This window comes from Phocoena phocoena, chromosome 20 (genome assembly GCF_963924675.1).
Source record: "Phocoena phocoena chromosome 20, mPhoPho1.1, whole genome shotgun sequence".
Lineage (NCBI taxonomy): Eukaryota > Metazoa > Chordata > Mammalia > Artiodactyla > Phocoenidae > Phocoena > Phocoena phocoena.
The window spans coordinates 10,459,625-10,531,713 of NC_089238.1; the positions used below are offsets into that span (position 1 = coordinate 10,459,625).

Here is a 72,089-nt window from a genome sequence, read left to right on the forward strand (position 1 = left end):
TGTTCCTTAAGTTCTGTTAGGCAGTTCCGCCTAGGTCACTTTTACGTTTCCCACTTTTTAGTCTACCCTTTGCCTCCGCTAAAAATGTTGGGTTTTAACTTATTTTCGTAATACAAGCCTCCCTTTTCTCTCTTATACGGGCGCATTTTTTAAAAATTCGCAATTATTGTTACCCGAAAAACTATCTGCTTACGTTATTTTCTCATGAGCTTTAAGAAATGAGTAAAAGAAAAGGAATCTGACAGTTCCACCAACAGTGACTAAATCCGAGCCCGCTCCACAGTCAAAACCCAAGACAGCTGGTGGGAAGAGCGGTTCTGCGAACTTCATTCTGGGAAATGTAGTCCAGGAGGTTCCTGAAATCTGAGGGGGCTTCCGCCTGGGGATTCTGGGAAGTGTAGTCCGGGAACTGTGTGTAGCCCGAGGCACTTCCGCTCCGGGAAGGCGAGGTCGGGGCCGAGATTACTCCTAGGGCGGTGAGTTAACCCAGCGTCCCTGTGATCCCTCCGAGCCTTCTCGGCCTCTGCGTGGGGCCACCCGGTCCTCGCTCCTGGGGCAGGGAAGCCGCGGCGAGCGGCGGAGGGCGGGAGGGGGCAGCGGCGGCGGTGTGCGTTCCCTCGGCGAGCCTCCCGCGTCGGGGGCGGGCTCGCGTCCTACCTTGAGTATGATGGTCTCCCGCGCTCTCTGCTCCCCCAGCCCTCCTACCGCTACTACGGGCCAGCTCTGTTTCTTGCGGTAAATTATTGAGCGGGTTGCTTAATCTCTCTCTGCCTCAGTTTCCTCCGGTTAGTTCCTTCCCAATGATGTTCTTTTGAGGATTAAGTGAGATTATATTTTAAAAGCTTAAGAACAGTGCCTAGTGCACGGTAAAATGTTGGATGTTACCATAAATTCAGTGATAATACTTAGGCGCCCTGTTGTTGGGAAGCTCCTGCGAGCCTGGGATGGGGTCGGAGCTCCAGCTGCAGACCCATTGTGCGTTCCCTGATCACTGAGGTGGGTTTGTTCTTGGATTCCTGGATTCTTTCTGGACGCTTGTTTAGGAAGGAGAGTTATTTTCAGCTGGACCCTGGGAAAAGTCCTCTGTGGTTTATCCCAGACCGAGAAATGATCGTGGTCACGGCTTTGCACAGTGCCTGCGATGTAGCCAGGTTTCAGTTTAAAATGTTTAGTATCGTGTAACAACCCCGTATTGTTAATTTAAATGCAACACGATTTCTTAGTTTCAGGTTTTGATTAGTCATTGTTTACCTTCATGCAATGCGAGAAGAAACTTCGTTCTTTCAGCTTAATAACACGTGCAAGTAGTTACACCTGTTAAGGGGAAAAAAACCCGTGGCAATTTAACGTTCATTAACAACAGCACAAATAATCTGTGAGACCACCAGTCAGAATTAGGCTTTTTTTGGAGAGTAAGGGTAAGTAAAGGGACAGAGTCATCATCTCTGAAGTCTGTGTTTCCTAAGATTCATGTTCTGTAAAGCAGATTCGCAAAGGCAGTTTTATCAATCTTAAGAGCACCTACTTGTCTGAAGCTGCAGGAGGGAATTCTGGCACTATTATACCCATTTACAGGTAGACTGGCTTGAGGCACAGAGAGATTAATAACTTGCTCAAGGTTTATGCGACTAGTAAGTAGAAAGTGGTAAGTAGAAATAACAGAATTTGAACCCAGGCATTTTGGCCCTGATGTCAAAAACTCAGCTTCTCTGTACACGGGTGTGGAATTGAATCTCGGAGACAGAGTTTTGCGTGAAGTAGAAAAGGATAGCTTTATTACTTTGCCAGGCAAAGGGGGACACGGTGGGCTCCTGCCTCGAAAAACTGTGTCCCCACTTGGAGAGGATAGTGGGAAGTTTTATAGTAATTTTTCAAGAAGGGCGTGATCAGCTCGTGGACCTTCTCCTGATGAGTTGGCGGTGAGGTAAGTGGGAGTCGGCATCATCAACCTTCAGGTTCCAACTGGTCTGGGGTCTACATGCTTGTGGGCACCATACCATCATTAACTTCTCCCACCTGGAGGGGGTTTCAGTATCTGCAAAACAGCTCAAAGACATTGTTGTGTGTATCCATTGGTGGGGAAGCAGGACCTTGCCCCAAGGCTGCTCTATTTTTTCTCTCGACTGTTTGTTTCTCCCTAGTCTTGCATCCCCTCCCTTCCCTAATGAACAGCTGCTTGAATCTGCCCGTTGGAACTCAGGGTCATGGAGGCTGAATGAAGGCTATTTCCTGTAGTCAAAGAAATGGGGGACACAGAAAGGCTTTGTGCCCAGGAGCCCCACAGGGCCCTGCTCGATACCAGCCCCATTAAGTTGTTGGTACTTCCCGTCTGCCTCTCATTTCCTCTAATAGCCAGCCTCAGGAATACTCTGGGAGCTACAAGAAACATGTGGGTGAGGGCTGTTTATGGATTGTTCATGAACTAAGGCAGCTGGCCGAGGAGGCCCAGGGGAAGCTGGAATCCAGCCCCTGTTCTCACTGGGTTATGTTGTCACTGCATTTGCCTAGAGAAAGGGGCCCCTCTTCCAGATCACACGAAGTAGCACGTGGACTAGCACAGTTCCCAGTATCTCTCTCATGATGGCTTTCTTTCCCTTCCCCAGTTTTGCCTTCCCAGAACTCGGCCTTTCCCCAGCAGGAAGAGGAAAAAAATGACCAAATTCCAGGTAAGTCAGGTTTGCTTTTCTGTTTCTTAAAATGACATCTCATTTCACAAAGACTTTACACATTTTTCTCCTGCTCGAGAAGGGTAAAGGGAACCAAAGGCACTTGAGGAACTGTTGTATGGCGGCCCCTTGCTTTTTGTTTATTTCCACATAATGGTGTGAAAATTAATAATTTTTTAAAATAAAAATGTTCCCATAATCAATTACACTCCAGTATAAAACAAAAAGTTAAAAAAATAAATTCATTACCCCCCAAAAAGAACAGTTCCCACGTTATAAACATGTTTACAAATCAGTTTTCATTTTCTCACATTCCTTTTCATTAGCGTTTACATGTGCTGATTTGTAATCACAGTTTTCAATACCATTTTGGATTTTTATTTTTTAAATTTAATTTTGCTTTTTGGCCACGTTGGGTCTTCGTTGCTGCACGCGGGCTTTCTCTAGTTGTGGTGAGCGGGGGCTACTCTTCGTTGACGTGCACAGGCTTCTCATTGTGGTGGCTTCTCTTGTGGAGCATGGGCTCTAGGCGCGCAGGCTCAGTAGTTGTGGCTCACGGACTCAGTAGTTGTGGCTCACGGGCTCTAGAGTGCAGGCTCAGTAGTTGTGGCGCACGGGCTTAGTTGCTCCGCGGCTTGTGGGATCTTCCTGGACCAGGGCTCGAACCCGTGTCCCCTGCCTTGGCAGGCGGATTCTTAACCACTGCGCCACCAAGGAAGCCCCGCATTTTGGATTTTTTAAATTGTATAGCTCCCACAATTTAAAAGGTCACATCATTTTCCATAGTTTACCTAGTATTTTTTTCTATTGTCCATATTTATGTGGTTAATGAATTTTCCCATTTTAAGATGTTTGCAGTGACCATTTTCCTACATATAACCTTTCTTCCCAAACAGGAATTCTGAGAGTTCTGCCATTTTCTTCCTAAAAGTTTGGGAACTCAGTTGTTTTCTCATGGGGAGCCTCACGTTTTGTGGCTGGAATGTCTAAAGCATGGTTTCATGCAGCAGAGTCCAGCTGATACTGAACTAAGAGAAAATAATTTTGTTTTCAAAAGAACTAGATTCTTTAATTCTAAGTTACACCACGTATGTATTATAGTTAAGTATTTGTTTTGTTCACTGCCATGTTAGTATATTTTAAAGAGGTACACACTGATTTTGAAAAGTCTAGTAGCAGCAGGGACTTGCCAGGCATTTACTTCATGAAGCAGCTGTGTAAGGATATAGATGGTCTTATCTGCATTTTAACAGAGACAGATCTGTGAACTTTCAGATACCTGTGAAAATCCACTCAATCCCCAGCTGACACTAAAGTTTCCATTGCCCAAGCCAGGACTTTCCAATGAGGATGAGTGGAGAGACCCAGAAGAAGAGACTGCTCCACATGGGGCCCTGAGGCCACGTTGTATTTATGCCTGGCGTGGCTGGAGGACTCCAAAAATAACACTGCCCTCAGTTTGTTCCTTTTCTCAGTGCCTGTCTCTTCTTTGCCAGATGTGTCAACTAGTTGTTTAATACACATATGTTCAGGACTCCAGTCAGAACAAATGTCGAGATGGGCTAAGTCTTTAGAGAAATAACTTTTTTTGTTTGTTTGTTTTTTGGCTGAGCAGCTTGTGGGATCTTAGTTCCCTGGCCGGGGATTGAACCCGGGACCCTGGCAGTGGAAGCACTGAGTCCTAACCACTGGTCTGCCAGGGAATTCCCTAGAGAAATAATTTTAATTGTCAAAAAGGAAAACACCATATGCTAAGGCATGAGACACAGGAAACAGGAGTGAGGGGTTGAAGGTGGGAATTTGTACATGCTAGAAAAGGCGTAATATTCTTCATAGGAATCCTACTGATGCATCAGCTACCTCAGTAGGATTACAAGCAAGGCAAATGAACAAGCGATATGTGGGGGGAAAATATTGAAAGCGATGTTTTGATGAAGTTAAATAAATGGAAATTTTTAAAAAGAGCTGTTTTTATCACTTACCAAATTACCCAAGATTTAAGAAGTGAGATAGGGCTTCCCTGGTGGCGCAGTGGTTGAGGGTTCGCCTGCCGATGCAGGGGACGCGGGTTCGTGCCCCGGTCCGGGAGGATCCCACATGCCGCGGAGCGGCTGGGCCCGTGAGCCACGGCCGCTGAGCCTGCGCGTCCGGAGCCTGTGCTCCGCAACGGGAGAGGCCACAACAGTGAGAGGCCAGCATACCGCAAAAAAAAAAAAAAAAAAACTAAGATAATGTCCAGTTTGGGCCAGAGTATGGCGAATCAGGAACGCTTTTGGTCTGTGACGGGAAGAGTTAACTGGGAGAATCGCCAGTTTACTAGCGAAGGTGCGTATTTTTTTTGACAGTGCAGTTGCCACCTCTTGGAGTTTAGCTTAAGGAAATAACCAGACAAGTTGGCTAAGATCTACGCGAAAATGCGTTTTTTGCAGCATTATTAGTAAGCTTAAAGTCTTAAATTATTGTATTGTTTAATTATTTGGAATGGTTAAATGTATATTTTTCCACTTTTATGAAATACCATGCAGCTGTGAATAATGATGATAATAATAATAGTGATGGCTGACGTTTTTTGAGTATCTAACGTGATACTCCCTGGAGGTCCAAGTGGTTAACACTCCACGCTTCCACTGAATGGGGCACAGGTTCAATCCCTGGTCGGGGAACTAAGATCCCGCATGCCGTGCAACGAGGCAGGAGGGGGGGAAAAAAACAGTGTCAGATATATCCTAAACCCTTCACATATTCTCATTTAATCCCATCAAGTACCCTATGATGGTGTGCCCTTGTACAGATGGGGAAATTGAGGTATTGAGAAGTTACTGAGGTACTGAGACTTGTCCAAGGTCACAAAGGTAGTAATGGACAGAGCCTTAGAGTGTGAACTGAGGCAGTCAGTCTCCAAAGCCTGTGCTCTTAACCTTGACACTGAACGCTGCCACAGTTGACAGGTACAGCGTGTACCTGGGACAGAATGAACTACCTACCTGCCCCCGCGGAGGTACTGAAGCCTGTTTAGATTGGCAGTCATTGACAAAACAGTGGTACTGCCCAGTGAGAGAAGGAGAAAGGCACTATTATTGTAAATACCGTTGGGACTAAATTAACTCAACATTTCTTACAAAATTTGGCACTTTCAGTGAAATTGTAAAATGCGTGTATGCCTTGATGTAACCGTGACAGTTCTAGAGACACAGCTCTATAAAGGGCACCGTGTTGCACGTATGTAAGGTTTTAAGATTTTTTTTTGTCGTTCCTTCCTCCACCAACCCCACCACTCCAGCATCTTCGGTGTGACTGTGGAAGGGGAAGAGGAGACGGTGTCCTAAGAAGAGTGGTTCAGGTCGCTTAGAACCTGGAACGGCCTCCCACGTGCCTCCTCCACCTTCCCAGTGCTGCCCTGCTCCCAGGGGCGGTTGCTTGTAAGATTAAGGCTACATGTGTTTGGTGTCGTAGGAGGCGGTCACCTTCAAGGACGTGGCCGTGACCTTCACGGAGGAAGAGCTGGGGCTGCTGGACTCCACCCAGAGGAAGCTGTACCGAGAGGTGATGCTGGAGAACTTCCGGAACCTGCTCTCAGTGGGTGAGGACGGGCGCCCTCCCTGTGACTTGGCATCATTCGCCATGGGCCAGGTTTCCCAACCTCGGTACTACTGCCTTTCGGGGCCAGACGGTTTCTTTGCCATGGGGACTCTCCTGGGCATTATAGGATGTTTAGTAGCATCCCTGGCCTCTGCCCGTGACTTCCAGGCTTTGGGACTCCTTAGAGACCCAGAGTTTTCCAGTCCCTTTGGAGCATAGAGACAAGATGTTTCTAGTCTTTGTTCCAAGGCAGACGTTTGTCTTTTGTAACTGCTCTATAAGTGAACAGTTGAGCTTGGCTGCACCTGGCTCCTTATTTCATCTTATATCTTTTTTTTATCATCCCAATCTCCTGATTTATCCCTCTCTCCCCCGCTTTCATACCTTTTTAAATTTTTTTAAATTAACTTTTATTGGAGTATGGTTGCTTTACATATTATATATTTTTTAAATTGGTGGGTCATGATCCATTGGTGGGGCATGAAATTAATTTAGTACTAAGTCTTGTAATAATGTAGAATAAAGTAGCAGTGTCAGAGCTCCTTAGCAAGAACGGTGCACATCATAGCAATAACTGCAGCGCTTGCAGTAAATATAGTGAGACTCCGCAAAGGACGTGATGACACAGGTCATTTAGCCTTTTGTTTCAGTGATTCGTGGGGGTAGTCACGTGTTTCTAACGAGAGTGTATTTCTCACAACAGGTCTGATCAAAAATGTTCAATAAACTTCGGGGGAGGGGCGGAGCCTTCCGTCATGGGGTTGGAACCAAAATTGTTCAGTACTTTTTTCCCTTTAACGTTTTCTCAGGGCACCAGTCCTCCAAGCCAGATATGATATCCCAGTTGGAGAGAGAGGAAAAACTTTGGATGACGGAGGTCCAGACCCAGAGAGGTGGGCATTCAGGTGAGGACCTCGCTGCCAGAGTCCCATTATCCTGCCTCTGTCCTGGATAATCTGTCTCTTCTCTGTACAGCAGGCAAAGAGGCCCTTTGAAAACCTCAGTCACGTCCCACTCCTCTACTTCAGGCCCTCCCCTGTCTCCCCATTTCACTCAGAATAAAATCCGACGTATTTGAGGGGCCCCTATAGTGGTGTCCGTTCACCCAGCCTTAACGGGCTGCACCGTTCTCCTGTCATTCCCCCCGCCTTGTCCTCTGCCAGACTCACTGGTTCTCATTCCCCCGCCTTGCCCTCTGCCAGTCTCACTGGTTCCTCAGCTAGGAGGATTACGCTCGAGCGTGAGGACCTTTTCCTCTTTCTTCTCTGGCCGGGAGGCTGCTACCCCACAAACCTCCAACCCCTCTCTCTTATTCATTCATGTCTCTGCTCGGAAGTTCATCTCACCTACAGCCTTCCTTGACCACCCCTTTTAAAATACCATCTTCACTCCATCACCTTCATTTGTGTCTAAGTACGACACCTCCAGACTTCCTAGTATATATATATATTTTTTTAATTGTAGAAAATCTTAACAAAATTTATCATTTTAATCATCTTTAAGTATACACTTCAGTGGTGTTAAGTACATTCACACTGTTGTACAACCATCAACACTATCCATCTCCAGAACCTTTTCATCTTCCCAAACAGAAACTGTCCCCATTAAACAAGTCCTCGTTCTCTCCTTACCCGCAGGCCCTAGTAACCGCTGTTCTACCTTCTGTCATACAGTATTTGTCCTTTTGTGTCTGGCTTATTGCACTTAGCATGGTATCTTCGAGGTTCGTCCACGTTACGGTGTGTCAGAATTTCCTTTTTTAAGGCTGGATAATACTGCATTGTATGTATGTAGCACATTTTCTTCATCTGTCGATGGACATTTGGGTTGTTCGCAACCTTTTGGTTATTGTGAATAATGCTGCTGTGAACGTGGGTGTCCAGATATCTGTTTAAGTCTCTGCTTTTCATTCTTTCGTGTATATACCCAGGGTAGAAATGCTGGATCATGTGGTAATTCTCTAATTTTTTGAGACACTGCCATACTTTTTTCCATAGTAGCTGCAGCATTTTACATTCCCACCAGGAACGCAGAAGGGTTCCAGTTTGTAGCATCCTCACCAATACTTGTTTTTTGTTTGTTTTTTATAGTAGCCATCCTAATGGCTATGAAGCGGTATCCCATTGTTTTTGATTTGCATTTTTCTAATGATTCGTGATGTTTAGCATCTTTTTATATTCTTATTAGCCACGTGTTTATCTTCTTTGGAGAAATGTCTGTGCAAGTCTTTTGCTTGTTTTTGAATCAGGCTGTTTGTTGTTTTTAGGAGTTCTTTGTGTGTTTTGAATATCCCTCATCAGGTATATGATTTACAAGTATTTTCTCTCATTTTGTGTGTGGCCTTTTTACTTTATGGAGAAGGTCCTTTTTTTTTTTTCGGTATGCGGGCCTCTCACTGTTGTGGCCTCTCCCGTTGTGGAGCACAGGCTCCGGACGCGCCATGGCTCACGGGCCCAGCCACTCCGCGGCATGTGAGATCCTCCCAGACCGGGGCACGAACCCGTGTCCCCTGCATCGGCAGGTGGACTCTCAATCACTGCGCCACCAGGGAAGCCCGGAGAAGGTCTTTTAATGCACAAAAGTTTTTAATTTTCATGACGTGAAATTTGTCAATTTTTTTTGTTGTCGCCTGTGCCTTTGGTGTCATATCTAAGAAACCATTGCCAACTCCAACGTCATGCAGCTTTTACTGTTTTCTTCTAGGGGGTTTATAATTTTAGCTCTTATGTTTAGGTCTGATGCATTTTGAGTTGATTTTTGTATATGGTGTAAGGAGGGGTCCAACCTCATTCCTCTGCATGTGAATATCCAGCTTTCCCAGAACCATTTGTTGAAAAGATGGTCCTCTCCCCATTGAATGGTCTTGGCCCCCTTGTGCAAAATCATTTGACCGTCTATTCAGTGGTTTATTTCTGGGCTCTCTGGTGTGTTGCCTTGGTCTGTTTGTATGTCTGTCTTGATGCCAATACCACACTTTTGATTAGCTTTATAAGTTTTAAAATCAGGGTGTGAGTCCACCAGCTTCTTTCTAATTTTTCAGGATTGTTTTGGCTGTTTGGGTGCCCTCGAGATTCCATATGAACTTTAGAATGAGCTTTCCTATTTGTGTGTTGGGATTTTGACAGGGATTGAGTTGAATCTGTAGATCCCTTTAGGTAGCATTGACAAAGTAATATTCGATCTCCCTGTCCGCGAACATGAGATGTCACTCCATTTTTTTAATGTCTTTAATTTCTTTTACCAGTGTTTTGTAGCTTTCAGTGTACAAGCCTTTCACCTCCTTGGTTCATTCCTAAGTATTTCATTCTTTTTGACGCTATTGTAAATGGAATTGTTTTATTTCGTTTTCAAATTGTTCATTGTGTATAGAAATGCAATTTTTAAAAATTGAAGTGTAGTTGATTTACAGTGTTAATTTACTGCGGTAGAGCAAAGTGATTCAGTTATACATGTATATACATTCTTTTTTTTTAATATTCTTTTCCATTATGGTTTATCACAGGGTACTGAATATATCAATAGTTCTCTGTGCTATATAGTAGGACCTTGCTGTTTATCCATTCTATATATAATAGTTTGCATCTGCTAATCCCAACCTCCCACTCCATCCCTTCCCCACCCCTCCGCCTTGGCAACCACCAATCTGTTCTCTGTGTCTGTCATTCTGTTTCATAGATAGGTTCTTTTTTTTTATAGGTTCATTTGTGTCATTTTTTAGATTCCACATATAAGTGATATCATATGGTATTTGTCTTTCTGACTTGGCTTAGTATGATAATCTCTAGTTCCATCCACGTTGCTGCCAATGGCATTATTTCATTCTTTTTTATGGCTGAGTAGTATTCCATTGTATACATAAACCACATCTTCTTCATCCAGTCATCTGTTGATGGACATTTAGGTTGTTGCCATGTCTTGGCTATTGTGAATAGTGCTGCTGTGAACATAGGGGTGCATGCATCTTTTTGAATTGTAGTTTTGTCTGGATGTATGTGCAGGAGTGGGATTGCTGGATCATATGGCAACTCTGTTTTTAGTTTTCTGAGGAACTTCCATACTGTTTTCCACAGTGGCTAGAAATGCAACTAATTTTTGTATGTTGACATTGTATCTTGCTACTTTTAATTCATTTGCTGGTTTTAACAGTTTTTTGTGTGTGGAATCCGTATTCCCAGCCAGGCAGTCATCTTCTCTGCCATTTATCTTGTCCTCTCTGCCCCTCTCCCCTGATACTTAAACAATCACATGACCTAGGTGAAGTTTTCTGGTAGACATTTCAAATGTGATATTTATAGACGTCACAGATGCAGCTGTGTAGACAAGGAGAATCTGTGTAGGAAAAGAGAAGAAATTACTGAAATGAACCTTCTGCAATTCTGAGTAAGTTTAATTTGTGTAATTTGGTATTACTCTGAACTCATTTATCATAAGTATTAGAAGAAACACCTTGGGAATTCCCTGGCAATTCAGGGTTAGGACTCTGCACTTTCACTGCTGAGGGCCCAGGTTTAATCCCTGGTTGGGGAACTAAGATCCTGCAAGCTGCCCAGCACAGCCAAAAAAAAAAAAAGACGAAGCACCTTATACATTTAATCCTTGCAATAGTCCTGACCACCTGGGTGATTATCTGTTTTTTATGGGATGAAACTTATGCCTTTGAAAATGTCATATAGCTTGTAAGTGGGTGAGTCAGGCCTTAAAGCCTGTTTGCTCTTAGTAGAGGCGCCGATTTAAACCTGTTAACGTTTTTGTGGACCCCAAACTGCCAATTTGCCATTTTCCTGAAAGTGCAACATCTACTACAGAAGTGGAAGAATTTCAAAAACGTATGAAACGTAGAAAGTTAGTTAATCCTAAAATTGGGTATGTGCTTCATTAAGATAATCATGTAATAAACCACCAACCTGGGGGCGTACGTGATAAAAAAAAATGATCTAACGGGATCCCACGTGTAACCCCACAGTTGAGTTGTTTTAACATTCATCATCATGTTTTTTATTGAAAATTGAACTGACGATTTAAAAAGTTAATTCTCTGCTTCTCCGCCTTCCCCACATACACACACCATCTGGATGATCTGGTTTTTCTCCTTTCCGTGGCTTTAAACGTTTTATTTTGGAAATATTAAAATGCAAAAGTAATGAAAATAGTATAGCATAGTCTGTATATTCATACCGTCTCAACAGTCGTCACTTTCTGCCATTCCCGTTGTACGTATCCTCCCACTCCTTTTCTGCTGGAGTATGTCACATCACCCACAGATACATCAGTGTCTGTCCACAGCAAGAACTCACCTCATGCCTATCCTATGATCAGTATGGATGCGTGTATATTTATTTTTACTTTGGGTTATATCCAACATGGCATTGTTTATTTTGCTGTCAAATTGTTCCTGCTTTGACCATTGGGAGCTCTTTCAGGTTGGCTCCTATACCCCTGTGCCTCGCCCCATCCTTTTGTTTTTGGAGCGTTTCCTTTCCTTCTGACTCTACAAAGTCCTGCCTGTCATCTTGTATTTTTCTTACCCAGCCTTAGAATCAGCCATCTGCCCAAGGACTCCTGGTTCCTTTTAGTGGAGAATAGTATAATATTTGTGCACTAATCAAAATGCTTTTTAGTCAAAATGCTTCTTAGTCAACCTTACCGAGAAACAACTTACATAAAGTAAAATTCACCCTTTTTGAAGATTTATAATTTGAGAGTTACAGAAATGGTACGTAGATAGTGTAGAAAGTTCCCGCAAGTGCCTCACCTGGTTTGCCCACTGTTAACACCCTCCCTGACCAAGGTAAATTTGTCAAAACTACAAATTTCACGTTGGTATAGTACTTTTTTAAATCTAATTGGCCCTATCAAGCAATTCTTTTTTAATTTTTTATATTTATTGAAGTAGAGTTGATTTACAATGTTGTGTTCATTTCTTCTGTACAACAGTGATTCAGTTATATGTATACATTCTTTTTCATTGTGGTCTATCACAGGATATTGAATATAGTTCCCTGTGCTATACAGTAGGACCTTGTTGTTTATCCATCCTATGTATAATAGTTTGCAGGCAGTTCTTGAATAGAGCAGCATTCTACCTAGCAATTACAAGGGCCCCCCAAGGAGCTGTACAGAATGGAAGGTTTTTTTATAGGCAGAAAGGGGGTGGGGGAAGGAAGTTGTTAGCAAAAGAAAAGAAATGTTTTAGGCCAGCTCATCTTTTTAGGGAGGCATGCGTCTTCTTATGCAGGTTACCTCACTAGTGCTGATGTGGAGATTTCAGAGTGTCTGTTTAAAGGTCACCTTCCTGAGAGGGGTTGAAACTGCAGTTATGTCTTGGTTTGCTGTCATGGGGGCAGATGACCCCATTTGGGGCTTGTTATTTCTTAACCTTTCCCCCTTTTAATCAAAGTCTCAACTTACCTGGGAGATGTCATCAAAATGTAAGGCATTAATGCCATTCTCCACTACTGCCCTGTGATTCTTGCAACTTTGTTGATCCCTGACGTGGAGTCCATAGGTCGTGGTTTTATTTAATCCCCGTGACATTCACAGGTCATGGGTTCCAGATACATAATCCTTTAGTCAGTCACTCTTCTTCCTTTTCCTTGTAAATTTTTTTAAAAATGTATTTATATTATTTTTGGCTGCATTGGATCTTCGCTGCAGTGCGCAGGCTTCATTGTGGTGGCTTCTCTTGTTGTGGGGCACAGGCTGTAGGCGTGTGGGCTTCAGTAGCTGTAGCATGTGGGCTCAGTAGTTGTGGCTCGCGGGCTCTAGAGCGCAGGCTCAGTAGTTGTGGTACATGGGCTTAGTTGCTCCGCGGCATGTGGGATCTTCCCAGACAAGGGCTTGAACCCGTGTCCCCTGCATTGGCAGGCGGATTCTTAACCACTGCACCACCAGGGAAGCCTCTTTTCTTCCTCTTCTGATGTTCTCATCTTAGGGAAATCATATGCTTGGCAGTCAGCAGCTGTGAACACGCATTTAAAGCTTTTGAGAGAATCCCATGAGCCAGAGTGATTTTTTTTCTTTTTATAACTATATGCAGGATAATTCCCTCTGTTTGGATATGCTTGGAACCATGGTCCCCAAGACCCAAACCAGTCAAAATCAAGTAAGTCAAAGAAATGCCATTGAAAGAATCTTTTTTTCTTTTTAAAAATTTTTTAAAAATTATTTATTTTTTAACATCTTTATTGGAGTATAATTGCTTTACAATGGTGTGTTAGTTTCTGCTTTATAACAAAGTGAAACAGCTATACATATATCCCCATATCTCCTCCCTCTTGCATCTCCCTCCCACCCTCCCTATACCACCCCTCTAGGTGGTCACAAAGCACCGAGCTGATCTCCCTGTGCTATGTGGCTGCTTCCCACTAGCTGTCTGTTTTACATTTGGTAGTATATATAACTCCATGACACTCTCTCACTTCGTCCCAGCTTACCCTTCCCCTTCCCTGTGTCCTCAAGTCCATTCTCTATGTCTGTGTCTTTATTCCTGTCCTGCCCCTAGGTTCTTCAGAACCTTTTTTTTTTTTTTTAGATTCCTTATATATGTGTCAGCATACTTAGATTCCTTATATATGTGTCAGCATACGGTATTTATTTTTCTCTTTCTGACTTACTTCACTCTGTATGACAGTCGCTGGGTCCATCCACCTCACTACAAATAACTCAATATGGTTTCTTTTTATGGCTGAGTAATATTCCGTTGTATAAATGTGCCACATCTTCTTTATCCATTCATCTGTCGATGGACACTTGGGTTGCTTCCATGTCCTTGCTATTGTAAATAGAGCTGCAGTGAACATTGTGGTACATGACTCTTTTTGAATTATGGTTTTCTCAGGGTATATGCCCAGTAGTGGGATTGCTGGGTCGTATGGTAGTTCTATTTTTATTTTTTTTAACGAACCTCTATACTGTTCTCTGTAGTGGGTGTATCAATTCACATTCCCACTAACAGTGCAAGAGGGTTCCCTTTCCTCCACACCATCTCCAGCATTTATGGTTTGTAGACTTTTTGATGATGGCCATTCTGACTGGTGTGAGGTGATACCTCATTGTAGTTTGATTCGCATTTCTCTAGTGATTAGTGATGTTGAGCATCCTTTCATGTGTTTGTTGGCAATCTGTATATCTTCTTTGGAGAAATGTCTGTTTAGGTCTTCTGCCCATTTTTGGATTGGGTTGTTTGTTTTTTTGATATTGAGCTGCATGAGCTGCTTGTAAATTTTGGAGATTAATCCTTTGTCAGTTACTTCACTTGCAAATATTTTCTCCCGTTCTGAGGGCTGTCTTTTCGTCTTGTTTATGGTTTCCTTTGCTGTGCAAAAGCTTTTAAGTTTCATTAGGTCCCACTTGTTTATTTTTGTTTTTATTTACATTTCTCTAAGAGGTGGGTCCGAAAGGATCTTACTGTGATTTATGTCATAGAGTGTTTTGCCTATGTTTTCCTCTAAGAGTTTTATAGTGTCTGACCTTACATTTAGGTCTTTAATCCATTTTGAGTTTATTTTTGTGTATGGTGTTACGGAGTGTTCTAATTTAATTCTTTTAAAAAATTATTTATTTTAATTTTGGCTTTGTTGGGTCTTTCTCTATTACTGTGCGTGGGCTTTCACTAGTTGCGGTGAGTGGGGGCTACTGTTTGTTGCAGTGCACAGGCTTCTCATTGTGGTGGCTTCTCTTGTTGCAGAGCACAGGCTCTAGGTGCACAGGCTTCAGTAGTTGTGGTGCACGGGCTTAGTTGCTCCGTGGCATGTGGTGTCTTCCCAGACCAGGGCTCGAATCCGTGTCCCCTGCATTGGCAGGCAGAGTCTAACTACTGTGCTACCAGGGAAGCCCCTAATTTCATTCTTTTACATGTAGCTGTCCAGTTTTCCCAGCACCACTTATTGAAGATGTCTTTTCTCCATTGTATATTCTTCCCTCCTTTATCAAAAATAAGGTAACCATATGAGCGTGGACTTATCTCTGGGCTTTCTATCCTGTTCCATTGACCTATCTTTCTGTTTTTGTGCCAGTACCATACTGTCTTGATTACTGTAGCTTTGTAGTATAGTCTGAGGACTGGGAGCCTGATTCCTCCAGCTCCGTTTTTCTTTCTCAAGATTGCCTTGGCTATTCGGGGTCTTTTGTGTTTCCATACAAATTGTGAAATTTTTTATTCTAGTCCTGTGAAAAATGCCATCAGTAGTTTGATAGGGATTGCATTGATCTGTAGATTGCTTTGGGTAGTATAGTCGTTTTCACAATGTCAATTCCTCCAATCCAAGAACATGGTATATCTCTCCATCTGTTTGTATCATCTTTAATTTCTTTCATCAGTGTCTTATAGTTTTCTGCATACAGATCTTTTGTCTCCTTAGGTAGATTTAATCCTAGGTATTTTATTATTTTTTGTTGCAAGGGTAAATGGGAGTGTTTCCTTAATTTCTTTTTCTGATCTTTGCTTGTTAGTGTATAGGAATGCAAGAGATTTCTGTGCCTTAATTTTGTATCCTGCTACTTTACCAGATTCATTGATTAGCTCTAGTAGTTTTCTGGTAGCATCTTTAGGATTCTCTATGTATAGTATCATGTCATCTGCAAACAGTGACAGCTTCTTCTTTGCCAATTTGGATTCCTTTTATTTCTTTTTCTTCTCTGATTTCTGTGGCTAGGACTTCCAAAACTATGTTGAATAATAGTGGTGAGAGTGGACAGCCTTGTCTTGTTCTTGTTCTTAGAGGAAATGGTTTCAGTTTTTCACCATTGAGAATGACGTTGGCTGTGGGTTTGTCATATATGGGCTTTATTATGTTGAGGTAAGTTCCCTCTGTGCCTACTTTCTGGAAGGTTTTTATCATAAATGTGTGTTGAATTTTGTCAAAAGCTTTTTCTGCATCTATTGAGATGATCATATGGTCTTTCTCCTTCAGTTTGTTAATATGGTTTATCACATTGATTGATTTGCATATATTGAAGAATCCTTGCATTCCTGGGATAAACCTCACTTGATCATGGTGTATGATCCTTTTAATGTGCTTTTAAATTCTGCTTGCTAGTATTTTGTTGAGGATTTTTGCATCTATGTTCATCAGTGATATTGGCCTGTTCTTTCTTTGAGACATCTTTGTCTGGTTTTGGTATCAGGGTGATGGTGGCCTCGTAGAATGAGTTTGGGAGTGTTCCTCCCTCTGCTATATTTTGGAAGAGTTTGAGAAGGATAGGTGTTAGCTCTTCTCTAAATGTTTGATAGAATTCGCCTGTGAAGACATCTGGCCCTGGGCTTTTGTTTGTTGGAGGACTTTTAATCACAGTCTCAATTTCAGTGCTTGTGATTGGTATGTTTATATTTTCTCTTTCTTCCGGGTTCAGTCTCGGAAGGTTATGCTTTTCTAAGAATTTGTTCATTTTTTCCAGGTTGTCCATTTTATTGGCATACAGTTGCTTGTAGTAGTCTTTCATGATCCTTTGTATTTCTGCAGTGTTGGTTGTTATTTCGCCCTTTCCATTTCTAATTCTATTGATTTGAGTCTTCTCCCTTTTTTTCTTGATGAGTCTGGCTAATGGTTTATCAATTTTGTTTATCTTCTCAAAGAACCAGGTTTTAGATTTATTGATCTTTTACTATCATTTCCTTCATTTCTTTTTCATTTATTTCTGATCTGAACTTTATGATTTCTTTCCTTCTGCCAACTTTGGAGTTTTTTTGTTCTTCTTTCTCTGATTGCTTCAGATGTAAGTTTAGGTTGTTTGAACTGTTTCTTGTTTCTTGAGATAGGACTGTATTGCTATAAACTTCCCTCTTAGAACTGCTTGTGCTGCGTCCCATCGGTTTTGGGTCATCGTGTTTTCATTGTCATTTGTTTCTAGGTATTTTTTTTTAAGATGTTGGGGGTAGCAGTTTATTAATTATTTTTGCTGTGTTGCATCTCCGCCTTTGTGTGAGGCCCCTCTCCAGTCGCAGCAAGCGGGGACCACTCCTCATCACAGTGCGTGGGCCTTTTATTATGGCGGCCTCTCTTGTTGCGGAGCACAGGCTCCATATGCACAGGCTCAGCAGTTGTGGCCCACAGGCCCAGCCGCTCCGCGGCACGTGGGATCCTCCCAGACCAGGGCTCAGACCCGTGTCCTCTGCGTTAGCAGGCAGATTCTCAACTGCTGCGCCACCAGGGAAGCCCCCTAGGTATTTTTTGATTTCCTCTTTGATTTCTTCAGTGATCTGTTGGTTATTTAGTAGTGTATTGTTTAGCCTCCATGTGTTTGTATTTTTTACAGATTTTTTTCCTGTAATTGATATCTAGTCTCATAGCATTGTGGTCGGAAAAGATACTTGATATGAATTCAATTTTCTTAAATTTACCAAGGCTTGATTTATGACCTAAGATATGACCTATCCTGGAGAATGTTCCATGAGCACTTGAGAAGAAAGTGTATTCTGTTGTTTTTGGATAGAATGTCCTATAAATATCAATTAAGTCCATCTTGTTTAATGTATCATTTAAAGCTTGTGTTTCCTTATTTATTTTCATTTTGGATGATCTGTCCATTGGTGAAAGTAGCGTGTTAAAGTCCCCTACTATGAATGTGATACTGTCGATTTCCCCTTTTATGGCTGTTAGCATTTACCTTATGTATTGAGGTGCTCCTATGTTGGGTGCATAAATATTTACAGTTGTTATATCTTCTTGGATTGATCCCTTGATCATTTCATAGTGCCCTTCTTTGTCTCTTGTAATAGTCTTTAAAGTCTGTTTGGTCTGAGAATTGGTACTCCACCTTTCTTTTGATTTTCATTTGCATGGAATATCTTTTTTTAATCTCCTCACTTTCAGTCTGTATGTGTCCCTAGGTCTGAAGTGAGTTTCTTGTAGACAGCATATATATGGGTCTTGTTTTTGTATCCATTCAGCCAGTCTGTGTCTTTTGGTGGGAGCATTTAATCCATTTACATTTAAGGTAATTATTGATATGTATGTTCATATTACCATTTTATTAATTGTTTTGGGTTTATTATTGTAGGTCTTTTCCTTCTCTTGTGTTTCCTGCCTAGAGAAGTTCCTTTAGCATTTGTTGTAAAGCTGGTTTGGTGGTGCTGAATTCTCTTAGCCTTAGCTTTTGCTTGTCTGTAAAGGTTTTAATTTCTCTGTCGAATCTGAATGAGATCTTTGCTGGGTTGCGTAATCTTGGTCATAGCTTTTTCCCTTTCATCACTTTATTTATTTATTTTTTAAACATCTTTATTGGGGTATAATTGCTTTACAATGGTGTGTTAGTTTCTGCTTTATAACAAAGTGAATCAGTTATACATATACATATGTTCCCATGTTTCTTCCCTCTTGTGCCTCCCTCCCTCCCACTCTCCCTATCCCACCCCTCCAGGTGGTCACAAAGCACCGAGTCGATATCCCTGTGCCATGCGGCTGTTTCCCGCCAGCTATCTACCTTACGTTTGTTAGTGTATATATGTCCATGCCTCTCTCTCGCCCTGTCACAGCTCAGCCTTCCTCCTCCCCAAATGCTCAAGTCCATTCTCCAGTAGGTCTGTGTCTTTATTCCTGTCTTACCCCTAGGTTCTTCATGACATTTTTTTCCCTTAAATTCCATATATATGTGTTAGCATACGGTATTTGTCTTTCTCTTTCTGACTTACTTCACCCTGTATGACAGACTCTAGGTGTATCCACCTCATTACAAATAGCTCAGTTTCGTTTCTTTTTTGGCTAAGTAATATTCCATTGTATATATGTGCCACATCTTCTTTATCCATTCATCTGATGATGGGCACTTAGGTTGTTTCCATCTCCGGGCTATTGTAAATAGAGCTGCAATGAACATTTTGGTACATGACTCTTTGAATTTTGGTTTTCTCAGGGTATATGCTCAGTAGTGGGATTGCTGGGTGATATGGTAGTTCTATTTGTAGTTTTTTAAGGAACCTCCATACTGGCTGAACAAATTCACATTCCCACCAGCAGTGCAAGAGTGTTCCCTTTTCTCCACACCCTCTCCAGCATTTATTGTTTGTAGATTTTTTGATGATGGCCATTCTGACCGGTGTGAGGTGACACCTCATTGCGATTTTGAGTTGCGTTTCTCTAATATTTAATGATGTTGAGCATCCTTTCATGTGTTTGTTGGCAATCTGTATATCTTCTTTGGAGAAATGTCTATTTAGGTCTTCTGCCCATTTTTGGATTGGGTTGTTTGTTTTTTTTGTTATTGAGCTGCATGAGCTGCTTGTAAATTTTGGAGATTAATCCTTTGTCAGTTGATTCATTTGCAAATATTTTCTCCCATTCTGAGGGTTGTCTTTTGGTCTCGTTTATGGTTTCCTTTGCTGTGCAAAAGCTTTGAAGTTTCATTAGGTCCCATTTGTTTATTTTTATTTTTATTTCCATTACTCTAGGAGGTGGGTCAAAAAGGATCTTGCTGTGATTTATGTCATAGAGTGTTCTGCCTGTGTTTTCCTCTAAGAGTTTGGTAGTTTCTGGCCTTACATTTAGGTCTTTAATCCATTTTGAGCTTATTTTTGTGGATGGTGTTAGGGAGTGATCTAATCTCATCCTTTTACATGTACCTGTCCAGTTTTCCCAGCACCACTTATTGAGGAGGCTGTCCTTTCTACTGTACATTCCTGCCACCTTTATCAAAGATAAGGTGTCCATATGTGCATGGGTTTATCTCTGGGCTTTCTGTCCTGTTCCATTGATCTATCTTTCTGTTTTTGTGCCAGTACCATACTGTCTTGATTACTGTAGCTTTGTAGTATAGTCTGAAGTCAGGGAGCCTGATTCCTCCAGCTCCGTTTTTCGTTCTCAAGATTGCTTTGGCTATTCGGGGTCTTTTGTGTTTCCATACAAATTGTGAAAGTTTTTGTTCTATTTCTGTGAAAAATGCCAGTGGTAGTTTGATAGGGATTGCATTGAATCTATAGATTGCTTTGCGTAGTAGAGTCATTTTCACAATGTTGATTCTTCCAGTCCAAGAACATGGTATATCTCTCCATCTATTTGTATCATCTTTAATTTCTTTCATCAGTGTCTTATAATTTTCTGCATACAGGTCTTTTGTCTCCTTAGGTAGGTTTATTCCTAGATATTTTATTCTTTTTGTTGCAATGGTAAATGGGAGTATTTTCTTGATTTCACTTTCAGATTTTTCATCACTAGTATATAGGAATGCCAGAGATTTCTGTGCATTAATTTTGTATCCTGCTACTTTATCAGATTCATTGATTAGCTCTAGTAGTTTTCTGGTAGCTTCTTTAGGATTCTCTATGTATAGTATCATGTCATCTGCAAACAGTGACAGCTTTACTTCTTCTTTTCCGATTTGGATTCCTTTTATTTCCTTTTCTTCTCTGATTGCTGTGGCTAAAACTTCCAAAACTATGTTGAATAAGAGTGGTGAGAGTGGACAGCCTTGTCTTGTTCCTGATCTTAGTGGAAATGCTTTCAGTTTTTCACCATTGAGGATGATGTTGGCTGTGGGCTTGTCATATATGGCCTTTATTATGTTGAGTAAAGTTCCCTCTGTGCCTACTTTCTGCACGGTTTTTATCATAAATGGGTGTTGAATTTTGTCAAAAGCTTTCTCTGCATCTATTGAGACGATCATATGGTTTTTCTCCTTCAATTTGTTAATATGGTTTATCGTGTTGATTGATTTGCATATATTGAAGAATCCTTGCATTCCTGGAATAAACCCCACTTGATCATGGTGTATGATCCGTTTAATATGCTGTTGGGTTCTGTTTGCTAGTATTTAGTTAAGGATTCTTGCATCTATGTTCATCAGTGATATTGGCCTGTAGTTTTCTTTCTTTGTGACATCCTTGTCTGGTTTTGGTACCTGGGTGATGGTGGCCTCATAGAATGAGTTTGGGAGTATTTCTCCCTCTGCTATGTTTTGGAAGATTTTGAGAAGGATAGGTGTTAGCTCTTCTCTAAATGTTTGATAGAATTCGCCTGTGAAGCCATCTGGTCCTGGGCTTTTGTTTGTTGGAAGATTTTTAATCACAGTTTCAATTTCAGTGCTTGTGATTGGTCTGTTCATATTTTCTATTTCTTCCTGATTCAGTCTTGGCAGTTTGTGCATTTCTAAGAATTTGTCCATTTCTTCCAGATTGTCCATTTTTTGGCATAGAGTTGCTTGTAGTAATCTCATAATCTTTATTTCTGCAGTGTCAGTTGTTACTTCTCCTTTTTTATTTCTAATTCTATTGATTTGAGTCTTCTCCCTTTTTTTCTTGATGAGTCTGGCTAAGGGTTTATCAATTGTTTATCTTCTCAAAGAACCAGCTTTTAGTTTTATTTATCTTTGCTATTGTTTCCTTCATTTCTTTTTCATTTATTTCTGATTTGATTTTTATGGTTTCTTTCCTTCTGCTAACTTTGGGGTTTTTTTGTTCTTCTTTCTCTAACTGCTTGAGGTGCAAGGTTAGGTTGTTTATTCGAGATGTTTCCTGCTTCTTAAGGTGGGCTTGTATTGCTATAAACTTCCCTCTTAGAACTGCTTTTGCTGCATCCCATAGGTTTTGGGTCGTTGTGTCTCCACTGTCATTTGTTTCTAGGTATTTTTTTATTTCCTCTTTGATTTCTTCAGTGATCACTTTGTTTAAGTAGTGTATTGTTTAGCCTCCATGTGTTTGTATTTTTTACAGATCTTTTCCTGTAATTGATATCTAGTCTCATGGCATTGTGGTGGGAAAAGATACTTGATACAATTTCTATTTTCTTAAATTTACCAAGGCTTGATTTGTGACCCAAGATATGATCTATCCTGGAGAATGTTCCATGAGTGCTTGAGAAAAATGTGTATTCTGTTGTTTTTGGATAGAATATCCTATAAATATCAATTAAGTCCATCTTGTTTAATGTATCATTTAAAGCTTGTGTTTCCTTATTTATTTTCATTTTGGATGATTTGTCCATTGGTGAAAGTGGGGTGTTGAAGTCCCCTACTATGAATGTGTTACTGTCGATTTCCCCTTTTATGGCTGTTAGTTTTTGCCTTATGTATTGAGGTGCTCCTATATTGGGTGCATAAATATTTACAATTGTTATATCTTCTTCTTGGATCGATCCCTTAATCATTATGTAGTGCCCTTCTTTGTCTCTTCTAATAGTCTTTATTTTAAAGTCTATTTTGTCTGATACGAGAATTCCTACTCCAGCTTTCTTTTGTTTTCCATTTGCATGGAATATCTTTTTCCATCCCCTTACTTTCAGTCTGTATGTGTCTCTAGGTCTGAAGTGGGTCTCTTGTAGACAGCATATATATGGGTCTTGTTTTATCCATTCAGCCAACCTGTGTCTTTTGGTGGGAGCATTTAGTCCATTTACATTTAAGGTAATTATTGATATGTATGTTCCTATTCCCATTTTCTAAATTGTTTGGGGTTCGTTATTATAGGTCTTTTCCTTCTCTTGTGTTTCTTGTCTAGAGAAGTTCCTTTAGCATTTGTTGTAAAGCTGGTTTGCTGGTGCTGAACTCTCTCAGCTTTTGCTTGTCTGTAAAGGTTTTAATTTCTCTATGAAATCTGAATGAGATCCTTGCTGGGTAGAGTAATCTTGGTTGCAGGTTTTTCTCCTTCATCACTTTCAGTATGTCCTGCCACTCCCTTCCAGATTGCAGAGTTTCTGCTGAGAGATCAGCTGTTAACCTTATGGGGATTCCCTTGTATGTTATTTTTCCCTTGCTGCTTTTAATATGCTTTCTTTGTATTTATTTTTTGACAGTTTGATTAATATGTTTCTTGGCGTATTTCTCCTTGGATTTATCCTGTATGGGACTCTCTGTGCTTCCTGGACTTGATTAACTATTTCCTTTCCCATATTAGGGAAGTTTTCAACTATAATCTCTTCAAATATTTTCTCAGTCCCTTTCTTTTTCTCTTCTTCTTCTGGAACCCCTATAATTTGAATATTGGTGCGTTTAATGTTGTCCCAGAGGTCTCTGAGACTGTCCTCAGTTCTTTTCATTCTTTATTCTGCTCTGCAGTAGTTATTTCCACTATTTTATCTTCTAGGTCACTTATCCATTCTTCTGCCTCAGTTATTCTGCTATTGATCCCATATAGAGTACTTTTAATTTCATTTATTGTGTTGTTCATCGTTGCTTGTTTCCTCTTTAGTTCTTCTAGGTCCTTGTTAAGTGTTTCTTGCATTTTCTCTATTCTATTTCCAAGATTTTGGATCATCTTTACTATCATTATTCTGAATTCTTTTTCAGGTAGACTGCCTATTTTCTCTTCATTTGTTAGGTCTGGTGCGTTTTTATCTTGCTCCTTCATCTGCTGTGTGTTTTTCTGTCTTCTCATTTTGCTTATCTTACTGTTTGGGGGTCTCCTTTTTGCAGGCTGCAGTTTTGTAGTTCCCGTTGTTTTTGATGTCTGTCTCCAGTGGCTAAGGTTGGTTCAGTGGGTTGTGTAGGCTTCCTGGTGGAGGGGACTAGTGCCCGTGTTCAGGTGGATGAGGCTGGATCTTGTCTTTCTGGTGGGCAGGTTCACGTTTGGTGGTGTGTTTTGGCGTGTCTGTGGACTTATCATGATTTTAGGCAGCCTCTCTGCTAATGGGTGGGGTTGTGTTCCTGTTTTGCTAGTTGTTTGGCATAGGGTGTCCAGCACTGTAGCTTGCTGGTCGTTGAGTGAAGCTCGGTGCTGGTGTTAAGATGGAGGTCTCTAGGAGATTTTTGCCGTTTGATATTATGTGGAGATGGGAGGTCTCTTGTTGACCAGTGTCCTGAAGTTGGCTCTCCCACCTCAGAGGCAGAGCTCTGACTCCTGGCTGGAACAGCAAGAGCCTTTCATCCACACGGCTCAGAATAAAAGGGAGACAAAGTAGAGAGAATTAGTAGAAGTAGGAAGAAAGAAAGAAAGGGAGGAAGGAAGGAAGGAAGGAAAGAAGAAAGAAAATGAAAGAAAGAAAGAAGGAAAGAAAGGAGGGAGGGAGGAAGGGAGGAAAAAAGAAAGAAAGAAGATACAGTAAAATAAAATAAAGTATAATAGTTATTGAATTAAAAAATAATTATTTAGAAAAAAGGGACAGATAGAACCTTAGGACAAATGTTGGAAGCAAAGCTATACAGACAAAATCTTACACAGAAGCATACACATACACCTTCACAAAAAGAGGTAAAGGGGAAAAAATCATAGATCTTGCTCTCAAAGCCCACCTCCTCAATTTGGGATGACTCGTTGTCTAGAGGGAAGGAAGGAAAGAAAGAGAGAAAGAGAGGGAGGGAGGGGGGAGAGAGAGAGAAAGTAAAGTATAATAGAGTCATTAAAATTAATTATTAAGAAAAAAATTTAAAAAAAAAACAATGGCTGGTTAGAACCCTAGGACAAATAGTGGAAGCAAAGCTATACAGACAAAATCTCACACAGAAGCATACACGTACACATTCACAAAAAGGGGAAAGGGGGAAAAAAATCATAGATCTTGCTCTCGAAGCCCACCTCCTCAATTCGGGATGACTCGTCTAGAGGGAAGGAAGGAAAGAGAGAGAGAGAGAGAGAAAGGGAGGGAGGGAGGGGGGAGAGAGAGAGAGAAAGTAAAGTATAATAGAGTTATTAAAATTAATTATTAAGAAAAAAATTTTTTAAAAATGGCTGGATAGAACCCTAGGACAAATGGTGGAAGCAAAGCTATACAGACAGAATCTCACACAGAAGCATACACATACACATTCACAAAAAGAGGAAAGGGGGAAAAAAATCATAGATCTTGCTCTCGAAGCCCACCTCCTCAATTCGGGATGACTCGTTGTCTATTCAGGTATTCCACAGATGCAGGGTACATCAAGTTGATGTGGAGCTTTAATCTGCTGTTTCTGAGGCTGCTCGGAGAGATTTCCCTTTCTCTTCTTTGTTCTCACAGGGGCTCAGCTTTGGATTTGGCCCTGGCTCTGCGTGTAGGTTGCTGGAGGGCGTCTGTTTTTTGCTCAGACAGGACAGGGTTAAAGGAGCAGCTGATTCGGGGGCTCTGGCGCACTCAGCCCGGGGTGGGGGGGGTGGGGGGAGGGAGGGGCACGGCGTGCGGGGCGGGCCTGCGGCGGCAGAGGCCAGTGTGACGTTGCACCAGTTGAGGCCCGCCGTGCGTTCTCCCGGGGAAGTTGTCCCTGGATCCCGGCAACCTGGCAGCGGCGGGCTGTATGGGCTCCCCCGAAGACGGGTGTGGATAGTGACCTGTGCTCGCACACAGGCTTCTTGGTGGCAGCAGCAGCAGCCTTAACGTCTCCCGCCTGTCCCTGGGGTCTGTGCTTTTAGCCACAGCTCGCACCCATCTCTGGAGTTCACGCTTTTAGCCGCGGCTCGCGCCCGTCTCTGGAGTTCCTTTAAGCAGCGCTCTTAAACCCCTCTCCTCGCGCACCAGGAAACAAAGAGGGAAGAAAAAATCTCTTGCCTCTTCAGCAGGTGCAGACTTTTCCCTGGACTCCCTCCCGGCTAGCCGTGGTGCACTAACCCCTTCAGGCTGTGTTTGAGCCGCCAACCCCAGTCCTCTCCCTGCGCTCCGACCGAAGCCCGAGCCTCAGCTCCCAGCCCCAGCTCCCAGCCCCGCCCGCCCCGGCCGGTGAGCAGACAAGCCTCTTGGGCTGATGAGTGCCGGTCGCCACCGATCCTCTATGCGGGAATCTCTCCGCTTTGCCCTCCGCACCCCTGTGCCTGCGCTCTCCTCCACTGCTCCAAAGCTCCCCACTCCGCCTCCCGCAGTCTCCGCCCGCAAAGGGGCTTCCTAGTGTGTGGAGACTTTTCCTCCTTCACAGCTCCCTCCCACTGGTGCAGGTGTTGTCCCTATTCTTTTGTCTCTGTTTTTTCTTTTTTTTTCTTTTGCCCTACCCAGGTACGTGGGGAGTTTCTTGCCTTTTGGGAGGTCTGAGGTCTTCTGCCAGCATTCAGTAGGTGTTCTGTAGGAGTTTTTCCACATGTAGATGTATTTCTGGTGTATCTGTGGGGAGGAAGGTGATATCCACGTCTTACTCTTCCACCATCTTCCCAGCACCCCCTTCATCACTTTAAATACGTCTTGCCACTTCCTTCTGGCTTGCAGAGTTTCTACTGAAAGATCAGCTGTTAACCTCATGGGGATTCCCTTGTATGTTATTTGTTTTTCCCTTGCTGCTTTTAATATTTTTTCTTTGTATTTAATTTTTGATAGTTTGATTAATATGTGTCTTGGCATGTTTCTCCTTGGATTTATCCTGTATGGGACTCTTTGTACTTCCTAGACTTGATTATTTCCTTTCCCATATTAGGAAAGTTTTCAACTATAATCTCTTCAAATATTTTCTCAGTCCCTTTCTTTTTCTCTTCTTCTTCTGGGATCTCTGTAATTCGAATGTTGGTGTGTTTAATGTTGCCCCAGTAAGACTGTCCTCCATTCTTTTCATTATTTTTTCTTTATTCTGCTCTGCAGTAGTTATTTCCACTATTTTATCTTCCAGGTCATTTATCTGTTCTTCTGTCTCAGTTATTCTGCTATTGATCCCATATAGAGTACTTTTAATTTCATTTATTGTGTTGTTCATCATTGCTTGTTTCATCTTTATTTCTTCTAGGTCCTTGTTAACTGTTTCTTGCACTTTGTCTATTCTATTTCCAAGATTTTGGATCATCCTTACTATCATCATTCTGAATTCTTTTTCAGGTAGACTGCCTATTTCCTCTTCATTTGTTAGGTATGGTGGGCTTTTACCTTGCTCCTTCATCTGCTGTGTGTTTCTCTGTCTTCTCATTTTGCTTAAGTTACTGTGTTTGGGGTCTCCTTTTTGCAGGCTGAAGATTCATAGTTCCCGTTGTTTTTGGTGTCTCCCCGCAGTGGGTAGGGTTGTTTCAGTGGGTTGTGTAGGCTTCCTGGTGGAGAGGACTAGTTCCTGTGTTCTGGTGGATGAGGCTGGATCTTGTCTTTCCGATGGGCAGGACCGCATCCAGTGGTGTGTTTTGGGGTGTCTGTGAACTTATTATGATTTTAGGCAGCCTCTCTGCTAATGGGTGGGGTTGTGTTCCTGTCTTGCTAGTTGCTTGGCATAGCGTGTCCAGCACTGTAGCTTGCTGGTTGTTGAGTGGAGCTGGGTCTTAGTGTTGAGATGGAGAGCTCTGGGAGAGCGCTCGCCATTTGATATTTCACGGAGCCGGGAGGTCTCTGGTGGACCAATGTCCTGAACTCAGCTCTACCACCTCAGAGGCACAGGCCTGACACCTGGCCAGAGCACCAAGACCCTTTTGTGAATTCTGGGGTCTTCTGCCAGCGTTCAGTAGGTGTTCTGTAGGAGTTGTTCCACGTATAGATGTATTTCTGATGTATTTGTGGGGAGGAAGGTGATCTCCACGTCTTATTCCTCCACCATCTTGAAGCTCCCCCCCTCCTTTTTTAAAAATTTGTTTGGAGTATTGTTGATTTACAATGTTGTTAGCTTCAGGTGTACAGCAAAGTGGTTCAGTTATACATATACATATGTTCATTCTTTTTCAGATTCTTTACCCATATAGGTTATTACAGAATACTGAGTAGAGTTCCCTGTGCTATATGGTAGGCCCTTGTTGGTTATCTATTTTATATATAGTAGTATGTGTGTGTTAATCCCAAGCTCCTACTTTATCCCTCTCATCCCCCACGTTTCCCCTTTCGTAACCATAGATTTGTTGGATTTTAATTTATTTATTTTTGGCTGCATTGGGTCTTCGTTGCTGCATGCAGGCTTTCTCTAGTTGTGGTGAGCAGTGGCTACCCTTCGTTGTGGTGCGCGGGCTTCCCATTGCAGTGGCTTCTCTTGTTGTGGAGCACGGGCTCTAGGCACACGGGCTTCCATAGCTGTGCCCTACAGGCTATGCTGTTCTGTGGCATGTGGGATCTTCCTAGACCAGGGCTCGAACCCGTGTCTCCTGCATTGGCAGGCAGATTCTTAACCACTGCACACCAGGGAAGTCCTCCATTTTTCTTTGTTAGGATTGCTTTGGCTATTCAGGGTCTTTTGTGTTTGTTCTAGCTCTCTGAAAAATGCCATTGGTAACTTGATAGGGATTGCATTGAATCTGTGGATTGCCTTGGGTAGTACAGTCATTTTGACAATATTGATTCTTCCAATCCAAGAACATGGTATATCTTTCCACCTGTTTGTGTCATCTTCGATTTTCATTCGTGCCTTAAATATAGTTTTCAGAGTACAGGTCCTTTGCCTCCTTAGGTAGGTTTATTCCTTGGTATTTTATTCTTTTTGATGTGATGGTAAATTGGATTATTTCCTTAATTTCTCTTTCTGATCTTTCGTTGTTAGTATATAGGAATGCAAGAGATTTCTGTGTATTAATTTTGTATCCTGCAACTTTACCACATTCAGTGATGCACTCTAGTAGTTTTCTGGTAGCGTCTTTAGGGTTTTCTATGTATAGTATCAAAAGAGTCATCTTCTTAAGCACAGTGGCCTCCTCAATGAACTTCTGTACCTGAGTTTCAGCTTCCTCAGAAGTGTTAACCCAGGTACAACATGTGGTGTTGGCCACAGCACAGGCACCTCCTCCTTCAGCTAAAAGCTAATCAGGGGCTGTCCTGTTATCAGGAGTGGCCTTGGCCAGAGGGTCCACATATTTCTGCTGGGCAGCTAATGTCTTAGCAGTGAAATCTACAGTCTCTTCAAGAGTCTCTTCAAGAGTTAAGGAGTGGTTTCTGATGACAGTCTCATTTATATCTACTCCTAATCGGGGAAGTAAGGCCCTACCAAAGGAAGCAAGCCCCGAATCATGAAAAGCCTCCTGGTAGGTCCTTTCTAGAACAGGTAGGGGCACGGTTAGATAACCAAGAGGCATTGCCCAGCTGTGCACCAGCCATCTAGGCATCTGTAGGCCCAAGGAGAAACATAACCACCACAGACAAAGATAAGTCTTGTCAGGGCACAAACTACTTCCATGAAGGTGGCACTGTTAATGGATTCATTTGTAAGAATTGTTGCCTGTGCCTATTCAAGCCAGGGGTCAGTTAACTTATATTTCAGGCTGGGAGAAAATCTATTCTAAATTCCAGAGGTTAACCCCCCTTAGCAGTGGCCTGGGGGATGCAGATGAGGGCATAATCTCTGCAGGCCAATGCCAGAGTAAAGGAAAGAAGGGGTTTCACGGTTAGGTAAAGTCTGGATCTGGCTTCTTGGGCAGAAGCAGTCGACCTTGGTGTCAGCTACTTCTCGCCCATCACCTTGATTTGGAGGTCCCCAGCATCTGTATAGGACCTGGTGTCAGGTGGGGTGTCTTTGTAGCCGTGGGATGTACATCCAGGGTTCAGTACCTTCTAGTTTCCCTGCAGTGTCAGTGGGCAGGAGCACTTGGTGAGGTCCCTTCGGACGGAGCTCGGGGGCTGCCTTCTTCCTGATTCCAAATCAGAAGGGTAGGAGAAAATTGCAAGTGTTAGTTTGGTGAGTCAGAGCCAGATATTTGAGGAAACTAGAAAACATTCAGGATCCAGTCCAGTTTACAGATAACATTACCTCCAAGACAATTAGCAGGACTAGAATCTAATATCTACAAAGGTGGAAACATAATTTTTTTTCTCTACAATTACTCCACCTCCCTTTTTTTTTTTTAAAAAAAAAAAGGTTTGTGTTAAATTTGGCCTGATTATTTAAAAACTCTTTTTTAAGACTGGTTTCCTGGAACCGTGTATGCAAGGTACCAGTTCGATTTTTCCAAGTAGTTCCATGAAGCTGTGTGGTCATATATGAGTCTACGCATATCTCAAATATGACATTTCAGTCAAAACCTTGGTAATACAGCCAGTGTTTCTAACTGTGTCCTGTCACAGGGAGAACAGATTCTTAACTGAACTTATGTGAACAAATATACTATCAGGAAAATAAGGGTACTCAGAGACTTTCTGAATTCTGGAAGGATCAGGTAGGGAGAAAAAGTAGATGTTTCATCTTTGCTCACAAAGGTATATTTTACCAGATTTCTGTAAGTCATATATAACTTAAGAGAAAAGGTCTCCTTAAAAGGGGAAAACGAAAATATCAGAGCATCCTCCCCAGTTCGTGTCGTCCCACATAATTAACACTCGTTTTGCTTGAATCTGTTTTTTTCCATTAGTTCTCTTGACCTTGCCTGATGATTGAAGCCAGTAGGGCAGTGATCATTCCAAGAAGTTTACAAGGTTTCTGTGTGATATACCCAGTGAAGCGGGTACATAGATCACTGGAGATTGTGGAAGGTGTACCCCAAGCAGGAAACACCTTCTTTAATAGTTTCTTTGCCACGATGAGGGCATTGGTCTTGCAGCAGGGAAAGGCTTTACTATCTGGAAAACATCCAGACTGATGACCCATAGTGAGTGGCACTTGAATGAAGTCCAGCTGCAAAGTATTCAAAGGGTCCAGAAAGAGGACGCCTCCAGGGACAAAGATAGTTTTTCTTTTTTAATTTTTAAAATTGAGATATAATTAACATATAACATTGATTTCAGATGTCCAACATAATGAATCAACATTTGTGTATGTTGCAAAAATATCACCACGATGAGTCTAGTTGACATCTGTCACCACACAGTTATAATTTTTTTTCTTGTTATGAGAACTTCTAAAATCTACTCTTAGCAGCTTTCAAATATGCAATACAGTATTATTAACTATAGTCGCCAAGCTGTACAGAGTTTTGACTTTTAAAAAGAAATGTTTTTTTAAATGCACCATGGTGGGTGAAGGAATGCAAACACCAAAAAAGGGGGTTTGCCAGGGAGCTGGGAAGAACCAAGTGGCCATATATCTTGGTTTTCCCAGAGCCCCGACTGTTTGTTGAATTTACAGCCATTGTTTACCTGTCTCAGTTTATCTGATACAGAAGCAGACTGTTGCCAGGTGACAAGGACATCAGCGTGGCAAAAGTTTGGCATTGAGGGGTCTTTCTTTGCAGAAGCAGAATGGACTTCATCCACATGCCCCACAATCTATAGATTCTACTGCTGCTACCTTTGCCTGAGAAGTGAGGGCAGTTCCCTGTCGCTAGGGTTCAGTCCTTTTGGTGTGAGCCTCAGTTTAGGTGACAGACATTTTATAGCAGGAGATATCACACAATTTCTGAAACACTTATAACATGTACCAGCAGCCCTCAGAAACGGCAAGAAAGACTGAGCTCAGAATGGTTCTCCAGGGCGCCGTGCCTGTATTTCTTCTGAATGCATTCGGAAGTTCCACTTGGGATCTTGTCACTGCCACCAATCTGATAAAAAAACAAAATTCAACTGAGTAAATTTGAAGATCTGGTTGGCCTTAATCATAGGTTCAGCATCCCAGGGCTCATCATGAATAAGAAGACACCCATTTCACCCTTAGGGCTCTGAAGCCATTTCAGGAACAGAGGATAAAAGACTAAATATTAGAACAAGAGATGCTCTGATTGCTCTTATCTCTCAGGAAATTCCAAGGGTTTTGGGAGCTGTGAGCCAGGAACCATGGAAGAAGATGAAACATTTATTATAAATCACAATGTCACCTTTTATAGCATGTAGCGTATAGGAACTGTATCTCTAATTTTTCAGAAGTGTTTTGTTTTTTGATGCTATACAAATGGAATTCTGTTTTTCAATTATTTGCTTCTGTCGGAATACAGTTGATTTTTGTACATCAATTCTGGTAGCCTGCAATCTTCCTATATTCACTTGTTCTAGAAGCGTTTTTGTACATTCCTAAAGATTTTTCTATATATAGATTTATAACTTCTGTAAATACATTATTTTACTTTCCTTCCCAATCTGTATGGCTTTTGTTTCCTTCTGCCTGACTGCAGGTAGACAGCATTCAGTCTTTCCTCACTGAGCATGGTGTTAACTGGAGGTGATTTTTTAGTGTCCTTAATGGACTGAGTTCCTTTCTCTTCCTAATTTAATGTGCATTTTTATCATGTGTGGGTATGGTAATTTGTCAAATGCTTATTCGCATTTTTTCAGACAATTGTAAGAGTTTCTCCTTCATGCTGTTTTCTTCTGTGTAAATATTTTTATTGATTTGAACCCTCTCCCTTTTTTCCTTGATGAGTTGGGCTAAAGGCTTATCAACTTTATCTTTTCAAAGAACCACATTTTACTTTCACTGATCTTTTGTTTTCTTCGTCTCTATTTCTGGTCTCGTCTTCATGATTTCTTTCCTTTTACAAACTTTGGGTTTTGTTTGTTCTGTCTCTAGTTGCTTTAGGTGCAAAGTTGGGTTGTTTGAGATTTTTCTTGTTTCCTGAGGTAAGACTGTATTGCTATAAACTTCCTTGTAGAACTGCTTTTGCTTTGGCCCATAGGTTTTGGATCATTGTGCTTTCACTTTCATTTGTCCCTAGGTTTTTTTAAAATTTCTTCTTTGATTTGTTCAGTGATCCGTTGGTTGTTTAGTAACGTACTGTTTAGCCTCTATGTGTTTGTGTTTTTTATAGTATTTTTTCTTGTAGTTGATTTCTAATCTCATAGCATTGTTGTCAGAAAAGATACTTGATATGATTTCAGTTTTCTTAAATTTACTGAGACTTGCTTCGTGGCCCAGCCTGTGATCTATCCTGGAGAATGTTTCATGTGCACTTGAGAAGAATATGTATTCTGTTGCTTTGGGATGGAATGCCCTATAAATATCAGTTAAGTCCATCTGGTCTGATGGGTCATTTAAGGCCTGTGTTTCCCTATTGATTTTCTGGCTGGATGATCTGTCCATTGATGTAAGTGGGGTGTTACAGTCCCTCACTATTATTGTGTTACTGTCAATTTCTCCTTTTATGGCTGTTAGCATTTGCCTTATATATTGAGGTGCTTCTATGTGGGGTGCATATATTTATTTACAATCGTTATATCTTCTTCTTGGATTGATCCCTTGAATCATTATGTAGTGTCCTTCCTTATCCCTTTTTTTTTTTTTTTTTTTTTTTTTTTTGCGGTACACGGGCCTCCCACTGCTGCAGCCCCTCCTGTCGCGGAGCACAGGCTCTGGACGCGCAGGCTCAGCAGCCATGGCCCACGGGCCCAGCCGCTCCATGGCACATGGGATCCTCCTGGACTGGGGCATGAACCCACGTCCCCTGCATCGTCAGGCAGACTCCCAAGCCCTGCGCCACCAGGGAAGCCCCCTTCCTTATCTCTTATAATAGTCTTTATTTTAAAGTCTATTTTGGCTGATATGAGTATTGCTGCTCCAGCTTTCTTTTGATTCCCATTTGCATGGAGTATCTTTTTTCATCCCCTCACTTTCAGTCTTCATGTGGCCCTAGATGTGAATTGGGTCTCTTGGAGAAAACATACATTGATATCCAGGTCTTATTTTTGTATCCATTCAGCCAGTCTGTGTCTTTTGGTTGGAGTATTCAATCCATTTAGGTTTAAGGTAATTACTGATATGTATGCTCTTACTGCCATTTTGTTAATTCTTTTGGGACTGTTTTCGTAGATCTTTTTGCTTCCCTTCCTCTTTTGTTCTCTTTTCTTGTGATTGGATGACTATCTTTAGTGTTGTTTGGATTCCTCTTTCTTTTTTTGTGTATCTATTGTAGATTTTAGGTTTGCGGTTACCATGAGGTTTTGATAAAACAATCTTGTATATATACACAGACTGCTATAAGTCGCTGGTCTATTAATTTCAAATACTTTTCCAATATTCTCCATTTGTACTCTCCTCTTCACAGTTGCTGGTTTTGATATCATATTTGTGTGTGGATGATATCCTACCTTTACTGTATGTTTGCCTTTACCAGTGAGCTTTTCCATTCGTAGTTTTCTTGTTTCTAGTTGTGGGCTTTTCTTTTTCACCTAGACAAGTTCCTTTAGCATTTGTTGTAAAGCTGGTTTTGTGCTGAATTCTCTTAGCTTTTGCTTGTCTGTAAAGCTTTTGATTTCTCCATCAAATCTGAACAAGAGCCTTGCTGGGTAGAGTATTCTTGGTTGTAAGTTTTTTCCTTTCATCACTTTAAATATATCCTGGCACTCCCTTCTGGCCTGCAGAGTTTCTGCTGAAAAATCAACTGATAACCTTATGGGAATTCCCTTGTATGTTATTTGTTGCTTTTCCCTTGTTGCTTTTAATATTTTGTCTTTGTCTTTAATTTTTGTCAGTTTGATTAATATGTGTCTCAGCTTCTTCCTCCTTGTGTTTATCCAGTATGGGACTCTCTGCGCTTCCTGGACTTGAGTGTTTCCTTTCCTGTTTTAGGGGAGTTTTTGGCTCTTTTTGTTTTTTTAATTTAATTTATTTATTTATTTTCAGCTGCATTGGGTCTTTGTTGCTGAGCCTGGGCTTTCTCTAATTGTGGCGAGCAGTGGCTACTCTTCGTCACGGTTGCAGGCTTCTCATTGCGGTGGCTTCTCGTTGCAGAGCATGGGCTGTAGGCACATGGGCTTCAGTAGTTGTGGTGCATGGGCTTAGTTGCTTCACAGCATGTGGGATCTTCCCGGACCAGGGCTCTGGTCCCCTGCATTGGCAGGCAGATTCTTAACCACTGCACCACCAGGGAAGTCCCTTATCTCTTCAAATATTTTCTCAGGCCCTTTGTCTCTCTCTTCTACTTCTGGTACTCCTATAATGCAAATGTCAGTGCATTTAATGTTGTCCCAGAGGTCTCAGACTGTCCTCATTTCTTTTCATTCTGTTTTCTTTATTCTGTTCCGCAGCAGTGATTTCCACCCTTCTGTCTTCCAGCTCACTTATTGGTTGTTCTGCGTCTATTATTCTGCTGTTGATTCCTGATAGTATATTTTTCATTTCAGTTATTGTTCATCTGTTTGTTCTTTAAAATTTCTTGTATCTTCTTGGTCTGTGCCTCCATTCTTTCTCCAAGATCTCGGATCATCTTTCCTATCATTATTCTGAATTCTTTTTCAGGCAGATTGCCTGTCTCCACTTCATTTAGTTGTTCTTCTGGAGTTTTGTCTTCTTCCTTCGTCTGCAGCGTATTTCTCTTCCATCTCGTTTTGTCTGACTCTCTGTGTGTGTGGGTCTCCATTCCACAGGCTACAGATTGTATTTCTTCCTGCATCTGGTTTCTACCCCCTGGTGGGTGGGGTTGGTGCAGGGGCTTGTGCAGGCCTTTCTGGTGGGCAGGGACATGTCAGAAGGTGACTGTGGGCTCAGGATGACTTTAGGCAGCCTGTCTGAACACAGGGTGGGGCTGTGTTCCCACCCTGTTGGTTGTTTAGCCTGAGGCATCCCAGCACTGGAGCCTGAAGGCTGTTGGGTGGGGGCAGGTCTTGGTGCCAAAGTGGTGACCTCCAGGAGAGCTCACGCTGAGGAATATTCCCTGGGGGCTCCCCCACCAGTGTCCTTGCCCCTGTGGTGGATCACAGCTGACCCCTGCCTCCCCAGGAGACCCTCCAAGACCCACAGGTAGGTCTTGCCCAGGCTCCTATGGAGTCACTGCTTTTCCCTGGGTCCCAGTGCACATGCGACCTTGTGTGTGCACTCCAGGAGTGGAGTCTCTGTTTCCCCGAGTCCTGTGGAGCTCCTGAAATCAAGCCCCACTGGCCTTCAAAGCCCAGTGCTCTGGGGGCTCTTCCTCTTGATGCCAGACCCCCAGGCTGAGGAGCATGCCATGGGGATCAGAACTCTCACTCCTGTGGAAGAACCTCTGTGATATAATTAGTTTCCAGTTTGTGGGTCACCCAATCGGCAGGTATGGATTTGGTTATATCACAAAAGCACCCCTCCTACCATCTTGTTATGGCTTCTTCTTTGTCTCTGGATGTAGAATATCTTATTTGATAGGTCCCAGTCTTTTTTGTTAATGGTTGTTGAGAAGTAATTGATTTTTGATGTTTTCATGAGAGGAGGTGAGCTCAAGTCCTTCTACTCTGCCGTCTCGTCCTCCTTCTGCTTTATGCTATTAAAGGAGCATGAAGCACTGATGATTTCACCTGTTAAAACCACCTCGCATTCCTAGGGTTAACCCCACTTATTTATTACACAGTACCCTTTTCTTATGTACTATAAAAAACAAGGTTTTCTCTTTGTTTAGGATCTTTGCACCTACATTAAGTAGGGATTTTGATCTGTAATTTTCTTTGTACTTAATGTGTTTGTCTATCTTGATATCAAGGTAATACAGGCCTTATTAAACACAGTACCTCAGAAAGTATACCCTCCTTTTTGGCCTTCTGCAAGGATTTGTGTAGGACTGGTATTATTCCTTTCCTACGTGCTAAGTGGAATTCACCCGTGAAGTTGTCTGGTCCTTTTGTGAGAATGTTTTTATTTATGATTTCAGTTCATGAACTACTTACATATTTTGCTTTTCTTGTAACAGATTTGTATGTTTCAGGGAATTGGTATCTTTTATTTAAGTTGTTGAACATATCCCCTTAATGCCTTTTATGATCTTTAGTAATATCCCATCTTTATGCCTGATGTTGGCAGTTTTCGTCTTTTTTTTTTAAACATCTTTATTGGTGTATAATTGCTTTACAATGGTGTGTTTTGTCTTTTCTATTTTTTCCTTGATTCAGTTTGTTTTCCTTGATTTTTCCCCCCTTGTTTGTTTAATTGCTTTTCACTATTTCCTAATTTCCTCTTCTTTTTATGGCTTCTTAAAGTGGAACCTTAGGTTATTGACTTTAGGCCTTTCTTGCTTTCTGTATGAATATTTAAAGCTATAAATAATCTGAGTGCTGTTTAACTGCATGCCAGAAATTGCGATACTATTTTCTCTCATTATTATTTCAAAATATTTTCTAATTTCCCATGTGATTTCTTACAGGCATTTTCTGCGTGTTGGTTTTGAATTTAATTCTGCTATGGTCTTTAAAAATCTTTCAAAATTTGTTTTATAGCCCTGGGTATGGTTTATCTTGATGGATGTTGCATATGTACTTGAAAAAAAAATGTATGTACTGCAGTTAGGTGCAGTGACCTGTAAGTTTCGTTTTGGTTATAGTGGTTCAGATCTTGTATGACTTTGCTGATTTTTTTTTAATGGTCTAATAAGTGTGTAAAAAATCTTCAAGTCTGTAGATTTGTCCATTTCTCATTTTAGTTCCCTCTTTTTGTTTCATATATTTTGGAGCCTTTATTAGATACATACACACTTGTAATTGTTACATCTGCTAATCCTTTTGTCATAAAATGTCTTTGTATCTAATAGTGCTCTATTTTGTAAAGTCTTTTTGTCTGTTTAGCCATTCCAGCTTTCTTAGGCTTTGCATGATATTTGTATGATAACGTCTTTTCCTACCCTTTTTCTTTTGCTTACTTGTATTTAAAACATATCCCTTGTTGACAGCATGTAGTTGAACCTTGCTTTTTATATTCTCTGCCAATCTCTGCCTTTTGATTTTAGGGGAGTGCACTTCCACATAATATACTTACTGAAACCGGGTATATTTGCAGTTGCTTTTGTTGAGGGAGGTCTCATCTATTTTGTTCATCTCTTTGTCCTTTTCTGCGTTCTTTCGGGTAGATCAAATACGTTTTGGTATTACACTTCCATGCCTCTGGCTGGCTTTTAGCTGCTGCTTTTCAGTCCAGGCCCTTGGTCTTTCCCGTGTCTGTATCCTTAAGAGATCTGCCAGGGATATGGGCAACCTCACTCTGGACTGACCCCAAATATCCTACCTTTTCAGATTTGTCTTTTTCTTGATTGGACGTTCTCTTGGTTGCTGTAGACCTTTGTTTTTCAGAATTGCTATGAAGTCATTTTCACTACTCTCTAGTTGTTTATTTAATGTTTTCATGGCAGGAGCAAAGGCCTGGAGCTTCCTAGCCCACCATCTTGCTGCCGTCACTCTCTCCGTCCTTAATTCCTTACTGTTTTCCTTTCAGGAGCCAGGAATCACAATGAGATGGAGACTCTTCATGAAACAGGAGTCAGATTCCTTTCATTGGGAGAGCTTTCGTGCTGGCACATCAAGAGACACGTTGTGAGCAAATTAACCAAAAGTCAGGACTCTGTGGTAAGTATTCACAGAAAGAATTCTCAGTCCCCCAAACAACATAATTCCCCTGCAGGAGTGTCCGTTCAGGCTTCTGTGGAAGACAGCTGTTTAATGACTCTTCTGGAGGATCATTCTAATGTTATTGAAAATCAAGAATTTCCAACTGGGAGAGCTCAGAATTCCTGGAATAAACTCTATCTGAATGGGACTCAGAATTATCAGAGAAGTTGTAAGCTGACTCCAGTGAAAAACAAGTTCTGTATATTTGTTCCATGTGCTGATATTTTCAGTTGTATCTCCCCCCACCTCGATGATGACACAGTGTACAAAAGAGAGAAAGCTCACGGCAACAGAGAGTGTGGTAGAGATCTCTTAAAGGCATCACCTCTGGCCCCATGCAGTATCATTCAAACTGGACCGAAAACCTACCAGTGTAACGAACGTGAGAAGGGATTCAGTGACCACACCAGCCTTGAACTTCATCAGCAGGTACACTTGGGCAGGAAGTCCCCTACATACAGGACACATGAGAAGGGCAGTGGTTATAGCTCAGCTAGTCCCATTCAACAGAGTGTCCTCCCAGGGAAGAAACGCTATTGGTGTCACGAGTGCGGGAAGGGCTTCAGTCAGAGCTCAAACCTGCAAACTCACCAGAGAGTCCACACAGGGGAGAAGCCCTATTCGTGCCACGAGTGCGGGAAGAGCTTTAATCAGACCTCACACCTGTATGCCCACCTGCCCATTCACACCGGAGAGAAGCCCTACAGATGCGAGAGCTGCGGGAAGGGCTTCAGTCGTAGCACAGACCTCAACATCCACTGCAGAGTCCACACGGGAGAGAAACCGTATAAGTGTGAGGTGTGCGGGAAGGGCTTCACCCAGAGGTCCCACCTTCAGGCCCACGAAAGAATCCACACTGGAGAGAAACCATACAAGTGTGCAGATTGTGGGAAACGCTTCAGCTGTAGCTCAAATCTTCACACGCACCAGCGTGTCCACACTGAGGAGAAACCCTACAGATGTGAGGAGTGCGGCAAGTGCTTCAGCCTGAGCTTCAACCTTCACAGTCACCAGCGCGTCCACACGGGAGAGAAACCCTACAAATGTGAGGAGTGTGGGAAGGGTTTTAGTTCGGCCTCAAGCTTCCAGAGCCACCAGAGGGTTCACACAGGAGAGAAGCCGTTTCGATGCAGTGTGTGTGGGAAGGGCTTCAGCCAGAGTTCCTATTTCCAAGCCCATCAGAGAGTCCACACTGGAGAAAAACCCTACAAGTGTGAGGTGTGTGGGAAGCGCTTCAATTGGAGCCTGAATCTTCACAACCATCAGAGGGTCCACACGGGGGAGAAACCCTATAAATGTGAGGAGTGCGGGAAGGGCTTCAGTCAGGCCTCGAATCTTCAAGCTCATCAGAGTGTCCACACGGGGGAAAAGCCCTTCAAATGTGATGCATGTCAAAAGCGATTCAGTCAGGCCTCCCATCTTCAAGCCCATCAGAGAGTCCACACGGGAGAGAAACCATATAAATGTGATACTTGTGGTAAGGCCTTCAGCCAGAGGTCGAATCTCCAAGTCCATCAGATAATTCACACTGGAGAGAAACCATTCAAATGCGAGGAGTGTGGGAAAGAATTCAGCTGGAGTGCCGGGCTCAGTGCTCATCAGAGGGTCCACACAGGAGAGAAACCCTATACGTGTCAGCAGTGCGGTAAGGGCTTCAGCCAGGCCTCACATTTCCACACCCATCAGAGGGTCCACACTGGAGAGAGGCCTTACATATGTGATATATGTTGCAAGGGCTTCAGCCAGAGGTCACATCTTGTTTACCATCAGAGGGTCCACACTGGAGGGAACCTGTAGAATTGGAAGGTGAGGAATGGCCTCCAGATAATCCACGTCTTCAACTCTCTTGGAAAGTCTGTGCTCATAGTTGTGGGAAGTGCCTGCAGAACTTGGAAACATCAAGGAATCTTCATGGGAAAGAAGTTCTATAAAATGCTGTTTTTAAAGATCCAGTTGGGAGGTGAACTCTTTATACTAACATCAGGTTACAGGTACAGAGGAGAGAAAACGTATTCTATAAATATGGTCAGTGGTTATACCAGAGCTCTGAATGCCCCGATTCTCAAGATGTGACACAAGAGAAGAATCATTGGCATCTACCGTACATGAAGGTTATGGGCAGGACTTGAACAAAAGTATAATGATTGATGGACAAACAATTGATGTCAGCTGCAGTGTACCCTCCACGTAGGGAGGGCTGTTTTTCACCATTCTGTCTACTGTGTAGAACTGTGCTTGGTTCCTAATAGGTGCCTGGCAATTACTGAACCAAGGGGAGGAAAATCCCTCTAATTAGGACAAATATTTGAAAATTCTGGTTGGCTTCCTATCCTAAATTCATAACATACTCAAGAAGAATCCTGCAAGTCGCCTTAATAAGACTGTACTTCAATTAATATTTCCTGAAATCAGAATCATATAATAGCCATCCACAATAGTACAGGTTTGGACAAGGCTTATGAATGGCTTCACCCTCCATCCAGCTTCAGTTATATGTACAGAATCACCCATTGTGTGCAGTGTGGTATTTAGCACCATTAGTTTGTATTTTATAGACGGAAAGACTTTTTTAATCTAATAACATACTGCAACTTACATGATTGGAAATTTTGTACACTAATTAATTCTTTAATTCCTTAGGGTTTTACTGTAACTCTGAAAGTGTTAAAAGTAGTTACTAGTAACAAAAAGTTTCTTAGTAAACTTGAATTAATAATCGGTTTCTTTGCATTATTTCCATTCAGGCTCAGGTCACGTTGCCTTTTCTATGCATGGTCCTTCATCCAGACCTCTTTAAGCAGGAGCTTTGGCAGAAACCAAGGATATTAATTTTGTCACATTCCACCCCCATTGTTCCCCCTCTAAAAATGGGATGGGGTAGACAAAACACCTCTTGGATTTTGATTGAGATTTCATTAAAGTTATCAGTTTAAATTAACTGTCATATACACAGCATTCTGTGTTCAACACCTATTAGTAGGAGTGAACATTTGCTGGTCAATATGTATCAAAATAGTCTGCCCTGGCAAATCCTAGCATTAGAGGTTTTGCTTAGGAGATTATAGCAACAGTAAGGAAGATTGTACACAAAGATGTTTATACTGAATTTTTTTAAAAAGGAAGTATCAGTAAAATATTTACATAAATATATTCTAATATATAGCCAGGAAAAAATTTGTCATCCACGAAAAAACTAGGTTAGAGACTTCCTGGTATACTTCAAGTAATAAGGGGATGTGTACCTGAAGATGTGATTAATAAGGGGATGTGTACCTGAAGATGTGATTATGTGCATAGCACTAATAGGTGGAAAGATATATTTATTTTTTGTCTGTGTTGGGTCTTCGTTGCTGTGTGTGGGCTTTCTCTAGTCGTGGTGAGCAGGGGCTACTCTTTGTCACGGTGCATGGGCTTCTCATCGCGGTGGCTTTTGTTGTTGCGGAGCATGGGCTCTAGGCACGCAGGCTCAGTAGTTGCAGCACGCGGGTTCAGTAGTTGTGGCTCTCAGGCTCTAGAGCACAGGCTCAGTAGCTGTGGCACACAGGCTTAGTTGCTCTGCGGCACGTGGGATCTTCCCAGACCAGGGATTGAACCCATGTCCCATTGGCAGGCGGATTCTCAATCACTGTGCCAGGAGGGAAGTCCCAGGTGGAAAGATATTAATATACTACCTGGTTTTCCCTGGCATAGAGGGTTCAGATGATTTTTCTTCACCTTTTTGAAAAATTATTTACAGTGGCCATTATCCATTTTACCAAAGCAGTAAAACTGGGACAATAAAATAAATGAAAATCCCTTACAGCTAAATCTTAACTGCTTTATCTCATGGCCTGTAAACTTGTGTTATGGATGTACATAAAGCATGTTCACCATTGCATTATTGGTAATCGCACACTTTGCATTCATCAGTTGGATCTGACAAAAATAATCTGTGGCTTAGCCATTCTGTGGAATACTATGCAGAATCAAATGAGAAAAGATAAGTTCATAGTTACCGACATTAGTAGATACCCAGAAGATGCTGAGGAAAGTGGGCAGAGACGTAGAGTATCTTATGAAATGATATCTAATTTACTGTGATGCCCTCCCTTTAAAAGTAACCAGATCATAGCCATACATACGATAATATCATACATGTATGTCATTTTATATATACATATATATATGTATGAGATACCTAAGGGCATTATAGTAATTTTTTTTTTTCGCTGCACCTCGTGGCTTGCAGGATCTTAGTTCCCTGACCAGGGATGGAACCTGGGCCACTGGCAGTAAAAGTGTGGAGTCCTAACCACTGGACCACCAGGGAATTACAGAAAATTTTTAATTTTTTGAAATGCTTTTATTAGAGTGTTTTAGTTCATTCTAAACACTCAGAAAAGATGTAAGAATAATAGAATTCCTTTATATCCTTTGGGTATCTAATGTGATTACAAGCAGACCTATTTATCTAGTACCTGAACTGAGAACCCAGACAGCCTTGGCTTGTCTTTACAAATCTGTGTGGCCTCCAGCACGACAACTTCATACTAACGGGACACTACGTGGTGGCTCAAAAGTCTGCCAAGAAAAGCCAGCGGAAGTACCATGGCCTTTGCTAATCTAACCTTGGAAGTAACAGTCAATCTGCCAGTCAGTCTATTGAGACAGTCACAAAAGCCTATCCAGGAGCAAGGGGAGGGGACATGGACCCTACTTCATGAGAGGAGTGTCAAAGAATTTGCAAACATATTTTAAGACTGTCATACATTGCTATGATATTTTCTAGTCTACAGTTTATTCAAATTCCACAGTTGTCCCAATATATATATTGGTAGCATTTTTTTTTTCCTATATCAGGATCTACTCTTAAGGTGTGTCATAACCTGCATTTGATTGTCATGTTTCTTTAGTCTTTAATTCTGGATCAGTTCCACAGCCTTTCTTTGTCTTCCATGAAACTGGTAATTTTGAAGAACACGAGCTAATGTGTAGGGTGTCCCTAAATGGGGGGTTTGACTGATCATGATTAGATTCAAGTTAACTGTGGCATGAGTGTTCCATGAATGATGCATACTTCTCAGTGCATTAGAACAGGAAAGATGTATTTGTTTCATTGGTGATGGTGGCTTTGATCACTTGGATACACTGATAATTACTAGATTTCTCCACAGTAAAGTTGCTGTTTGCCTTTGAAATTAATAACTAATTTGTGGGGAAATCTTGGAGACTGTGTAATAACTGCTTCATCATAACCTTCAGCTACTAGTCAGCATTCGTGGATATTCTTCTGTGAATCAGTTATTACTGTCATGATTGCAAAAGGATGACTTTCTTGCTCCATCGTCCCTCCTATATTTAGCAATTGGCTTTCTACTGTTAGAAGAGCTTTGCCTTCTCCCCCACGTCTCTTTCTCTATCAGTGTGAACTCTTGTTTTCTGGTACAATAAGGTTGGGTTTATCTTGTATATTGTCTGCTGCGACCACAGATTCTATAGAGCCCTGAATCCTTTGGGGAAACCAAGATCTAGGGGCTATATGTTCTCCTTGTTACTGGGATAGCAATCCTTCATCCTTCATGTATATGTGTGTGTGTAAAATACTGATAGCTTCCATTTCAAGTAACTATTGCTTTCTGGTCTTTCCCTATTCCATATTTAGGTCTTCAATAGTTGGAAGTAGGCTCCCAGTCATCAATCTGCTTACTCATTTGTTCAGTCCTCCAATATGCAGCAAGTAGCTTTAGAGTTGCTAAATAATGTCACTGCAAAACACACACCTGGTTGTGTTCAGGAATTTTTTTTTTACAGGTCTTTTTATATCATATGTAGAGATGAAGTACTCTGTTTAAAAGTTATGTCACCTAGTTCTTTTTATCCCCATTCAACCCAATTATATGATTCATTTGAAATAAAGTTAGATTATTTTTTATGTTTATAGTCTCTTTCAGGTTCCCATCCCTCCCATCTTTTGATTTTCAAAAATTGGGAAGTGAATTAAATTAAGGTGAAACTAGAATTCCCTAATATATTTCATTTGCGTTGATTCCTTAGATATTTAAAATATTCTATTTACCTCCTTGGAAATACACAGTAAGTGCTTTTCACTGTTCCACATCCTTCATGAAATTCATCTTTAATGACTGCATTATATTCGAGTAGATAGACCACAGGAATGGAGAGATTGTAATGCATGGTGGAAACTGGGTGAGTTTACAATTTACTGGCTTAGATAATTAAAGTGCAAATCAAGGGAATGATTTCCATGAGACCAGGTTCTTGCATCTCACCATATATAGAAAAGTGCTAAATTTATTAACTTAAGATGTGTAGTTTCTTTAAGTAACAGTAATCTTTTGATGTTCCAACTACCTGTTTTTTTTTGCAAGAACCCCTAAATATCCTGTGCCCCCCCTCTTACCTCTTCAGAACAGTCCCTCAGAGCTATCTGAGAGGCTGTCTCCTGACTTAAGTCCTCAGTATGTCCTCCACATAAAACATAATTGTGAATTTACAATTCACTGGCTTATAAAAGGATATTTGTTTCATTCTTATATATTTATTTATATTTGAAATACACCAGGAATTTTAAATATATAAAAGAGAAAGAGCTAGTGAGTATAGACATTTAGGGTCAGAAAATGTACAGCAGAGCTCTGTAGTTGATGTGCTTGCTATGAGACTTGGCCAATTTACTAATATATTTATAAATATTATATTTACTTATGTTAGTATATATTAATATTATGTACTTATATGTTATTCATACAGTAATATTATATATTCCTGCCTGTAAGTGAGGCATTCTTAATAAATACTCTGAATTTTCAATGAAGAAAGTTGCTTCCCCCCTCAAGCACTGTCTTTCAAATGGTCTCCTGTGTTCTCTCTCACACTCCTTGTACCACTAGGCTTGGACATGGGATGGGTGTCTTGTTAATTTCCCCTTCCAAACTATTATCTCCCTCTTCCTAAATTCCAGCCCCTGCCCCCCAGCATTAATTTTCATGTCATCAAACTACCCACCATTCCTTTTCCATACAGTCACCTACCAGTCTGTTCATTTCTGTATTTTAAATGTGTTGACCAAGTAAGTTCCTACTGTATCAAAACTGCAACACATAAAGTATTAATTCTACGCCAAATATTTTAAAAAAATTTTAATTTAAAAACTATCCAAAACCAGCGACTTCCCTGCTGATCCAGCGGTTAAGACCACACTCCCAATGCACAGGGCCCGGGTTTGAACTAGATCCTGCATGCCGCAACTAAGACCCTGCATACCACAAGTAAAGATCCTGCATACCACAAGTAAAGATTCCGCATACAGCACCTAAAAAGATCCTGCATGCCATAACTAAGAAGGAGATCCCATATACCACAACGAAGATCCTGCGAGCCACAACTAAAGACCCAGTGAAGCCAAATAAATAAATTTAAAACATAAAAACACACTATCCAAAAGCATTGGTGAGTGAACAAAAGTGGGCAGATCCTGGAGATAGGTCAACGCTTAGAAGAAGGAAATGACAGGGTCAGTTTTCTGCTTTTTATGGCTTTTATCCCAAGAGCACGTCCCAGTCAAATCTGTTTAGGGCAGCTAAAATTTTGGATTGTATCTTGGGCAGTACCATCTGGAAAACCGCAAAGGAGTTCAAGGCCTATACAACTGCTGCTGGAAGGTGAGGTGTGTAGGATAGCCTTGGAAAGAAGCAAGCCAGAGAGGGAAAGCCCCAAATTCTGTGTATAAGCATTTTCCAAAAGTCTGGCTGATTCTTTAACTATATAAGGCAGAGGAGACAAAGCTACCAAGCCAGTAGAACTGAATTGAAATTTGAGCTGTCACCCACAGGAAAGAAACAATTTTCATTCTGAATCCAGCTAAATTAAGTGACTAATAAAACTTTTTTTAAAAAAGAAAATCAGTACCCTTTGGAAGAACATAATAGAATCCAGTTTCCTCAGTATATTAATGACAATGTCCAGGATATAATCCAAAGTTACTAGACAGATGAAAGAAACAGGAAAACATGACCCATTCTCAAGAGACAAGACATCAATGGAAATCAGCCCTGAGATGATTCAGATGTTGCAATTAGATAATGATTTTTTTTTTTAATTTTTGGCTGTGTTGGGTCTTCATTGCTGTGTGCAGGCTTTCTGTGGTTGCAGCAAGTGGGGGCTACTCTTCGTTGCAGTGCACAGGCTTCTCATTGCAGTGGCTTCTCGTTGCGGAGCACGGGCTGTAGTCACACGGGCTTCGGTAGTTGTGGTGTGCAGACTCTAGAGCACAGGCTGAGTAGTTGTGGCACACAGGCTTAGTTGCTTTGCAGCATGTGGGATCTTCTCAGGCCAGGGCTCGAACCCATGTCCCCTGCATTGGCAGGCAGATGCTTAACCACTGTGCCACCAGGGAAGCCCAATAATGATTTTTAAAAGCTATTATAAGGACTTACCTGGTGGCACAGTGTTTAAGAATCCTCCTGCCAATGCAGGGGACACAGGTTCGATCCCTGGTCTGGGAAGATCCCACGTGCCATGGAGCAACTAAGCCCATGTGCCACAACTACTGAGCCTGTGCACCACAACTACTGAGCCCATGCGCCTGGAGCCTGTGCTTCCACAAGAGAAGCCACCACAATGAGAAGCCCTCACACCACAACAAAGAGTAGCCCCCACTTGCTGCAACTAAAAAGCCCACACACAACAACAAAGACCCAACACAGCCAAAAAATAAATAAAATTTTAAAAAGCCACTCTATTAAAAAAAAAGCTATTATAACTATGCTTAAAATGTAAAGGAACGTATACTCACTGTGAAGGAAAAGATAAGAATTCTCTGCTAAGAAACTGGAACTCAAAAAAGAACAAAATAGGGCTTCCCTGGTGGCACAGTGGTTGAGAGTCTGCCTGCCGATGCAGGGGACACGGGTTTGTGCCCCGGTCCGGGAGGATCCCACGTGCCGTGGAGCAGCTGGGCCCGTGAGCCATGGCCGCTGAGCCTGCGTGTCTGGAGCATGTGCTCTGCAACGGGAGAGGCCACAACAGTGAGAGGCCCGTGTACCACAAAAAAATAAAAATAAAAATTCTACAGGCTTCCCTGGTGGTGCAGTCGTTAAGAATCCACCTGCCAATGCAGGGTCACAGGTTCGAGCCCTGGTCTGGGAAGATCCCACATGCTGCAGAGCAATTAAGCCTGTGAGCCACAACTACTGAGTCCGTGAGCCACAACTACTGAAACTGACGTGCCTGGAGCCTGTGCTCCACAACAAGAGAAGCCACCCAATGAGAAGCCTGTGCACCACAAACAGTAACCCCAAGCGCAGCAATGAAGACCCAATGCAGCCAAAAAAAGTTTAAAAAAATTCTAGAACTAAAAAATATCCTAACAAATTTATTAGATCACTGTAACAAAAGTGAAAATGACAGAGAAAAGTGTTTCAGTGAACTTTAAAATAACTTAGATGAAATGGACCTATTCTTTGAAAGACACAATCAAGAAAAAAATAGATAATCTGAATACGCCTATATCTACTAAAGAAATTGAACCAGTGAGAAATTACAAAAAAGAATGCACCAGGCCCAGAGTTTCATTGGTGAAATTCCCAAACATTTAAGAAAGAAATTATAGAAAATTGGTATTACTTCTTCCAGAAAATTGAAGCAGAGGGAATATTCTGTGAGGCCAGTATTACCCTAATATCAAAACCAGATAAAGATATTAGAAGCAAGAAAACTACAGACAAATATCTCTCATGGACAAAGGTGTAAAAATCCTCAACGAAATAGCAAATCAAATCCAAAAATGTATGAAAAGAATTTATACCACAATCAAGAGAGATTTATTTCAGGTATACAAGGCTGGTTTAATATTTGAACGTTAAATTGATTCATCACACCAATAGGCTAAATAAGAAAAATCACATGATCATATCAATAGATGCAGAAAAAGCATTTGACAAAACCTAACTCACATTTGTAACAAAAACTCAGTAAACTAGGAATAGAACTTTCCAAACTTGATAAAGAACATCTACCAAAAAACCTGCAGCAACATAATACTTAATGGTGGGAAACTGGATGCTTTTCCCCAAAGATCAAGGACAAGGCAAGAATGTTCACTTACACCATTCCTAGTCAACATTGTACTGGAGGTCCTAGCTAATGTAATAAGGAAAGCTTGGGAAGAAAGAAATGGAACTTTGTTCACAGATGATGTAATAGTCTATGCAGAAAATCCCAAAGCATTGACGAGAAAATAATAACTCCTGCAAGTCAAAGTGATTATAGCCAAGTATAGAATACAATATACAAAATTCAACTGCTTCCCTGTATACCAGCAGTGAATAACTGGAATTTGAATAAAAAACAAAATACCACTGACATTAGCTCCAAAAATGAGAAATATTTAGGTACAAATCTAACAAAATAGGCACATGATCCATATGAGGGAAACTAAAACCTTGATGAAAGAAATATCTAAATAAATGGAGAGATATTCCATGTTCATGGACAGGAAGACTCAATACTGTCAAGATGTCAGTTTTCCTAATGTGATCTATAGACTTAATGCAGTCCCAGCCAAAATCCCAGCATGTTATTTTGTTAATATTGACAAATGGATTCTAAATTGTATATGAAGAGGCAAAAGATCCAGAATAGCCAACAAAAGAAGGTCAGAAGACCTGACTGTATATAAAGGTATAGACTTACTATAAAGGTGTAATCAAGATGGTGTACTGGCAAAAGAATATACAAGTAGATCAGTGGAACAGAATAGAGAGCCCAGAAATAGACCCCCCCACACACAAATACTAGTCAACTAATCTTTGACAAAGGAGCAAAGAGTCTTTTCAACAAATGACAGGGAACAATTAGACATCCACATGCAAAAACAAATTAAAAAAAGAATCTAGAGACAGGCTTTACATACTTCACAGATCACAAACTTCAACGTAAAATGCAAAACTGTAAGACTTCTAGAAGATAACATAAGAGAAAATCTAGATGACCTTGGGGTTGACGATAAGTTGTAGATAGAGAACTTACCATATGTCCATGAAAGAAAAAAATTAATGTTAGCCTTCTATAAAATTAAAAACACATTCTGCATAAGACACTATTGAAAAAAAGACAAACCACAGACTAAGAAAATTCTTACAAAACATATCTAATAAAGGATGTGTCCAAAATACACAAAGAACTCTTAAAAGTCAACAAGAACAAACCAACTTAAAAATGGGCAAAGGATCTCAGTAGACATCTCACCAAAGACGATATACAGAGAGAAAATAAGCATATAAATATACGTTCTACATCATGTCATCAGGGAATTGCAAATTAAAATGAGATACTACCTATCAGAATGGCTATCAAAAAACTGACAACACGAGACTTTTGTGGTGGCGCAGTGGTTAAGAATCCGCCTGCCAAGGTAGGGGACACAGGTTCAAGCCCTGGTCCAGGAAGATTCCCACATGCCGTGGAACAACTAAACCCATGCACCACAGCTACTTAGCGTGCACTCTAGAGCCCAGGAGCCACAACTACTGAATCCTGCATGCCTGGAGCCTGTGCTCCACAGCAGGAGGAGCCACAGCAGTAAGAAGCCTGTGCACCACAGCGAAGAGTAGCCCCCGCTCACCACAACTAGAGGAAGCCCGCACACAGCAACGAAGACCCAACACAGCCAAAAATTAATTAATTAAATTTAAAAACAAAAAAAACCCCGACAACACCAAATGGTGTTAAGAACATGGTGGCAACAGGGATGATTTTTTCATTTCTGGTGGGAAAGCAAAATGGTACAGCCATGTGGAAAGACAGTTTGGCAGTTTCTTACGAAGCTAGACAGAGTCTTTCCATATGGACTGCAATCATGCTTCTAGGATCCTACCCAACTGGGTGGAAAACTTATGTATACTCAAAACCTGCACACATATTTATAGCAACTTTCATCATAATTGCCAAAAACTGGAAGCAACTAAGATGTTCCTTCAACAAGTGAATGGATATACAATCTATGGTTGTATAAGTTAATTAATTTAAAAAAATACAATAACTGAAGGAAGTTCACTAGATTACTAAAATAGCAGAATGGAAAAAAATTGTCAGTGGCCTTGAAGATACATTAATAGTAATTATCAAATCTGAAGAACACAGAGAAAAAAAACGCAAAAAAATTGGAGAGAACCTCTGAAATCTGAAGGATAATAAAAAGGTATAATGTGTGTGTATTTTGTTTTTGTGGTACGCGGGCCGCTCACTGTTGTGGCCTCTCCCGTTGCGGAGCACAGACTCCGGACGCACAGGCTCAGCGGCCATGGCTCACGGGCCCAGCCACTCCGTGGCATGTGGGATCTTCCCGGACCAGGGCACAAACGCATGTCCCCTGCATCGACAGGCAGACTCTCAACCACTGCACCACCAGGGAAGCCCCAATGTGTGTGTATTTATAGTCCCAGAAAGAGGGGTGAGGGGAGTGAGGCAGAAAAGAATTTGAAAAAATAAAGACCAAAATTTTGCCCCATTTGGTGAAAGACATAACTTTACAGATTCAAGAAGCTCAGTGTAAAATGAACTTATCTACAGAACAGAAACAGACAGAGAGAGGACAGACTTGTGGTTACCAAAGTTTGGGGGAAGCGATGGATTGGAAGTTTGGGATTAGCAGATACAAACTCATATATAGAATGGATAAACAACAAGGTCTTAACTGTATAGCACAGGGAACTATATTCAATATCCTATGATAAACCATGATGGGAAAGAATATGAAAAAGAATGTAAATATATATGTATAACTGAATCACTTTGCTGTACAGCAGAAATTAACACAACATTGCAAATCAACTATACTTCAATAAAATAAATTTTAAAAAAAGCTCAGTGTACTCCAAATAGGAAAGACAGACCTATACAACTGTAGTCAACTGATGGAAATCAAGGATAAAAGTCAAATCATGAAAGCAGCTAAAGAAAAATGATATTGCAGAGGGAAACAGTGATTCAAATGACAGCTGATATTTGAAAAAAAAAAATGCTGCACCAGAAAAAAAATCTAGGGCAGAAAAAAAGAGGAGCAATGTCTTTAAAGTGTTGCAAGAAAAAAAAACCAAACCAATCTTATTTTCAAAGAAAATGTTCTTTCAAAATAAAGGCAAAGTAAAGATATCTTCAAATAAAGGCAAACAGAGAATTCACTGCCAGCAGAACTGCACCATAATAAATGCTCGAGGAGTTTTTCAATATGATCAGAAATGACACTGGAAACATGGATCTCCAGGAAGTAAGGGAGAAAGACAGAAATGGTAAATATGTAAACATAATATACTGTATTTCTTCTTCACTTACTAATATACATATGACTGATGATGCAAAATATATAATGTATGTTGGTGCAATACATATACATTATTCGCTTTACATGAAATGACACTTTAACTGAAAAATTATGAAGAACGTTGTAATCACTAAAACAACTTAGTTAAATGATGCAGCAGTACAGCCAAAAAGCCAATAGATAATTAAAATGGAATGCATAAAGATACTTAATTAGGACTTCCCTGGTGGCACAGTGGTTAAGAATCCACCTGCCAATGCAGGGGACACGGGTTCGAGCCCTGGTCTGGGAAGATCCCACATGCCGCAGAGTAACTAAACCTGTGTGCCACAACTACTGAGCCTGTGCTCTAGAGCTTGTGAGCCACAACTACTGAGCCCACATGCCACAACTACTGAAGCCCACACACCTAGAGCCTATACTCTGCAACAAGACAAGCCACTGCAATGAGAAGCCCATGCACCACAATGAAGAGTAGCCCCCACTCTCCACAACTAGAGAAAGCCCGCACTCAGCGACGAAGACCCAATGCAGAGCCAAAAACAAAACAAAACAAAACAAAATATATATATATATATATATATTTAAAGATACTTAATTCCAAAGAGAGAAGGAAGGGGAAGACAGAGGAACAAAAAAACAAGAGGGTAAAACGTAAATACTAAAACAGTAGCCCTAAATATAACCACATAAATAATTACATTAAATCTTAACTATACAAAGGCAAGGATTGAATGGATTAAAAAGTAACTATATGCACTCTTCGAGAAATGTACCTTAAACATCAAGAGCCAGATGGGTTGAAAGTACACAGATGGAAGAGTCCATAGGACTTTTCCCATAAGCATGAGAAGGCTGGAGCAGTTATATTAATATTAGATAAAGTAGATTTCTTTACAAAGACTCCTACAGAGCTGAAACGGAATTTTTTTCAGTGATAAAAAGGTCAAGTACATCAGTAACATAAAAAAAAATCTTTAAAAAATTATGTGGACCATTTTTAAAGTCTTTATTGAATTTGTTACAATATTGCTTCTGTTTTATGTTTTGTTTTTTTTTTGGCCACGAGGCATGTGGGATTTTAGCTCCCGACCAGGGAATGAACCTGCACCCCCTGCATCGGAAGGTGAACTCTTTACCACCGGACCACCAGGGAAGTACCAATAACATAATTTTTAAACGTTTATGGGACAGATCACCAAGTTTTAAAACACATGAAGCAAAACTTATAAAACTAAAGGGAAAAAAATAGGAAAACCCACCAGAGGTAAAGATTTTTAGCCTCTCTCCCACAAACTGTTAGTACAACTACACAAAATCAGTGAAGACAGATATTGACAACATCAACCACCTTGATCTAATTGATATTTACAGAACCCTTCACCCAAGAACAGCAGAACGCTGTTGACTGTTAACTGAGAGTTGAAGAGAATAATTTGGTGACAGAAAAGGAACCTGTATTAATTTGGGTATGAATTAACTTAGTCACTTCATATAAGAAGACCCAAATCATATTCTTTTGATAAATATGTAATAACTTGGAGTTTAATAACATTTCTTTCTTTTAAATCATTTTGACAGTTTATCTTGACTGAAGTGTGTGAATAACAACTGAATGATTTTGGGGACTTCGCTGGTGGTCCAATGGTTAGGATTCTGTGCTCCCACTGCAGGGGGCATGGGTTCGATTCCTGGTCGGGGAACTAAGATCCTGCATGCTGTGTGGCACACACACACCCCCAAAAAAAAAATCCTGATTTTTTAAATAATAAATCTCAAAAGTTTCACAAGGGTGGGGTGGATAAAAAGGAACTGGAACAGGAAAAATAAAAAGGGATCCAACTTCAGACAATTATGCAATTATACTGTAAAAGGCTAATAATGTTCTCTCTTCAAGAAGAGGGAAGAAAGTTTAGATGTAGAAAAAGATTTGGACATAGAATTATGTCCTTTGGGTGGGTCTGTGTACATAGAATTATGTCCTTTGAGTGGGTCTATGTTTGGGTATAATTAATCTTATGTACCTGTAGAAAGAGAAAACAAGACCAAGTCTAAAGGTATTATTGGTTTAAAAAAAAAAAAGCAGTCACTCAGATCAGCCAGGAGAGGGGGAGGGTTGGTCATTTTTGTTTGGGTAATCATGTATTGTCCCTGTTGAGACATGATTGCAGAGTGGTCTTGTTTTTGCCTTGATGTATCATGGTAACAAAGTGGCCTTCTCTGACGCTGATTTTCTGTGAAACTCTTTATGTCAAAAAGACTCAGCCCAGGCTTCCCTGGTGGCGCAGTGGTCGAGAGTCCGCCTGCCGATGCAGGGGACGTGGGTTCGTGCCCCGGTCCGGGAAGATCCCACATGCCGCGGAGCGGCTGGGCCCGTGAGCCATGGCCGCTGGGCCTGCGCGTCCGGAGCCTGTGCTCCGCAACGGGAGAGGCCCGCATACCAAAAAAAAAAAAAAAAAAAAAGACTCAGCCCTTCTAGCTCCTCCTCCTCAGGCCAGATGCTCTGTATCCTAAGAATGTCTCCAACAACTAGACACAAAGTGTGCCCACCCCTTGGGAAGTCCACCTACGCAAACAGTGTTAGGGCAAGAATTTTGTTTTTTAAGTGCAAACATAATATCTTAAATTTTGCCTCTTGGCCCACAAAGCCTAAAATGTTTGCTATCTGATCCTTTTCAGAAAAAGTTTTCCAATATTGGTCTCAGGAAGAAAACACTTTATCTTTTTTTTTTAAAAAAATTAATTTACTTATTTATTTTTGGCTGCATTGGGTCTTCGTTGCTGCGTGCGGGTTTTCTCTAGTTGTGTCGAGCAGGGACTACTCTTCGTTGCGGTGCACGGGCTTCTCATTGCAGTGGCTTCTCTTGTTTGCGGAGCACGGGCTCTAGGCGTGTGGGCTTCAGTAGTTGTGGCACGCAGGCTCAGTAGCTGTGGCTCATGGGCTCTAGACCGCAGGCATCAATAGTTGTGGTGCACGGGCTTAGTTGCTCCGCAGCATGTGGGATCTTCCCGGACCAGGGCTCGAACCCGTGTCCCTTGCATTGGCAGGCGGATTCTTAACCACTGTGCCACCAGAGAAGTCCCTATCATATCATTTCAGTTGACACAGAAAAGGCATTTGACAAAATAAAACATCCAGTAATGATAAAATATCTCAACTAACTAGGGAAAGAAGAGAACTTCCTCAACTTGATAAAAGGCACCTAGCAAAAACCAGCAGGTGACATCATACTTAATAAAGACTGAATGCTTTCCCCATGTGACTGGGAACAAAGCAAGGATGTCCACTCTCACTTCTATTCAAAATTGTACTAGAAGTCTTAGCCAGTGCACCAAAGCAAGAAAAAAAAAAGCATACAGATTGGAAAGGAAGAAATAATTTTCTATCCTAGAAAATTCTAAGGAATCTACAAAAACCTAGAATTTCAAGTAGTTTATCAAGGTCATTCGACATGAAGGCAGTACACACACACACACAAATCATTTTTCAATACCCTACCAATGTACAATTTTTTTTAATATCACAAATGAGGTCTTTTATTTGTCACCATTAAAAGTCTGATTTTTCAACAGATTCCTGGACTGGTGGCTCATATCCATCAGCTCGTTCAACTTTAGCACCTCTCTGGTCCCCAGGAGCTTTTCCAGAACTACTACCTTCACCATGTAGCTCCATGAGTTTTCCCAATTCAAACCTGGGCTGCTTCAGCATTTTTGCTTTTCTAACAAAGACCTCATGGAGTGGATAAATAGATCGGCAGGCCTTTTCTATGTCTTTTCCAGTGCTGTCTGGAATCAGTTTATTGACCACCCCTTTCGGGTCATTTGTCTGCACCTCTCGGGTCATGAGTTCCGTCATCTCCTTGCGGATCTGGCGGACCTGCTGGTGCTGGGCATCAGAGGTCTTCCGAATCTGATTGGTGCGTTTTTTAGTAAAACCCACACAGAAGAGACGAAGCAAATAACCATCGGTAGTCTTGACATCAGCGTGAGCTCCGATCACGGTCTGCCATTTTGTGACCATGGAGCCATTTTGTCACGGGTAGGATCCACGCCGTGGAAACCAGTCAGGCAGTTTTTGCCCTGAACGTCCTCAGTAATAAGCTCGAATTTTCTAAATGCGACTTCATCACTCTGCAGATCGGCAGGGCTCGCTTCAAACACACGCCCCCTGCGGCCATCGGATGCGATTTTGGTTCCTTGAGTTCTCGTGACTAGTGTTTTCCTAATATTTCTTATATTGAACATACCTGGTGCTTTCACATCATACCAATCTTTCTTAGAAAATGGGTCAACCACTTCCTTCTTGGCTCCCTTTTTACCGCCTTTCGTAAGGTGCTTGTTCTTTCCAACCGCCATGGTAATGCTCCGAGAGCCAAAAAAAGCTGTACAATTTTTAATAACCCTAGTAATGTATAATATTTCTATGCCCTAGCAATGTACGAAATTTAAAAACAATGCCATTTACAAGTGTGGAGCCCTATATCGAGGGCACAGGACAAAAATCTCCAGAATTAACCAAGCCCCCATAGCAACCGTTGCCATGGGCTCTCCTGACCTAACCGGACAGCCCCCAACTCCGTATTAGGTACAATATTCACCTTGTAGCATCCTGACCAATCACCTAATGCCATCCTGCCAGCAGGAGTTTTCTTTGTCTTGCGGCTGTAAAAGTTGGCTTCTAGCCCACAGAGGGGGTCGGCTCTCCCTGGTCTATCAGGAAGTGGGCCCGCTGTATTTGCAGCACCCCTCGCTAACTCTGCTCTTTGTTCTCAATAAACTCACTCTTTTCTAAAACACTTTGTGTCTGGAAATTCTTCCAACCCCCACACGGACCACAGTATTTTGGTGGCCCGTACGGGGACGCTCAGGGGGTCCCCCCTCCACACTGTCGTTTCTTTTTTCGAACCCTCTGTGAACAGGCGAGGGGCACCCTCTGGTGTGTTCTGAAGGCCTCACAACCCATTACGCCCCAGTAACTGCCACCCAAGCGGGTGAGGCCTCTCCTTTTCCTCTCTCTCTCTCGGGCTCAGGACCGGGCCAATTAATATCGTACGGGCACGGGTCAGGCACTTAAAAGCCATTAGGGCGCCTGCCGCTTGAAGACTCCCGTGAAAGGGAAAGGGGGTCACGGAACAGACCAGGCTGTTAGAGCATCTGCCCCCAGCGAGACAACTTCCGCGCACCGTGAGGCACATATTGGTTCAAGCAGAGCACTGAGCCCCCTCCCCTTGGCCGCCGCCTTCCCGCCAGGACTACAAGGCCGATTCTTCAGCCTGTCTTCTCTGTTACTTTCACCTTTTTCTCGGGCCAGATTGATTTACAGGAGCCTCGGTGTTGCCTCTGAGCCGTCCCAGGAGTGCTTTTCACGTTTCAGGGAATCGCCAAACAGAGAGTCACCCGCTGGGTCCTGGGAATCTGTCTCTCCTTTCTTTCTTTCTCTGCCTGAGCCACGCGATGCCTTAGTTGCATGGTTTGTCCCTCAGTCACATGCTCAGGGGTCACCTCTCATGGTCGGACGCGATTGTTGGGACGGTCGGCCCATTTTATGCCTTAGTCGTACGGAGAGATCACTGGGACAAAGGGGACACCTTTCTGTCAGCCGGTGACTCTCAGTACCCCCTCTTTCTATGGCATACAGGCTAAGAACGGGTTCTGGTATGTCTAGGAGCCTCCCTCAGACTCACCCCTCGGCTGTATCCTCAGGAACTGGAAAACATTTGACCATGAAAATCTCAAAAAGAAGAGGCTCGTTTTCTTTTTTCTCTTTTTTTTCTTTTTTTTGCGGTATGCGGGCCTCTCACTGTTGTGGCCTCTCCCGTTGCGGAGCACAGGCTCCGGACGCGCAGGCCCAGCGGCCATGGCTCACGGGCCCAGCCGCTCTGCGGCATGTGGGATCCTCCCGGACCGGGGCATGAACCCGCGTCCCCTGCATCGGCAGGCGGGCTCTCAACCACTGCGCCACCATGGAAGCCCTCATTTTCTTTTGTAACACAGCGTGGCCCCAGTATAAACTGGGGGACCGAGAACAATGGCCTGTTAATGGCACACTAAATTATAACATGATCCTCCAACTTGATCTCTTTTGCTGGAAACAAGGAAAGAACTCAGAGATCCCTTATGTCCAGACCTTAATGGCCCGTAGTCAGAATCCAGATCTGAGGGACTCATGCCGCATGTGTCTTTCTGTTGCCACCTTCTCCCCCTGCCCCCTCTGTCTCCCTCTCCATCAAATATCCTAGGCGACACTCTACCTGACATTTCCTGTCCCCCACCCCATCAACCCCCTTTGCTTCAGCCCCCGCCCCTGCCTCAACCCACAGCTCCGCATCAGCCACCCCCTTTATCAGGGTGAAAGCCCGCTCTCCCCTCCCCACACAAGATCAAGGACTGCCCAACGCCAGGAAGCAGATTGTAATATGCTTCCCTTAAGGGAAGACATGGTCACTATTAGAGTCCATGTTCCCTCTCCCATGTCTGACATTTCCCAAATTCAAAACAAGTTAGGTTCCCTCAATCAGGATCCCACCACCTTTATCAAGGAATTTCAGGCCCTCACCATAGCCTTTGACCTGACCTGGCAAGACATTCATGTAGTCCCGACCACTTGTACTCAGGAAGAGAAAAAACAGGATATGGGCATCAAGCGAAGCTTGGGCAGACGAGGCACATGCTTGAAAATCCCAATGAAAATCGAATGGGAGCAGATGCGGTCCTGAGAGCGGATCCCAGATGGAGATACCAGGCAAATGATAACGGGCCAGCAGGGGCACGAACCAGGAGAGACTACATGATCACCTGCCTTCTAGAGGGCATGAGGAAAGCAGTCATTAAACCTGTCAATTACAATAAGCTTAGGGAAGTCACTCGAGACCCTTCTGAGAACCCAGCCCTTTTTCAGGCCCGGCTAGCAGAAGCCATGAGAAAATATGCCAACTTAGATCTGGATACTAACAAAGGAAGAGCAATACTTGCGGTCCACTTCATAAGCAAGTCAACCCCAGACATTAGGCAAAAGCTACAAAAACTAGACCAGGGCCCCCAGACCCCATTCCCTGTGCTACTTGATATGGCTTTTAAGGTTTTTTTTTAACAACAGGGAGGAAGCCTCCAGGAACAGGAGGGAACAGAGAGAGAAAATTAAGAAAACATGCTCAATACTTTGCTCTTGATCTCCCCCAGTCCCGCTCTGGCAGGGTACAACGGGAGCTCTTCCTACCGGTCAAAAGCCACCGATGACCTGCTACCAATGCGGTCAGCCAGGGCACACCGTCAGAAACTGTCACGCCCCACCGCCTAATACCCCTTGTCCTATTTGCCAGCAGATGGGCCACTGGAGAAGGAGCTGTCCCTCTCACCCTCAAGCCAGTGGGCCGGCACCCAAGGCTCCCAGTAACAAGGGTATGATGGGGCTCAATGCCCCAGGCAAAGTTCAGACCCAACTGCCATTATCGGTGATCGCTGATTACCAAGAACAGGAGCCAGACAGTCTCCCGGGTCTCGACATCCTAGAGGCGGACGATTGACGGTGCCCGGGGCTTAACATAGAGGCCCCTATGGTTCCCGTAAGGCTAGAGGAGCCCCAGGTAACCCTGGATGTGGCAGGGGCTGCTATAACCTTTCTGATTGACACTGGGGCCACTTATTCAGCCCTAACTTCCTTCTCTGGTCCTACCCGCTGTTCCTTGATCCTTCTAACAGGAATAGATGGACAACTTAGCCCTGGCCGATTTACACCTCCACTACCATGTTCCCTTGAAAATACCCTACTCTTACATTCTTTGTTGGTTCTTCCGGCCTGCCCCGTTACTCTGCTAGGCAGAGACCTCCTGACAAGACTCAGAGCCACCCTCTCACCGCAACCACTATGGCTTTAAACATTGAATCCGTTCCGGACAATATTCCACCCCGTATTTACCAACAGGTACCTCCAATAATATGGGACACTTCTACTGCTGGCAAATCTACTACCGCCCCCCACCCCGGTAGTTATTAAAAGACCTGAACTCCTTTCCCAGGGTCCCACAGTACCCTCTTAAAGAGGAAGCTTTAAAGGGACCACAGCCCCTAATTTCTAAGTTTCTCAAAAACGGCCTTTTAATTCACTGCAACTCCCCACGCAATACTCCGATTCTCACAGTAAAAAAAATCTGATGGCACATACCGTTTGGTCCAGGATCTAAGGGCAATCAACCAGGCTGTGGTCCCCATCCACCCTATAGTCCCAAACCTTCACATCCTCCTGAGTCACATTCCACCGGGGACCCAATGGTATTCAGTCCTGGATCTAAAAGATGCCTTATTCTGCATCCCAACCCATTCTGACTCCCAATTCTTATTTGCCTTCGAATGGAGTGACCCAGACACTAAACATACTCAACAACTCACATGGACAGTGTTACCCCAGGAGTTCAGAGACAGCCACCACCTATTTGACCAAGCATATGAGCAAAAGCCCTCTTACCTCTACGATTGGAAGGCGAAGGCTGCCTGCTCCCATATGTACAATCTCTTGATCTGTAGCCCCGACAGGCAAACCTCAGACAACAACGCTGTTTTAGTCCTTAAACATTTAGCAGAAAGGGGATACCAAGTATCCCCAACCAAAGCTCAGATTACTTCCCAGCAGGTTACCTTCCTAGGGTTAATATTAACCCCGGGGAGGAGAAGTATTTCTCCACGCCGAAGGACTCTAATCCTAGATATGGCCCTGCCAGCCACTAAACAACAGCTCAGAACCTTCCTGGGTGTGGCTGGCTTTTGCTGGATCTGGATCCCCACCTACGGCCTGTTGGCACAGCCACTCTATGAGGCCCTTAAAGGACCAGAAAATCTCCCTCTTGAGTGGACCACTGAGATGGAGACGGCCTTTAGACAGATGAAGGAGGCTCTTGTTACGGCCCCGGCCTTAGGCCTACCAGACTTAGCCAAACCGTTTTCTCTTTTCACTCACAAGAGGAGAGGAATAACCCTTGGAGCACTAACTCCATCTCTGGGGCCATCCCAGCGCCCTGTGGCGTATTTATCTAAAACATTAGATGCGACATCCCAGGGGTGGCCTCCCTGTCTTAGGGCACTGGCCGCCACAGCATTACTAACAGAAGAGGCTTCCAAACTCACTATGGGACAACCCCTTACAGTTTATACTCCACATCAGGCCCTAGGTGTTCTCAACTCCAAAGCTTACCACTGGGTTTCAGACAACAGAATTCAAAAATACCAAGCTTTATTTCTGGAAAGATCTGAGACATCAATTAAACCTTGTAATATATTAAATCCTGCTACCTTTTCTGCCTAACCCGAATCCTGACACCCTCCTATTACACTCTTGTCTAGAAACACTAGACCAGAATTACAGCACTAGGGCAGATCTCTGGGATGCACCTTTGCCCAACCCAGATGCAGAATGGTTCACAGACGGCAGTAGTTTCATGAAGGAGGGGACACGGGGTCTCAGGCTATGCCATTTTCCGTCAAGAAAATGTCATAGAGTCGGGCCCACTCTATGAGGCTATCACTTCTGCCCAAAGGGCGAAACTCAATGCCTTAATTAGAGCCTTGAAACTAGGAGAGGGACTCTGAATAGATATTTACACAGACTCAGCTTATACCTTCCATGTAGTCCACGCTCATGCCTCCATCTGGGAAGAAAGGGGACTGTTAATAACACCCCAATTAAACATGGGCCAGACATTCTAGACTTGCTAGAGGCAATAAAACTCCCTAAGGAAGTGGCCATCATCCATTGCAAGGCACACCAAAGGGACTCCTCAGAGATAACCAAGGGTAACAAGAAAGCAGACAGGGAAGCAAAGAAAGCCACTCAAAGAATCTTACAAGCTCCCTTGATCCCAAAGTTAAAGCCTCCCCACCCCAGTATTGTGATCTAGAGCTAAAGGAAGGGAAGAGTCGGGGATTCACCTTAACTCCTGAAGGATGGTTACAAGGCCCAGACAATAAACTCCTTCTACCAGAAGCATCTCAATGGAAGGTCTTAAACCATTCTCCACCAGGCCACCCACCTGGGGGCCAAATCTCTCTTTAAATTAGCCGAGACTGTCTTCCCTGGAAAAGGAATTCTCTCGGCACTTCAGTCCACATCACAGGCTCACCCGGTATGTCACCAGGTTAACTCAGAGGGAGCCATAAGACGCCCCCAACGCTGCTCAAACCAGTCCAAAGGTGGGGGAACCAACCAGGGGAAGACTGGCAGGTAGATTTCACTCACATGCACAGCTGCAAGTGTTACAAATATCTCTTGGTTATGGCAGACACTTTCACAGGGTGGAGAGAGGCATTCCCGACTAAGACAGAAAGAGCCTCAGAAGTCACCACGGCCTTAGTGGAACATATCATACCTAGATTCGGACTCCCAAGGTCTCTACGATCCGATAATGGGCCCACTTTTATTTCCAGCTTAACTCAGGGCGAAAGCAAAGAATTACAGATTAAATACTTTCTCCATTCAGCCTGGCACCCCCAAGCGTCCAGAAAAGTACAGAGAGCTAATCAAACCCTCAAAAGGTATTTAACTAAACTGGCTATGGAGACCCATCAAACATGGGTTACACTTCTCCCCGTCGCCCTCTTGAGAGCCTGAAATAACCCCCAAATCTAAGACCCCTCTGAGTCCATATGAAATCCTATATGGAAGGCCCTTTTTAAACACAGATCTCCTGGTCAATCCAGAAACTCACTACCTGGCTCAACACCTCCCAGTGTTAGGATTAACTCTCAAAAATATATGCGGAGGGGCTTCCCTGGTGGCGCAGTGGTTGAGAGTCCGCCTGCTGATGCAGGGGACATGGGTTTGTGCCCCGGTCCGGGAGGATCCCACATGCCACAGAGTGGCTGGGCCCGTGAGCCGTGGCCGCTGGGCCTGTGTGTCCAGGGCCTGTGCTCCATGGTGGGAGGGGCCACAGCAGTGAGAGGCCCGCGTACCACAAAAAAATATATATGGGGAGGCGGAGTCAAGATGGCAGCGTGGGAAGACGCGGAGTTGGCATCTGCCCACAACTAGGGCGCCTGCCAGCCGCTGGTGGGGAACTCTGATGCCCAGGGAGACAAGAGGAACCCCAGAGTGAACCGGTAGGTGGACCGAGGTGGGAGGAGAAGCAGAGGCCAGACAGGATCGGTGCCCCTGAGGCCGGGGAGATCAGGAGAGGCAGGTGGGAAGGGCTCTCCCAGACCTCAGACTGGAGGAGCAGGAGAGGAGAGGAGGGCGTTTGCCCTGCCCACTCGGTCCCAGGAAGACTGTGGGGCTCGCAGGTGAGGTCCCCCGCCCTCTGAGACCAGGGTTGGGGGGTACGCCTGGGCCCCTTCTCTTCCTTGAGCCTAAGCCCCACCCCCCACAGCCCCCAGGGCCTTTCCCAGCCCTGTGGGTCCTGAGCATTGGCCCCACCCACAAACGAACCTTGGCTTTGCTTAGGCCCCACCCTCCACGGCCAAGGCCTCCCCCCCAATTTGTTTTTTCTTTTTTTCCTTTTCCCTACTCCTCTTCTTTACTATTGTGGTACTGATGATGTACCTTCTTGTTGTTAATTCATGTACATTTTTATTTTTACATTCTTTCTAACATATCTGTTAGTTTCCTAGTCTAATATTATTTTTACTTTTTTTTTTTTTTTTTTCCCACCCCACTCAGCTTGCAGGATCTTGGTTTGCGAGCCTGGGGTCAGGCGGAAGCTCCTGTGGTGGGAGATCTGAGTCCAAACCACTGGACTAACAGAGAACTTCAGACCCCAGGTAATATTTATTGGAGTGAGGTCTCACAGAGGTCCTCATCTCAGCACCAAGACCCAGCTCCTCTACCCAATAGCCTAGAAACTCCAGTGTTGGAAGTCTCAAGCCAAACAACCAGTAAAACAGGAACACAATCCCACTCATTAAAAAAAAAGAAAGAAAGAAAGAGAGAGATGGCAAAAAAAAAATATGTCACAGATTAAGGAGCAAGGTAAAAACCTACAAGACCAAATAAATGGAGAAAAAACAGGCAATCTACCTGAAAAGGAATTCAGAGTAATGATAGTAAAGGTGATCCAGAATCTCAGAAATAGAATGGAAGCACGGATTGAGAAAATACAAGAAATGTTCAAGAAAGATCTAGAAGAACTAAAGAACAAACAGAGGTGAACAACACAATGAGTGAAATGAAAAATACACTAGAAGGAATCAATAACAGAATAACTGAGGCAGAAGAACAAATAAGTGAGCTGGAAGACAAAATGGTGGAAATAACTGCCAAGGAGCAGAATAAAGAAAAAAAAAAAGAATTGAAGACAACCTCAGAGACCTCTGGGACAACACTAAATGCACCAACATTCATATTATAGGAGTCTCAGAAGAAGAGAAGAAAAAGAAAGGGTCTGAGAAAATATTTGAAGAGATATAGTGGAAAACTTCCCTAACATGGGAGAGGAAATAGTCACCCAAGTCCAGGAAGCACAGAGAGTCCCATACAGGATAAACTCTAGGAAAAACACACCAATACACATATTAATCAAACTAACAAAAATTAAATGCAAAAACAAAATATTCAAAGCAGCAAGGGAAAAACAAAAAATAACCTTATGGGGATTCCTTTGTATGTTATCAGCTGATTTTTCAGCAGAAACTCTGCCGGCCAGAACAGAGTGGCAGGATATACTTAAAGTGATGAAAGAGAAACACCTACAACCAAGATTACTCTACCCAGCAAGGATCTCATTCAGATTTGATGGAGAAGTCAAAAACTTTACAGACAAGCAAAAGCTAAGAGAATTCAGCACCACAAAACCAGCTTTACAACAAATGCTAAAGAAACCTCTCTAAGTGGGAAACACAACAGAAGAAAAAGACCCACAAAAACAAACCCAAAACAATTAAGAAAATGGTAATAGGGACATACATATCAATAATAACCTTGAATGTAAATGGATTAAATGCCACAACCAAAAGACACAGACTGGCTGAATGGATACAAAAACAAGACCCATATATATGCTGTCTATAAGAGAGCCACTTCAGACCTAGGGACACATACAGACTGAAAGTGAAGGGATGGAAAAGAATATTCCATGCAAACGGAAATCAAAAGAAAGCTGGAGTAGCAATACTTATATCACATAAAATGACTTTAAAATAAAGACTGTTACAAGAGATAAGGAGAGACACTACATAATGATCAAAGGATCAATCCAAGAAGAAGATATAAAAATTAGAAATGTTTATGCACCTAACATAGGAGCACCTGAATGCATAAGGCAAATGCTAACAGCCATGAAAGGAGAAATCAACAGTAACACAATAATAGTAGGGGACTTTAACACCCCCACTTACACCAATGGACAGATCATCCAAACAGAAAATAAATAAGGAAACAGAAGCTTTAAATGACACAATAGACCGGATAGATCTAATTGATATATATAGAACATTCCACCCAAAGGTGGCAGAATACACTTTTTTCTCAAGTGCACATGGAATATTCTCCAGGATAGGTTACATCTTGGGTCACAAATCAAGTCTCGGAAAATTTAAGAAAATTGAAATTGTATCAAGCATCTTTTCTAACCACAGTGCTGTGAGACTGGAAATCAATTACAGAAAATAAACTGTAGAAAACACAATACATGGAGGCTAAACAGTGTGCTACTAAATAACCAAGAGTTCACTGAAGAAATCGAAGAAATTTTAAAAATACGTACAAATGACAATGAAAACACAATGACCCAAAATCCATGGGACGCAGCAAAAGCAGTTCTAAAAGGGAAGTTTATAGCAATTCAATCTCACCTCAAGAAACAAGAAAAGTCTCAAATAAACACTCTAACCCTACATTTAAAACAACTAGAGAAAGAAGAACAAAGAAAACTCAAAGTCAGTAGAAGGAAAGAAATCATGAAGATCAGAGCACAAATAAATGAAACAGAAAAGAAGAAAACAATAGCAAAGATCAATAAAACTAAAAGTTGGTTTTTTGAGAAGATAAACAAAATTGATAAACCCTTCGCCAGACTCATCAAGAAAAAAAGGGAGAGGATGCAAATCAATAAAATTAGAAATTAAAAAGGAGAAATCACAACTGACACTGCAGAAATACAAAGGATTATAAGAGACTACTACAAACAACTATATGCCAATAAAATGGACAACCATGAAGAAATGGACAAATTCTTGGAAAGGTAAAATTTTCCAAGGCTGAACCAGGAAAAATTTAAAAATATTAACAAACCTATCACAAGTAATGAAATTGAAACTGTAATTTAAAATCTTCCAACAAACAGAAGTCCAGGACCAGATGGCTTCACAGGCGAATTCTATCAAACATTTAGAGAAGAGCTAACACCCATTCTTCTCAAACTCTTCCAAGAAATTGCAGAGGGAGGAACACTCCCAATTCATTCTACAAAGCCACCATCACCCTGATACCAAAACCAGAAAAAGATATCACAAAAAAAGAAAACTACAGACCAATATCACTGATGAACATAGATGCAAGAATCCTGAACAAAATACTAGCAAACAGAATCCAACAGCACATTAAAAGGATCATACACCATGATCAAGTGGGATTTATCCCAGGGATGCAAGGATTCTTCAATATACACAAATCAATCAATGTGATACACCACATTAACAAATTAAGGAATAAAAACCATATGATCATCTCAATAGATGCAGAAAAAACTTTTGACAAAATTCAACACCTATTTATGATTAAAAGTCTCCAGATAATGGGCATAGAGGGAACCTACCTCAACATAATAAAGGCTATATATGACAAAACCACAGCAAGCATCATGCTTAATGGTGAAAAACTGAAAGCATGTCCACTAAGATCAGGAACAAGACAAGGATGTCCACTCTCACCACTCTTATTCAATATAGTTTTGAAAGTCCTAGCCATAGCAATCAGAGAAGAAAAAGAAATAAAAGGAATACAAATTGGAAAAGAAGTAAAACTGTCACTGTTTGCCTATGCCATACTATACATAGAAAATCCTAAATATGCCAACAGAAAACTATTAGAACTAATCAATGAATGTGGTAAGGTTACAGGATACAAAATTAATGCACAGAAATCTCTGGCACTCCTACACACCAACAATGAAAAATCAGAAAGAGAAATTAAGGAAACACTCCCATTTACCATTGCAACAAAAAGAATAAAATACCTAGGAATAAACCTGCCTAAGGAGGCAAGAGACTTGTACTCAGAAAACTATAAAACACTGATGAAAGAAATCAAAGATGACATAAACAGATGGAGAAATATACCATGTTCTTGGACTGGAAGAATCAACATTGTGAAAATGACTATACTACCCAAGCAATCTACAGATTCAGTGCAATCCCTATCAAGCTATTAACGGCATTCTTCACAGAATTAGAACAAAAAATCTTGCAATTTGTATGGAAACACAAAAGACCCTGAACAGCCAAAGCAATCTTGAGAAAGAAAAAAGGTAGGTGGAGGAATCAGGCTCCCTGACTTCAAACTATACCACAAAGCTACAGTAATCAAGACAGTATGGTACTGGCACAAAAATAGAAATATAGATCAATGGTACAGGATAGAATGCCCAGAGATAAAGCCATACACATATGGGCACCTAATTTATGACAAAGGAGGCAAGAACATACAATGGAGAAAAGACAGCCTCTTCAATAAGTGGTGCTGGGAAAACTGGACAGCTACATGTAAAAGAATGAAATTAAAACACTACCTAACACCATACACAGAAATAAACTCCAAATGGATTAAAGCCTTAAATGTAAGACCAGACACTATAAAACTTTCATAGGAAAAACACTCTTTGACATAAACCATAGCAAGATCTTCTTTGACCCACCTCCTAGAGTAACAGAAATAAAAAAAATAAACAAACGGGACTTAATTAAACTTAAAAGCTTTTGCACACTAAAGGAAATCATAAGACAAAAAGATAACCCTCAGAATCGGAGAAAATGTTTGCAAATGAAACAACAGACAAAGGATTAATCTCCAAAATATACAAACATCTCATGGAGCTCAAATATCAAAAACAAAACGATCCAGTTAAAAAATGGGCAGAAGACCTAAATAGACATTTCACCAAGGAAGACATACAGATGGCCAAGAGGCACATGAAAAGACGCTCGATATCACTAATTATTAGAGAATTGCAAATCAAAACTACAATGAGCTATCACCTCACACTGGTCAGAATGGCCATTATCAAAAAAGCTAGAAACAATAAATGCTGGAAAGGGTGTGGTGAAAAGGGAACCCTCCTACACTGTTGGTGGGAATGTGAATTGATACAACCACTATGGAAAACAGTATGGAGGTTCCTTTAAAAACTAAAAATAGAACTACCATATGACCCAGCAATCCCACTACTGGGCATATACCCCAAAAAAAACATAATTCAAAAAGAGACATGCACCACAATGTTCATTGCAGCACTATTTACAATAGCCAAGACATGGAACCAACCTAAATGTCCATCGACAGATGAATGGATAAAGAAGATGTGGTACATATATACAATGGAATATTACTCAGCCATAAAAAGAAACAAAACTGAGTTATTTGCAGTGAGGTGGATGGACCTATTGAGTCTGTCATACAGAGTGAACTAAGTCAGAAGGAGAAAAGAAATACCATATGCTAAGGCATATATATGGAATCCAAAAAAAAAAAAAGTTACTGATGAACCTAGTTGCAGGGCAGGAATAAAGAGGTAGACATAGAGAATGGACTTGATGCCATGGGGTGGGAGGGCAAGGCTGGGGTGAAGTGAGAGTAGCATCGATGTATATACACTACCGAATGTAAAACAGTTGGCTGGTGGGAAGCAGCAGCATAGCAGAGGGAGATTGGCTTGGTGCTTTGCGATGACCTAGAGGGGTGGGATAGGGAGGCTGCGGAGGGAGGGGATATGGGGACATATGTATGCATATGGCTGATTTACTTTGTTATGCAACAAAAACTAACACGGTACTGTGAAGCAATTATACTCCAATAATTATCCATTAAAAAATATATATGGAAATGTTAGGACCCAAACAGTCCCAAACCTGACCCTGATCTCACAGAAACATCTAAAAACTTACTACCTGGTAATTGAGTGTATGTTAAGACTCTCCCAAAGGACCGGAAGCCATTAAGTGGGATCTGGACGGGGCTACACCGAGTCCTGCTGACCACCCCCATGGCGGCAGAAGTCCAAGGCTTCACCCCTTGGATTCACATATCCAGACTGAAAGCAGCTCCTACCCCTGAAGAACGAAACCCCCAGGAGGTAGAAAAATTGCCGGACTCAACGTATAGCTGCAAAACTCTGGAAGGTCTTCGCTTCTTTTTCAAAAAACAACCAGGTGATGTCTCCTCCTTGCTTTCTGGATCTTGAGAAACTGATTTACAACTTTTTCATTTTCCTTGTTATTTTCTGGACCATTTCATTTCTGCTTGCACTTATCACCCTCCCTTGCAACTCGGTTCCCTAGTATTCCAGGGACTGCCTAGCTAGGATGGCACGGATCTAATGCCAGTAACCTCACTTCCTTCTAATACTAATGTACACTTTAAGATAGCTACTAAATCTGCTCTTTCCATTGACCCCTATACACCAGCGTTCAATTTCCCCTTTTGGACTTGATTTTTACTGGGCGTTGCTAAAAGACGTAAATTCCCAAGAACCTCAGTTACATTTATGGCCCCCAAATTATCAGAGACAATACATATTACAATTATCATGGGACAGAATCCTCCAAGGGGACTTCCAAGATTATGCACCACAACAGTCCATTGCCTTTTAAACCTAGGCCCTCTGGGTACATGAACTCACCATTCCCACAGTTGGCAGAAGTAACAGGTCTACTGTACCTCCTGACTTTTCTCGTTGTGCTTGCCCTTCTCCTATTCTGCATATCGTCACAAAATGAATTCGCACAGTCTCTTACTTCCCTAATGTGGCATTTCTTCTTACAGTTACTGGACTTTGCTGTTTTCCCTTCATTTCTCCATATCCCCGTCATCCGCTGACACCATAAATCAAGTCGCAAAATTAACTAATAAAACCGACTGTTGGATATACCCCAGGGAACTCAAAACTTTGAGGAACTCTACTTATTGGCCCTCCTTACCTCCATCGAACAGTTGTATAATCTATCAGGCCAATATTATGGGATGGATTACCTTTTGTACGGAGGCCAAAGACGGGTAGAACCTGACGCTTTTGGCACAGGTCTAGTTGTTTGTGTAGGTACAGTTTCCAGGCTCTTAGGAAAGGCACAGCTCTGTTTCCAAAACCTAGATGGATGGGGACCCATTTTGGGCTGGCTAAATGACTCTTTGTAATTACACTCTTAGTTTTAATCAGACTAGCCTGGAATGGGATCCCTGGTCAGAGGAAGATGGATATAATGTACACGAAGGTAATTTCACTTTGTGTTGGGGAAATTCAAGGAAAAATGTGAGTAAGAAATATATTAATGAAGACCATACCCCCATAAACAGCTCGGCCCTGGGAACTAAATAGGTGGAGATTGGTGTGACCACCGGACACTTACTTAGTTTAACCTCCTGACAAGAGTCTCCTCCAACATATAACATAATTCAGCTAATATTCAGAAATGTTAATGCCAATCCCCCGGTCACACTCATAATCAGAGTCCGGATTCTCCCCTTCATGTATAGATGATTACTTCCGCAGAGTTTGGCCTTCCCAATCTAATCCCAGGCCATGGGACCCCAGTCTATTTCCAGAGGAAAACTCCCAAAAGGTCAGAGCCTGGCTCTGGGGACCCACAACGGGGGTATCCTTGAGGTGCACTGGATTTTCGTTTCTATGTGGTAACGAGGTCTATCTAGATCTTCCCACACTTTGGAGGGGCTCCTGCACAATAATTGCTGTGGTCCCAGAGGTGACCATTATGACTACAAAGGATTTAGCTTCCTCAGGAGGCATTCCCAACCTTGGGTCCTTCCTCAAGGAGGCCTTAAGACCTGTCCTGGAGAGACAAAAACAAACTGCTGCTTGGTGGGGACATGCTTATGATAACCCAGTTCTTGATCAGCCTGAAATAATACGTAGCGTCTTTAGAGGGCTCTCCTGGTTTGCAGGCATACCCCTCTTAGAGAGGAGCGTTCTCCGTCTCCCCATCATGGTCCAGGAATCTTGGAAGGCTACAGTAGCAGCTACTGAGGAACAGCAGTCAGCCCCAGGCTCTCCGGCTGAGGGGCTTTTACAAAGTAGGAGGGCCCTTAATGTTATAACAGATGAGGGGGGAGGTGTCTGTGCCCTACTAAATGAAACAGGCTGCTTCTATGTTAATACCTCCGGCCAGGTTTAAGACAACCTTCAGATTCTAAAGAAAAACATCAAATTAATAGAAGATTTAAAAGAGACAGCAGGACAGGGCCCCAAGCTGGCTTTCCAACCTCCTCTCCTCTATGGGGATCCAGATATGGACATGGCTATTGCCCTTGTTGGGACCATTAATCCTGACAGCCTTTGTTTTGTTGTTTGGCTCCTGCATTATAAACACATTATCTAGGTTCATCTCCCAACAGGTTCAAAAGATTCAATTCCAGATGGTGCTACAACAAGGGTACCAGCCAGTTGGCACGTGGACTACGTTAGAACAAGCTGCCTTTTCATTCCGAGGGCTCTCATCTCCCTCTGTGAACACACCCTGACAGAGAGCGGGCACTGGGACACAGGGCCCCACGATGCCTCCGTCCAGCAGGAAGAACCTAGGAATGGTCATTGCTCCTTTCCCCAGTGACCTGGGTTCCTATGGCCCGAGACGGGAATAGGTAGATAGTCATGAGCAGGGTGTTAAGGGGCCAAAGATTTGGTCCATAAATAAAAAGAGAGGGGAATGTGGAATCCTATGTTGAGGGCACAGGACAAAAATCTCCGGAATTAACCGAGCCCCCATAGCAACTGTTGCCATAGGCTCTCCTAACCTAAACTGGACAGCCCCTGACTCCATATCGGGTACAATATTCACCATGTAGCATCCTGACCGATCACCTAATGCCATCCTGCCAGCAGGAGTTTTCTTGTCTTGAGGCTGTAAAAGTTGGCTACCAGCCCACAGAGGGGGTCGGCTCTCCCTGGTCTATCAGGAAGTCGGCTGGCTGTATTTGCAGCGCCCCTCACTAACTCTGCTCTTTGTTCTCAATAAACTCACTCTCATCTAAAATACTTTGTGTCTGGAAATTCTTCCAATCCGCACACGGACCACCACAACAATCTCTAAAGAATGAAATGCTTAGGTATAAATCTAACAACATGTATAGAATTTGTGTGCCAAACATTACAAAGTACTGATAGAATGAAACCAAAGAACACCTAAATAATTGAAGAGATATACAGTGTTCATGAATTAGAATATGAAACACAGTAAATGTGTCTATTATCCCCAAATTGATTTACAGATTTAATACAATATTAGTCAAAGTTCTAGAAGCATTTTATAGACTAGCTCATTCTAAAATTTATATGGAAAAGCAAAGGAATTTAAATAGACCCAAAATTTACTTTAAAAGTAGAATAAATTGGAAGAATCATAATACTTGATGTTGAGAGATACTCTAAAGCTACAGTAATCAAGATAGTGAAGGGACAGATACATAGATTAGTGGAA

General features: G+C 42.2%; 2 protein-coding genes across 7 annotated transcripts; one reads left to right on the forward strand and one right to left on the reverse strand.

Annotated features, from left to right (window-relative positions):
• The first annotated feature begins 2,642 nt into the window (after positions 1-2,642).
• Positions 2,643-39,943, forward strand: LOC136140988 (zinc finger protein 235). 6 transcript variants are annotated; one of them, XM_065899119.1, is made up of 5 exons: positions 2,652-2,666; positions 6,120-6,246; positions 37,974-38,340; positions 38,557-38,769; positions 38,854-39,943. In XM_065899119.1, exons 1-5 carry the CDS (start codon positions 2,652-2,654, stop codon positions 39,941-39,943), a joined length of 1,812 nt encoding a protein of 603 aa, XP_065755191.1. The 6 variants fall into 6 exon arrangements, with proteins under 6 accessions (XP_065755192.1, XP_065755193.1, XP_065755191.1 ...); XM_065899120.1 differs by adding an exon at positions 7,055-7,138 and having other exon boundaries at positions 2,643-2,666; positions 37,974-39,943; XM_065899116.1 differs by adding an exon at positions 7,055-7,150 and having other exon boundaries at positions 37,974-39,943.
• Positions 39,944-55,017: 15,074 nt separating this feature from the next.
• LOC136140222 (small ribosomal subunit protein eS1-like) lies at positions 55,018-55,826 on the reverse strand. Its single transcript, XM_065898305.1, is given in 2 exon segments — positions 55,018-55,496; positions 55,499-55,826. Coding segments are annotated over 2 exon segments (807 nt in total).
• Between the last annotated feature and the right edge of the window lie 16,263 nt (positions 55,827-72,089).

Coding starts and splice junctions, on each gene's coding strand:
- LOC136140988 (XM_065899116.1), top strand. Junction 6,247..7,054: donor CCGGAACCTGCTCTCAGTGG/GTGAGGACGGGC, acceptor ACGTTTTCTCAG/GGCACCAGTCCTCCAAGCCA. Junction 7,151..37,973: donor CCAGAGAGGTGGGCATTCAG/GTGAGGACCTCG, acceptor TTTTCCTTTCAG/GAGCCAGGAATCACAATGAG.